Source organism: Rattus rattus, chromosome 5, assembly GCF_011064425.1.
Source record: "Rattus rattus isolate New Zealand chromosome 5, Rrattus_CSIRO_v1, whole genome shotgun sequence".
Lineage (NCBI taxonomy): Eukaryota > Metazoa > Chordata > Mammalia > Rodentia > Muridae > Rattus > Rattus rattus.
In genome coordinates, this window is record NC_046158.1 from 34,754,282 (window position 1) to 34,826,370 (window position 72,089).

Sequence of the window (72,089 nt, forward strand, 5' to 3'; positions counted from 1 at the left end):
TCAACACATCAAAATTCTAATGTAATCACTACATTACACTATATGTATTATTTAAACCATGATATGCTATGTATAAAAAGGTAGTGAAAATGCTTGTCTAAGTGTTGAGGTTTATATTTTCAAAGATGTGAAGGAGCATCCCACTAAAATGGACATGTTTTGTTCAGGAATAACAATATCTTTCTTCAAATAATGTATAATAAAGTCCAGATTTTTTATTTTCCAATGAAGATAAACTTGATTTTGTAGGTGTTTGAAATATAGACAAGTGTCTATTGAATTAATAGTATGGAAATATAGGGAGGAAGAGGATATTGTCTTTAACCTCAGATAGCTTGCAGCTTTAATGGAGAATCTAAATAATATCCCAACAGTATGGCTCACTGGCCAAAGCCATATACTGGGATCCAACATTGCAAATGGCAAAATATGGTTTAAGGAAAAAATAATTTTGGGCTCTTAAAAAGGAAAAAATACTTCCTTACAGAACTCAAATTCCACAGTAGTTAAGTCATCCCAGGTCCAGCTGAGTCCATACAAATCTTGTTGCCAAAACATAATCTTTGGCTACTCCTTGGCCCCCACTGCCCATAATGGGTTACCACTACTAGCTCCACATTTACATTGAGCTAAACTGTGACCCTAGAGATAAACCAACCTTTCCTAGTGACCACCATAACAAATCTATGCTGGTGGTATTGATTTCTCTTAGTCATTCAACAAAGAATCACTGAGTATTACATGATGTTCTGGGCATATAAGGTATTGTACTGAACAAAACAGATGATGCTTCTGGTCTCTGAAATTTCATATTATGGTGGTAGAAAATATACTAAGCAAACAGAAATGTAAGTATGTAAAATTATTTAGCATTGAGGCCATTGAGAATCTTAGCAGGATAAAGGGCAGCAAATACTTCACTATCCACTGTGTCAACAACACATCCTGTACCATTTTGTGTGGCTGACTGAGCAAAGCTGAAGCATGACCATATCTGCATCAAAGAAATGTCCTGAAAACCACATATGTTATAAAGGAGAATACATAATAAATAACATCCCCCCAAGGGAAACTCTAGATGTTGTTGGCAGAAGGAGTTGTCAGACTCCTTACCAGACTAAACTGAAGTCCATGGGGGTCATTAAAATGTAATATAAAACCTCCTCAAACACTTAAGGTATCCATTCAGGTTGGCTATTGACAGAACTTATATGGGTTAAACTTGTGTGCCACACGTGTAGTGGACCAAGAAAGATATCAAGGACTTATGAAAAGATTACGGAGGAAGGAAAGTGATGCTAAAGAAACACACAGTAGAAAAGTTTGGTATTTGCAGAATAAGGCATACAATGCTATTGAGTATTGTACTGAAGAAAACAGGTGACATGGCTATATTGTAAATGCCTCAAACTGTTCATTTGCTAGCAAATGAAGACATTGAAAAGTTCTAGAGGGAATAATACTCCCTGTATTTGCTTTAGGAAGGTTAAATTGACAATAGTGCATAGAATTGGTTTGAAGAAAGATCTAGAAGAATCAAATTAGGTGAATTCTTTTGGAAATGTTGATGTATACTTATTATTTATTGCATGTATGTGTGGACATACATGCCACCGTGTGTGGAAGTCAAAGAACAAGTTGTTGGAACTGGTTCTTTCCCTCACACAAGTGGGTGCCAGGATGACACTCAAGTCAGCTGGCTTAGCAACAAGTGCCTTAACTGCTGAACCACTTGCAGCCATAGAATAGTTTTTTTTTAAAGGCGTATCCACAATATCACATTTCAATACTTTATTCCTTTTTAAGACAATAAAAATGGACAAACTTTTGCTTCCTGTTCTGTAGGTTGCTTCTTCCTGTGACTGATAGTGTCTTTTCCTATAGAGAAACATTTTTGTTTCATAAGGTTCCATTTACCAGTTGTTGTTGTTCTTAATTCCTGTGCTATGTGATGTTTTCATTTCAGTGGTGGGCACCAGATATGGTGTTGCCTCAGATTGTTCAAAATCACTAACTAGGATTGTCTCATGCTCTGGTAGAGGTGTGATTCTATCAACTGAATATAGTTTACATTTGGAATTCTGAGGACTTTTAAGAGGGTATAAAAATACTAGCACTCGAGAGGCTACAGTAGCTGCTGCTCCCCTGCTCTTGCTGATTTTTGATGCAGCTTTGGTTGGTTGCTGGTTGCTTTTGCTGTTTTCTGGATTGCCAGTTGCTGGTTGCAGCTATCCTGACAATTAATATTGGACTTATCCCAAGGAATGCAACTCGGGAAGTAGTCTAAAAAGATCTATGTCCCTTTCCCTTCTAACCTTCTTTCTTCTCTACCTAGAGTTGGGGGCAGGGCATAGAGGTACTGAGGTGGAGAAGGGTGATAGATATAAGAACCCAATAAAGTAGTCAAAAAGTCAATCTACAATATGGTTGCCTAATTATGAACTTAATGAGGACAATGAAAATAAAATGCCAGCCTGTGCCCTGTGCTGACCCTATACAATAGCTCTCTGTACCCAGATCCCTCGAGAAGAGAACTTGTCTCCCAGAAGTGCTGACACACCTGAGTGCACAGGTGAGACCACCATTTCTGCTCACATTACTGGCTCAAGAGGAACCCTCACAGAGCTCTCTGGACACAGGAACTGAGGAACAGTCTGGGACAGGATCCTTCCTGTTTCCAACTGCACCTGGAGCTGACCCTGTGCCACAGAAAGCTGGTCTCCCAAGAGTGTTGACACATCTAAGAGCACAGGTAAGACTGCTACTTCTGCTCTGAGGGACCTGCCTAGAACCCTCAAGACACAGGAATTGAGGAGCAGTCTGGGACAGGGTCCTTCCAGTCTCTCTGCACCCTGACCTGACCCTGTGCAACAGCTCTCCCCCTGAGAGAGAGCTGGTTGCTGAGTAGTGCTGACACACAGGCTTACAGGATGGTCAAGCCACAGTCAGAGACAGCAAGAACAGCTAACACTAGAGATAAGCATGTGGGAAAGGGCAAAAGAAGAAGCAAGGGCAAAAACTTAAGCAACACAAACAAAGGCTACTGGGCATCATCAAAACCCAGTTCCCCCAACACAGCAAGACCAGATTACCCAACCTACCAGAAAAGCGAGATTTTGATTTAAAATCACAAATCAGGATAATGTTAGAGGACATTAAGAATGACATAAATAGCAGCAGCTCTCTGCTCCCAAAACCCTTGGGAGAGATACCTCACCGCCTGGTCAGGTGGGCACTCCTGAGGCTGCAGAGCAGAAGAGACCACCAACACTGCCCACCCCTGCCCACATCCCTGGCCCAAGAGGAAACTGTATAAGGCCTCTGGGCTCCCGTGGAAGAGGGCCCAGGAGAGGCAGGAGCCCTGCCTGAGACACCGCCGGAACCTGAAGGAAACAGACCGGATAAACAGTTCTCTGCACCCAAATCCCGTGGGAGGGAGAGCTAAACCTTCAGAGAGGCAGACACGCCTGCGAAACCAGAAGAGACTGCTCTCTGCACACATTACTGATTCCAGAGGAAAACACCGGAGGCCATCTGGAACCCTGGTGCACGGAGGCTCCCGGAAGAGGCGGCGCAGATCTTCCCGGTTGCTGCCACCGCAGAGAGCCCGTGGGCAGCACCCCACGAGCAAACTTGAGCCTCGGGACCACAGGTAAGACCAACTTTTCTGCTGCAAGTGACCTGCCTGGTGAACTCAAGACACAGGCCCACAGGAACAGCTGAAGACCTGTAGAGGGGCAAAACTACACACACGAAAGCTGAACACTCTGTCCCCATAACTGGCTGAAAGAAAACAGGAAAACAGGTCTACAGCACTCCTGACACACAGGCTTATAGGACAGTCTAGCCACTGTCAGAAATAGCAGAACAAAGTAACACTAGAGATAATCTGATGGCGAGAGGCAAGCGCAGGAACACAAGCAACAGAAACCAAGACTACATGGCATCATCGGAGCCCAATTCTCCCACCAAAACAAGCATGGGATATCCAAACACACCAGAAAAGCAAGATCTAGATTCAAAATCATATTTGATCATGATGCTGGAGGACTTCAAGAAAGACATGAAGAACTCCCTTAGAGAACAAGTAGAAGCCTACAGAGAGGAATCAAAAAAATCCCTGAAAGAATTCCAGGAAAACACAATCAAACAGTTGAAGGAATTAAAAATGGAAATAGAAGCAATCAAGAAAGAACACATGGAAATAACCCTGGATATAGAAAACCAAAAGAAGAGACAAGGAGCTGTAGATACAAGCTTCACCAACAGAATACAAGAGATGGAAGAGAGAATCTCAGAGCAGAAGATTCCATAGAAATCATTGACTCAACTGTCAAAGATAATGTAAAGCGGAAAAAGCTACTGGTCCAAAACATACAGGAAATCCAGGACTCAATGAGAAGATCAAACCTAAGGATAATAGGTATAGAAGAGAGTGAAGACTCCCAGCTCAAAGGACCAGTAAATATCTTCAACAAAATCATAGAAGAAAACTTCCCTAACCTAAAAAAAGAGATACCCATAGGCATACAAGAAGCCTACAGAACTCCAAATAGATTGGACCAGAAAAGAAACACCTCCCCGTCACATAATAGTCAAAACACCAAATGCACAAAATAAAGAAAGAATATTAAAAGCAGTAAGGAAAAAAGGTCAAGTAACATATAAAGGCAGACCTATCAGAATCACACCAGACTTCTCGCCAGAAACTATGAAGGCCAGAAGATCCTGGACTGATGTCATACAGACCCTAAGAGAACACAAATGCCAGCCCAGGCTACTGTATCCTGCAAAACTCTCAATTAACATAGATGGAGAAACCAAGATATTCCATGACAAAACCAAATTTACACAATATCTTTCTACAAATCCAGCACTACAAAGGATAATAAATGGTAAAGCCCAACATAAGGAGGCATGATATACCCTAGAAGAGGCAAGAAACTAATCGCCTTGGCAACAAAACAAAGAGAAGAAAAGCACACAAACACAACCTCACATCCAAATATGAATATAACAGGAAGCAATAATCACTATTCCTTAATATCTCTCAACATCAATGGCCCAACTCCCCAATAAAAAGACATAGATTAACAAACTGGATACTTAACGAGGACCCTGCATTCTGCTGCCTACAGGAAACACACCTCAGAGACAAAGACAGACACTACCTCAGAGTGAAAGGCTGGGAAACAACTTTCCAAGCAAATGGTCGGAAGAAGCAAGCTGGAGTAGCCATTCTAAATCAAATAAAATCAATTTTCAACTAAAAGTCATCAAAAAAGATAAGGAAGGACACTTTATATTCATCAAAGGAAAAATCCACCAAGATGAACTCTCAATCCTAAATATCTATGCCCCAAATACAAGGGCACCTACATACGTAAAAGAAACCTTACTAAAGCTCAAAACACACATTGCACCTCACACAATAATAGTAGGAAATTTCAACACCCCACTCTCATCAATGGACAGATCATGGAAACAGAAATTAAACAGAGACGTAGACAGACTAAGAGAAGTCATGAGCCAAATGGACTTAACGGATATTTATAGAACGTTCTACCCTAAAGCAAAAGGATATACCTTCTTCTCAGCTCCTCATGGTACTTTCTCCAAAATTGACCATATAATTGGTCAAAAAACGGGCCTCAACAGGTACAGAAAGATAGAAATAATCCCATGCGTAATATCGGACCACCACGGCCTAAAGCTGGTCTTCAATAACAATAAGGGAAGAATGCCCACATATACGTGGAAATTGAACAATGCTCTACTCAATGATAACCTGGTCAAGGAAGAAATAAAGAAAGAAATTAAAAACTTTTTAGAATTTAATGAAAATGAAGGTACAACATACCCAAACTTATGGGACACAATGAAAGCTGTGCTAAGAGGAAAACTCATAGCGCTGAGTACCTGCAGAAAGAAACAGGAAAGAGCATATGTCAGCAGCTTGACAGCACACCTAAAAGCTCTAGAACAAAAAGAAGCAAATACACCCAGGAGGAGTAGAAGGCAGGAAATAATCAAACTCAGAGCTGAAATCAACCAAGTAGAAACAAAAAGGACCATAGAAAGAATCAACAGAACCAAAAGTTGGTTCTTTGAGAAAATCAACAAGATAGATAAACCCCTAGCCAGATTAACGAGAGGACACAGAGAGTGTGTCCAAATTAACAAAATCAGAAATGAAAAGGGAGACATAACTACAGATTCAGAGGAAATTCAAAAAATCATCAGATCTTACTATAAAAGCCTATATTCAACAAAACTTGAAAATCTGCAGGAAATGGATAACTTCCTAGACAGATACCAGGTACCAAGTTAAATCAGGAACAGATAAACCAGTTAAACAACCCCATAACTCCTAAGGAAATAGAAGCAGTCATTAAAGGTCTCCCAACCAAAAAAGAGCCCAGGTCCAGACGGGTTTAGTGCAGAATTTATCAGACTTTCATAGAAGACCTCATACCAATATTATCCAAACTATTCCACAAAATTGAAACAGATGGAGCACTACCAATTCCTTCTATGAAGCCACAATTACTTTATACCTAAACCACACAAAGACCCAACAAAGAAAGAGAACTTCAGACCAATTTCCCTTATGAACACTGACGCAAAAATACTCAACAAAATTCTGGCAAACCGAATCCAAGAGCACATCAAAACAATCATCCACCATGATCAAGTAGGCTTCATCCCAGGCATGCAGGGATGGTTTAATATACGGAAAACCATCAACGTGATCCATTATATAAACAAACTGAAAGAACAAAACCACATGATCATTTCATTAGATGCTGAGAAAGCATTTGACAAAATTCAACACCCCTTCATGATAAAAGTCCTGGAAAGAATAGGAATTCAAGGCCCATACCTAAACATAGTAAAAGCCATATACAGCAAACCAGTGGCTAACATTAAACTAAATGGAGAGAAACTTGAAGCAATCCCACTAAAATCAGGGACTAGACAAGGCTGCCCACTCTCTCCCTACTTATTCAATATAGTTCTTGAAGTTCTAGCCAGAGCAATCAGACAACAAAAGGAGGTCAAGGGAGACAGATCGGAAAAGAAGAAGTCAAAATATCGCTATTTGCAGATGATATGATAGTATATTTAAGTGATCCCAAAAGTTCCACCAGAGAACTACTAAAGCTGATAGACAACTTCAGCAAAGTGGCTGGGTATAAAATTAAGTCAAATAAATCAGTAGCCTTCCTCTACACAAAAGAGAAACAAGCCGAGAAAGAAATTAGGGAAATGACACCCTTCATAATAGACCCAAATATCATAAAGTACCTCGGTGTGACTTTAACCAAGCAAGTAAAAGATCTGTACAATAAGAACTTCAAGACACTGAAGAAAGAAATTGAAGAAGACCTCAGAAGGTGGAAAGATCTCCCATGCTCATGGATTGGCAGGATTAATATAGTAAAAATGGCCATTTTACCAAAAGCGATCTACAGATTCAATGCAATCCCCATCAAAATACCAATCCAATTCTTCAAAGAGTTAGACAGAACAATTTGCAAATTCATCTGGAATAACAAAAAACCCAGGATAGCTAAAACTATCCTCAACAATAAAAGGACTTCAGGGGGAATCACTATCCCTGAACTCAAGCAGTATTACAGAGCAATAGTGATAAAAACTGCATGGTATTGGTACAGAGACAGACAGATAGACCAATGGAACAGAATTGAAGACCCAGAAATGAACCCACACACCTATGGTCACTTGATTTTTGACAAAGGAGCCAAATCCATCCAATGGAAAAAAGATAGCATTTTCAGCAAATGGTGCTGGTTCAACTGGAGGTCAACATGTAGAAGAATGCAGATCGATCCATGCTTATCACCCTGTACAAAGCTTAAGTCCAAGTGGATCAAGGACCTCCACATCAAACCAGACACACTCAAACTAATAGAAGAAAACTAGGGAAGCATCTGGAACACATGGGCACTGGAAAAAATTTCCTGAACAAAACACCAATGGCTTATGCTCTAAGATCAAGAACTCCACAAATGGGATCTCATAAAACTGCAAAGCTTCTGTAAGGCAAAGGACACTGTGGTTAGGACAAACGGCAACCAACAGATTGGGAAAAGATCTTTACCAATCCTACAACAGATAGAGGCCTTATATCCAAAATATACAAAGAACTCAAAAAGTTAGACGAGGGAGACAAATAACCCTATTAAAAAAAATGGGGTTCAGAGCTAAACAAAGAATTCACAGCTGAGGAATGCCGAATGGCTGAGAAACACCTAAAGAAATGTTCAACATCTTTAGTCATAAGGGAAATGCAAATCAAAACAACCCTGAGATTTCACCTCACACCAGTGAGAATGGCTAAGATCAAAACTCAGGTGACAGCAAATGCTGGCGAGGATGTGGAGAAAGAGGAACACTCCTCCATTGTTGGTGGGATTGCAGACTGGTACAACCATTCTGGAAATCAGTCTGGAGGTTCCTCAGAAAATTGACATTGAACTGCCTGAGGATCCACTATACCTCTCTTGGGCATATACCCAAAAGATGCCCCAACATATAAAAAAGACACGTGTTCCACTATGTTCATCGCAGCCTTATTTATAATAGCCAGAAGCTGGAAAGAACCCAGATGCCCTTCAACAGAGGAATGGATACAGAAAATGTGGTACATCTACACAATGGAATATTACTCAGCTATAAAAAAAAACAAACGACTTTATGAAATTCAGAGGCAAATGGTTGGAACTAGAAAATATCATCCTGAGTGAGCTAACCAATCACAGAAAGACATACATGGTATGCACTCATTGATAAGTGGCTATTAGCCCAAATGCCTGAATTACCCTAGATGCCTAGAACAAATGAAACTCAAGACGGATGATCAAAATGTGAATGCTTCACTCCTTCTTTAAAAGGGGAACAAGAATACCCTTGGCAGGGAAGAGAGAGGCAAAGATTAAAACAGAGACTGAAGGGACACCCATTCAGAGCCTGCCCCACATGTGGCCCATATATATACAGCCACCCAATTAGATAAGATGGATGAAGCAAAGAAGTGCAGAAGTGTAGATCGCTCCTGAGAGACACAGCCAGAATACAGCAAATACAGAGGCGAATGTCAGCAGCAAACCACTGAACTGAGAATAGGACCCCTGTTGAAGGAATCAGAGAAAGAACTGGAAGAGCTTGAAGGGGCTCGAGACCCCATATGTACAACAATGCCAAGCAACCAGAGCTTCCAGGGACTAAGCCACTACCTAAAGACTATACATGGACTGACCCTGGACTCTGACCTCATAGGTAGCAATGAATATCCTAGTAAGAGCACCAGTGGAAGAGGAAGCCCTGGGTCCTGCTAAGACTGAACCCCAGTGAACTAGACAGTTGGGGAGGCGGCAATAGGGGGAGGGTGGGGAGGAACACCCATAAGGAAGGGAGGGGGAGGGGATGTTTGCCGAAACCGGAAAAGGAATAACACTCGAAATGTATATAAGAAATATTCAAGTTAATAAAAAAAAAAAAAAGAATGACATAAATAACTCCCTTAAAGAAATACAAGACAACATAGGTAAACAGATAGAAGCCCTTAAAGAGGAAACACAAAAATGAACAAAACGGGTGAAGAAATTGAATAAAACCATCCAAGATCTAAAAATGGAAATCAAAGCAATAAAGAAATCACAAAGAGAAACAAGTCAGAAAACAGAAAACCTAGAAAAGAGATTAGGAGTGATAGACAAAAGCATTCCGAACACAGTACAAGAGATAGTAGAAAGAATAACAGGGGCAGAAAATACCATGAAAACATTGATACAATAAGCAAAGAAAATGCAAAACCCAAAAGGCTCCTAACCCAAGATATCCAAGAAATCTAGGATACAATGACAAGATTGAACCAAAGGATCATAGGTATAGAAGAGAGCAAAGATACCCAACTTAAAGGGCCAGTAAATATCTTCAACAAAATTATAGAATAAAACTTCCCTAACCTAAAGAAAGAGATGCCCATGTAATATATAAAGGCAGACTTATCAGAATCACACCAGACTTCTCAACAAAGACTATGAAAGCTTGAAGATCCTAGGCAGATGTCATACAGACCTTAAGAGAACACAAATGCCAGCCCAGGCTACTATATCCAGCAAAACTCTAAATTAATATAGATGGAGAAACCAAGATATTCCATGACAAAACCAAATTTACAGAATATCTTTCCACAAATCCAGTCCAAAAAAGGATAATAGACAGAAAACTATAAAACAAGGAGGGAAACGACACCTTAGAAAAAGCAAAAAAGTAATCTTCCTTCAACTAACCCAAAAGAAGAGAGCCACACAAGCATAATTCCACCTCTAACAACAAAAATAATAGAAAACAAAATCACTATTCTTTAATATCTCTTAGCATCAATGGATTCAATTCCCCAATAAAAAGACATAGACTAACAGACTCAATATGTAAAGAGGACCCAGCATTTTGCTGCATTGAGGAAACACACCTCAGGAGCAAAGACAGACACTATATCAGAGTAAAAGGCTGGAAAACAATTTTCAAAAACAAATGGTCTCAAGAAACAAGCTGGAGTAGCCGTTTTAATATCCAATAAAATCAACTTTCAACCAAAAGCTATCAAAAAAATAAGGAAGGACACTTCATATTCATCAAAGGAAAAATCCACCAAAACGAACTCTCAATCCTGAATGTCTATGCTCCAAATGCAAGGGCATCTACATTGATAAAAGAACCTTACTAAAGCTGAAAGCACACATTATACCTCACATAAAAATAGTGGGAGACTTCAACAACCCACTCTCATCAATGGACAGATCATGGAAAAAGAAATTAAACAGAAACATGAAGAAATTAACAAAAGTTATGAGCCAAATGGACTTAACAAATATTTATAGAATGTTTTATCCTAAAACAAAAGGATATACCTTCTTGTTAGCACTCACAGTACCTTCTTCAAGATTGACCATATAATAGGTCACAAAACAGACCAAAACAGATAAAAAGAAGGTTGAAATAATCCCATATAACCTATCAAATCACCATGGACTAAGGTTGAACACCCCAATGTCGGAAAATGTTTGAGGGGGGATTGGAAAGGGGGAATAGATGGGGAGGGGAACACCCTTATAGAAGAAAGAGAGGGGAAAGGAATAGGGGACTTATGTCCTGGAAACTGGGAAATGAAATAACATTTGAAATGTAAATAGCAAAACATTCAGTAAGGAGGGAAACTATACCCTAGAAAGAGAAAGAAAGTAATCTCCTTGCAACAAAAAAAAAAAAGAAGAGAGATACAAAAATAATTCCAAATCTAACAATGTAAATAATAGAAAGCAACAATCACTATTCCTTACTATCTATTAATACCAATGGACTCAATTCCCCAATAAAAAGACATAGACTAACAAATTGGGTATGTAAGGAGGACCTAGAATTTTGCTGCATACAAGAAACACAGCTCAGAGACAAAGACAGACACTACCTCAGTGAAAAGGCTGGAAAAAAATTTCCAAGCAAATGGTCCAAAGAAGCAAGCTGTAAATAGTCATCAAAAAAGATAAGGATGGACACTGCATATTCATCAAAGGAAAAATCCACAAAGATGAACCCTCAATCCTAAATATCTATGCTCCAAATTCAAGGGCATCTATATTCATAAAACAAACCTTATTAAAACTCAAATCACACATTGCACCTCACACAGTAATAGTAGGAGATTTCAACTCTCCACTCTCATCGATGGGCAGATTATGGAAACAGAAATTCAACAGAGACATGAAGAAAATAACAGAAGTTATGAACCAAATGAACTTAACAGATATTTATAGAACATTTCATCCTAAAACAAAAGAATATACCTTCTTGTCAACATTCATGGTACCTTCTCCAAATTTGACCATAGAATAAGTCACAAAACAGGCCTCAACAGACAATGGAACATAGAAATACTCCCATACATCCTGTCAGATCACCAAGATTAAGGCTGGTTTTCAATAACAACAAAAAACCAGAAAGCTACATACATGGAAGTTGAACAACGCTCTACTCAATGATAACTTGGTCGAGGAAGAAATAAAGAAAGAAATTAAAGACTTCTTAGAATTTAATGAAAATGAAGGAACAACTCATAGCTCTGCGTGCCTCCAAAAAGAAACAGGAGAGAGCATACACTAGCATCTTGACTGCACACCTAAAAGCTCTAGAACAAAAAGAAGAAAATAAACCGAAGAAAAATAGAAGGCAGGAAATAATCAAACTCAGGGCTGAAATCCAACAGGTAGAAACAAAAAGGACTATACAGAGAATCAACGAAACCAGGAACTGGTTCTTTGAGAAAATCAACAAGATACATAAACCCAGACTAACCAGAGGGCACAGAGAGTGTATCCAAATGAACAAAATCAGAAATGAAGAGGGAGACATAACAGAATCTGAGGAAATTCAAAAAATCATCAGATCCTGTAACAAAAGCCTATATACAACAAAACTGGACAATCTGGAGAAAATGGACAATTTTCTAGCAAATATCAGGTGCCAAAGTTAAACCAGGAACAGATAAACCAGTTAAACGGCCCCACAACTCCTAAAGAAATAGAAGCAGTTATTAAAAGTCTCCCAACCAAAAAGAGCCCAGGACCAGATGGGTTTAGCGCAGAATTCTATCAGACCTTCATAGATGACCTCATACCAATACTGTCTAAACTATTCCACAAAAAAGAAACAGACAGAGCACTACCCAATTCCTTCTTTGAAGCCACAATTATGCTTATACCTAAACCACACAAGGACTCAACAAAGAAAGAGATCAGACCAATTTCCCTTATGAATATCGACACAAAAGTACTCAATAAAATTCTTGCAATCTGAATTAAGAACACATCAAAATGATCATCCATTATGATGAAGTAGGTTTCATCCCAGAAACATAGGGATGGTTCAATATAAGGAAATCCATCAATGTAATCAACTAAACAAACTCAAAGCAAAAAACCACATGATCATTTCATTAGAGGCTGAGAAAGCATTTGATAAAATTCAACACCCATTCATTCTAAAAGTCCTGGAAAGATCAGGAATTCAAGGCCCATAACTAAACATAGTAAATATACAGCAAACCAGTAGCTGACATTAAGCTAAATGAAGAGAAACTTGAAGCAATCCCACTAAAATCAGGGGCTAGACGAGGCTGCCCACTCTCTCCCTACCTATTCAATATAGTACTCGAAGTCCTAGCCAGAGCAATCAGTCAACAAAAGGAGGTCAAAGGGATACAAATTGGAAAGGAAGAAGGCAAAATATCACTGTTTGCAGATGATATAATAGTATACTTAAGTGACCCCAAAAGTTCCACCTGAAAACTACTAAACCTGATAAACAACTCCAGCAAAGTGGCTGGATATAAAATTAACTGGAACAAATCAGTAGCCATTTGCTACTCAAAATATAAACAGGCTGAGAAAGAAATGAGGGAATCAACACCCTTCACAATGGAAACTAATAATATAAAATACAACTCGGTGTGACTCTAACCAAGCAAATGAAAGTTCTGTATGACAAGAACTTCAAGTCTCTGAAGAAAGAAATTTAAGAAGATCCCAGTTGGTACAGAGACAGACAGATAAATCAGTGGAATAGCATTGAAGACTCAGAAATGAACCCATACACCTATGGTCACTTGATCTTTGACAAAAGAACTAAAAACCATCCAATGGAAAAAAGATACCACTTTCAACAAATGGTGCTAGTTCAACTGGAGGTCAGCATGTGGAAGAAGGTAAATCGATCCATTCTTATCCCTCTGTACAAAGCTTAAGTCCAAGTGGATCAAGGACCTCCACATCAAATACACTCAAACTAATAGAAGAAAAAGTGGGGAAGAATCTCAATCACATGAGCACTGGTAAAAATTTCCTGAACAAAACACCAATGGCTTTTGCTCTAAGATCAAAAATTGACAAATGGGACCTTATAAAACTGCAAAGCTTCTGTAAAGCAAAGGACACAGTCATTAGGACAAAATGGCAACCAACAGATTGGGAAAAGATCTTTACCAATCCTACATTTGATAGAGGGCTAATATCCAAAATATACAAAAACTCAAGAAGGTAGACTCCAGAGAGTCAAATAATCCTATTGAAAAAATGAGGTACAGAGCTAAACAAAGAATTCTCAGTTGAGGAATATCGAATGGCTGAGAAGTACTTAAAAAAAGTTCAACATCCTTAGTCATCAGGGAAATGCAAATAAAAACAACCCTGAGATTCTACCTCACACAAGTCAGAGTGGCTAAGATAAAAAAATTCAGGTGACAACAGATGCTGGTGAGGATGTGGAGAAAGAGGAACACTCCTCCATTGTTGGTGGGATTGCAAACTGGTACAACGACTCTGGAAATCTGTCTGGAGGTTCCTCAGAAAATTGGACATTGCACTACCTGAGGACACAGCTATACCTCTCCTAGGCATATACCCAAAAAATGTTCCAACATACAACAAAGACACATGCTCCACTATGTTCATAGCAGCCTTATTTATAATTGCCAGAAGCTGGAAAGAACCCAGATGCCCTTCAACAGAGGAATGGATACAGAAAACATGGTACATCTACACAATGGAGTACTACTCAACTATCAAATACAATGACTTCATAAAATTCATAGGTAAGTGAATTGAACTAAAAACTACCATCCTGAGTGAGGTCACTCAATCACAGAAAACCACAGATGGTATGCATTTACTGATAAATGGATATTAGTCCAAATGCTCGAATTACCCAAGATACAATTCACAGACCACATGAAGCTCAAGAAGAAGGATGACCAAAATGTATATGCTTCATTCCTTTTTAAAAGCAGTAACAAAAATATTCATATGAGGGTTTATGGAGGCAAAGTTTTGAGCAGTAACAAAAATATTCACAGGAGGGTTTATGGAGTTTTGAGCAAAGACTGAAGGAACAGCCATTCAATGGATATATATATATTGTATATATATATATATATATATATATAATAAAACTAGATAAGATGGATGAAGCTAAGAAGTGCATGCTGATAGGAACCAGATATAGACGTGTCCTGAGAGACACAGCCAGAGCATGTCAAATACAGAGACAAATGCTACCAGCAAACCATTGAACTGAAAATGGGACACCAGTTGGAGGAATTAGAGAAAGGATTGAAAGAGCTGAAGGGGCTTGCAACTCCATAAGAGCAACAATGCCAACCAACCACAGTTCCCAGGGACTAAACCACTACCCAAAGACTATACAGGCAGGGACTGACCCATGACTCCAGTTGCATATGTAGCAGAGGATGGCCTTGTTGGGAAGGAGAAGCCCTTGATCCTGCCAAGGATGGACCCCCAGTGTAGTGGATTGTCAGAGGGGTCGGAAGGGGGAGTGGATGGGGAGAGGAATACTCTTACAGAAAAAGGGAAGGGGGATGGGATAGGGAGCTTCTGTCTGGAAAACTGGGAAAGGGAATAACATTTGAAATATAATTAAAATATCCAATAAAAATTTTTAAAAAGAAATGTAAATTTTAAAAATCCAGTAAAAATTGAAAGTAAAAATGCAAATAAAAATATCCAATAAAAGATAAAAATAAATGTAGTTAACCTTTGACAAGGATACTATACTTCTAGAGATAATACAATATCAAATAAAAAGCCAGTTGGAAAGAGTAGGTTATTTTGAAGCTGTTGGCTACTACGGTTCCATACACCTCCCTAACCATATTTCCATTGCTTTGAGTTCCCCTCCAGAGCATGATAGTAATGCCTTATTGTTAAAGACACCACTTACTTGAATTATGAAGCATGGAGAAATGAAGCAGAAACCAACCTGGAGATGCCACCACTTGTGGACAGTTTTCACTGTGCTGAAAACTGCTATGCACTCTAGCTGGAGGGGTAAGTATCATTACCCTTACCTAGGTGTGAGCACTGACTGTTTCAATAATGATGAGCATTACAAGATATGCCCACTGGAGCAATAGTGACACAAACAGAGAAGTAGTTTTAGTAATTAACCACTTTCCCATTTACTAAATCCCACTCTGTAAGCTAAAATTTACACTTGGCACAGTTAACGAGACAAGAACCTGTGAGTAGACAGGTAATAGTCCCTAGGTGGGAACGTATATTAGTCTGCTAAAGACACATAGTAATAAATGAATTCCTAACAACTTTGTTATACCAGTAGATAATGAGTGTGTCTCCAGACACTGGTCAAAGAAACTTCATTTTGCACTGGATTCTGAGTAACACAGAGACACAAAAGTGACCAGCATGCAGAAAATTAGGCTGTGGAGTGTTCCTCCTTTATTGGGCATGCACATCACATCTATTCCTCTCAAGCTTCAAGGATCCTTGTGGAAGTGGTGGTAAAAGACTAAAAGAATTTGAGGCAGTAGGAGACTACAGTGAAAAAGTGTTTCCTGGACACAACAGAGAAATTGCACATATGAACCCACAGCAGTTATGACAACATACATAACTCTTGAGCAGGATCAAGTCAGAAAACAAGTCACATGACGAAGGGAAAAGGTTGTCATTAAGTCCCACCCCCAGGTGAGGAGCTATCACCAATAAATTGCTATTGGGAGAAGGAGAGTCAGATTTCTTCTAGAATGCAACTGGTGAGAGACTACCAAGACCCAGTAAATGACACATGTAGTCACATACTGGATGCACTGAGCAGACTGACTGGCTTTAAAACAACTACTTGAAATAAGGAGAGAAGAAAAATGGCAGGAGGTAGGGAAGAGATTACAGGGAAGATAATGGGAATGGAATTAATCAAACCACACTGTATTCATGTGTGAATTCTCAAGCAAAAAAAAAATATGGAAAAGAGGGCAAAGGTATAAATGATGTATCACAGGTAAACATGTAGAGGTTTGCTATCTTTTAAGGAACTGCAAACCATTTAATACTCCCCCTGTAGCCATTGGAATACAGATGGCTGTAAGCAAAAAGACAAAGTGCATGTTACCTAAGAAGTAGATAAATGGATAACTCTTGGATATGAGTGGCAATTTCTGAATATCGATATAATACTTTTTCTTTATTCAAGCATCCACTCGGGGATGTTGAATTGTTTCTGTCCCTTGGAACTTTGGATCATATGTCATCTGTGAGCTCACTCTTTAAGGAATTATCAGCCCTCTCCTCACAGGGGCTGCACATTCGTATATTCACACCATGATGTGCCCTTTAAACTTTTACTATAACTTGATAAGTCTATTTGTCTTTTGCTGCTCTTCTTCTGTTGTCATGGGTACAGCGCTATTGCCACATCCGGGAGAATGAAGGTTCACTCAATATGTGTTCTTCTAACAGTTTTAATTCTCACCTTTAAGTACCCTGAGTACTCTTGATTTAACTTTTATAGCATTTATAAAGCATTAGGGAAAACATTTTTATTAAATTAAATGTAGTTTTTAATTTCATATGTGTGTACCATATTTAGAGCTTTCTGCTCTCCTCCAGTTCCTCCCAACACAAGCTCCGTCTCTCTCTTGCTAACCTGACCAACAATTAATAAACCATATTATTTTGAAGGTAAATTAATTAGTAACAGAAGAGTTCAAAAGGAAGGTGAGTGAATGCTGTTGAATTAATGCATTGTTGCTTATGTCATTGTTAATCTCCAACAAAATATTCAATAAAATGCTAGATGGTCAGCCACTGTTCAGTTCAAAGTATATACAATAAAAACCAACAATCTGTTTGATTCTAATCCTTTAAACACTAAAATTACATTTCTTCTAGTTTTCTTTGTTATAATTTTAAGAAAAAATTTGTTTACTATCTGTTTATTTTTAAATAGACTTCCATTGAATATATATTGATCACCTTGGACCTCAGTGTCTTTTGAGGGATATGCTGTCCAATAATTAATGGTTGGTGTCATGAAGAACAAATACGAATTTTTTTTTAGTTTTCCCACTATAATTTTATCACTTACTGAGGTAGAGACTACACCAGTTGAAAAAGAAAACAGAATAAGTGATATAATTCTCGAAGCAATGATTCGCAGAAGGAAAGAGATAAAAAGTAAAAAGCTGCTCCATTTATACTAGAGTTAATAAAAATAATGGCCGCTTGTACCCCACATGTGGAATGTTCATGGAGTGTTGGAACGCAGTTCCCAGTGAGTCACAGTGAAGCAGTTTCTTATGGGCATGGAGGAGTTCCTGTTTCTTAAACCTGTGCACTCTTTGTTCATGTGTTTCACTGGGATCTCAGTCTCTGACTGTCAAACTTTTTGTTCATATACTAGAATTAAGAAAAAAGAAAAGAGACGCAAATCCTTGTGAAGAGAAAAGGAAAAAGTATACTGTTTAGTCCAGTCTTCATGAGAAACATGCAGAATGCAGAGACCTTCACAGTTGATTTTTATTATCCCTCCTAATTACCTCTTCTGCCATGAGGCTACCAAAATATTCTTAAATTTTCTATGCCTTCTCAAATAAAATAAGAAGCAAATATTCACAGAAATTTTTCTACTCCCATAATGGTCTAGAATCTTTGAAAGGGAAGAAGCATATGCCTTGTCCCTGAGAAATTATCTGGTATATGGTAAAAATCACATTAATCACATTAGTATTATTGGTGCCATTCCTACTAAGTGATAAATCAAACTAGTTATTCAGCCCAATCTAGGCAAGCTAGTCTTGATGGCAAAGGACAAGGGAGCCATATTGATTGGTCACAGTCCATGTGTCCCTGATTCATTGCAGACAGGAAACAGAAGTCAATGACCATCTTGAACAGTCCATGTGACTAACCTCAGGAACACAATTGCTAAAGAGATTTTTTTTTTAATGTGTCAACAAGAAACAAAAGATAAAGCCAAACCCCTACCAGATGGAAGCAAGTTTTTAAACTATGGTTTCAAATTTAATTTGAGTAACTGTAAACACTTAGAAAAGATCTCATTTACCCCAGTTTCTGTAGAAAACCTCAAAGCAATTTTGTTATTACCAGATAACTAGTTCCCCAAGTCATTGAAAAACCACCTCAGCATCTACTTGTAATATTCAGAAAAGAAACATAGGACATTTAGAAAGTAAGATGGGCACATAGCCAGAGTGCTAAAACTGATCCCTCTTTCATTATAGAAAGGACTGTGCACTCAAATCCCAAACAAATCCTGGGAGTTGACCAACAGAACATAAAGACCTCCAGCTTCAAAAATAACTGAACTTGGTTGGCAATCTTTTTTCAAGTTAACAAAACAAAAGTAGTTCACAGTTTTTAATAAAACGGTTATTTCTTGACATTAAAAATCGTGTTCTCTCGTTAACTAATGTTACCCAAATCTTACAGACACTTTTGCTTTATGTTTAGGGCAACATGTGTATTTGAGTATGTAGAGGCAGATAGAACACACACTACACACACACACACACACACACACACACACACACACACACACACACACTACACACACAGAGAAAGAGATGTTTGTGTGCTGCACACATAACATGTATGTTAAACTCAGAATTGGTGGGAGATGGGATAGGAACTGGTTTCTGTAGGAGCTTTCTGTGATAGGAATTTGGGTAAATTTTCGATAATTCCATTTTACCAAATAGTGGCAAACTTACCTTATTTCATAATCATCTATTTCTGAAAAACTCATGGACAGCTCAAAGATCAAGTCTGTTTAAAGTCACTGCTTTCCCTTTATCTTAAAATGGCCACCAAATGTTAAGAGGAGCTAGCTAGGGAGGAGACAGACCCTTGACTTGTAAGTTCTCTAAAAGAAAAACATCAAAATGTCTGTTATTCTGCTATCAAAGACCCTCATCTATTCCCAGTGAGGTTTCCCATGTTCTTGGACTTTGGAGTGAGTCACATTCAATCTAATGAGTATCTTACTTCTGCATTTTCTGATAGGAGTCCCAGAGATTTTCAAGTTCATTCCATCAGACATAGAAGGATACAGACTAATGGTAATCGTCTGCGCTTTGCTTTGCCTAACTCGTCACATGCAGGACTCTGCTCTATAGTGAGTAAGGAATCAAGGACTCTTTACTCACAACTTGCAGTTTTGCATGGCACATCGTGGAAGCACAATCAAGGTGGAATTTAATTTGGCTAACACTCCTTACAGTTGTGCATCATGAATATGTGGTGGCCCATTGTGATTGCTTCAAGACCTCCAAAGAGGAAGAACGCAACCCTCTTAGCAAATATCTCAGTTATCTTGTTTTTCCTCATTTTCTTGGCTTTCATTTTCTGCAACCATCTTTTAGGACCAAAGTCAAAGTGGGTAACTGCTAGAATGCTTTAGTGTTCTGACAAAAGCCTTTACTCCAGCCTTTCTTATGTCTGCTCTTCACTCTGGACTGGAGAGATTTTTGCCTAGCTGCTTGGATGGAAACATCTCTTCCTGACTTAAAATGTACATACTATAGGTCATAATGATGCCTGAGAGTAAGCTCTAGGAACTAACAATCACTTTTCTTCTCAGTAAAGCCTTTCTCTTTAATATTGTTTGTCTCCTTAGTACAATAAAGTCACTAACACCTGAATAATGACTTCTTTGTTTCTTCTGTATTATAGTTGATAGACTCGTAAGGCAAAGAGATTACAAGAAACATCAAAAATAAAATAGTCCAATCACAGGTATATTTTTTATTTGTGGTGATAGGACCCAGAACTATGGCTTCATTCAGGTCAAGTATGCTCCCTGCCACTCAGCTACAACCCTAGCTTTGCATATGCATTTTAACATCCATTTATTATATTTTGAATCCTTAAAGGCATGCCCATGACAAGCCCACTTTAGTATTACTGAGTATTTATAGTAGCTGTCAATTAGCATATGAATAAGCTATGAATTGAGGAAATATGTGCTTTCTTAATCAAACCCAGATTCCAAACTTAATAGACATACAGAAAAAAGTATGTCTCTGTTACATGTTGATGTGCCTGCATGTGTAATTTGGTAAGAAAGGTATTTGGATAACTTGTATGTATATGGGCATCTCTTTCTTTAGATTAGGGAAATTTTCTTCTACAATTTTGTTAAAGATATTTACTGGCCCTTTAAGTTGGGAGTCTTCATACATATCTCTTCTATACATATTATCCTTAGGCTTGATCTTCTCATTGTGTCCTGGATTTCCTGGATGCTTTGAGTTAGGAGTTTCTTGTGTTTTGCATTTTCTTTGATGGTTGTGTCAATGTTTTCTATGGTATCTTCTGCCCCTGAGATTTTCTCCTCTACCTCTTGTATTCTGTTGGTGATGCTTGCGTCTGTGACTCCTGATCTTTTTCATAGTTTTTCTATCTCCAGAGTTGTCTTCCTTTTTTATTTTTTTACTGTTTCTATTTCTATTTTTATATACTTGCCTCTCACCATCAGGTTGTCTCTGGTATTAGTTTCTCTTGCTGTCTGACACTGGCTTGACCCTCCTATAAGCCTGTGTGCCAGCACTCTTGGAGACCAGGTGTCTCCCATCGGGATCTGGGTACACAGGTCTGTGGGTCTGGGTCATCTCCAGGCGCAGGCAGAAACCGAAAGGGTCCTGTCCCAGACTGCTCCTGGGTTCCTGTGTCCTGAGAACTACAGGCAAGTCCCTCAGAGAAGAAGTGATGGTCTTACCTCTGCTCTCAGGTATGTCAGTGCTCCTGGCAACTAGCTTTCAGCTCTGGGTGTAGTCAAAGACCAGACGGGTCCTGTCTCTGACTGCTCCTAGGCTCCTGTGTCCAGAGGGCTCTAAGTGGGTTCCTCTTGGGCCAGGAATGTGAGCAGAAGGGGAGGACTCCCCTGAGCTCTCAGGATTGTCTGCACTTATGAGAATTCAGCTCTCTTCCCCATGGGATTTGGGTACAGAGAACTGTGGGACTGGGTCAGCTGCAGGCACAGGCAGAAACCAGAAACATGATAACTCATATACCAGAGAAAACCCTGTATAAAATGAAAAAAAATGGACATTATGTGAATGGTTAAGATATCAACTGAACTGGACCAATGGATGCTCAGATCATGAATTAAAACATTATTTTTAGATGTGTCTCGCAGAATGCTTTTCAAGAAATTGGATATTAGAATCAATAAACTAAATAAAGATGAACCATACTCATCAGTGTGAGAGGAGTCAGTGAATCTATTAAAGATCCAAATAGAACAAAGAGATAGAGGAAAGATGGAATCACACTTCCTCACTCTCTCCCTCACTCATTCATCTTTCTTTCTCTTTCCTGTTCTCCTTCTCTTTCTTCCCCTACCCCCATATCTCCTTTCTCTATTCTCTTGTCCCAGTTCTATTTTCTCTTTCCTTCAGGTTTCAGAGTTCTAGGTACCTCTCAGCCTCCAGGAAATGCAGCTATGCATGCATATTCTAGTTCTTAAGACTTAACTTGGACTTGAATTATACCATTAGCTTTCTTGATTCTCTAGGGTATAGATGGTATTGTGGGTTCTATGAAAATCCATAATGTTGGCAAACTCTCTTAGTAAACTCAGTATGACATATCTATACATATTCTATACATATTGTAATAGCTCTTACCATCTGGAAAACTCTAATAGACTCTCTCTGAGGACTGATGATTACAGAGAAATCACAACCCGTACAGACACACACACACACACACACACACACACACACACACACACACACACACACAAAATTATTTGGATTACCCTTCCTCTTGGTGGATCTCCAAGTAGATAAGGCATTTGTCAGAGTACATTTGACTGTAGCCAACAGGAGTTAATTTTACTTTCATCAAAGTCAGTACATTTCTGTCAACTTTAAGAGGTTCACATCTCCTTGGCTATATACCCTCAACTCTTCTCTCAAGTTGTACATTCTGAGTCCTTCTCTAACCATTTGATGTCATCTAATCCTGTTCTCCTGTCTCCTCTAGCCCCACCATTCTGTTGCATCAACTGTGTGAATTTTTTTATATCTGGTTATTATCTGCTTGTGTTTTAGTATACCTTAATCTTCCCAACACTACAAGTAGCATCTGCTAAACATATCACCTTGAGTGCTTAATGGGTCTCTCTCCATCTAATTGTCTCATTCTCTAAATTGTCATAAAATGTATCTAGTTTAAAAATCTATTTAGACTATAGTCTAGATGGATTGAAAGGGGTAAGACAATTATGGTGAATATATATAGAAAACTTGAAAGCATGATTTAGTGTTCTATGACTCAATGAGTAGATAAATAACTATTGGAAAAGCCACAAAACAAAATGAGCCTTTTCTCTGTCTATGCAGCAGTGAGCAGTGGCCCTGGTCCAGTCTCAGTAATAGTTTCCAGTTTCCTTTCTCTTCTTCCTCCTCACGTTCAAAGATAACATGCAGTAAATTTTGCACAGTACCTCTGTAACCCATGCCAGTTTCATTTTTAGTCTATTCTATTTGAAATCATAAAGAATTTGAATTGTATTGTTATTTCACTTCATGGAATTAAACAGGGTTTTTCTATACAATCACAGGACTTGAGACCTAATTCCTCATCCGTTCCTTGTCCAGTTCCTATACCTTTTCTGCCTTCAGATGTTAATGGCTCAGGAAATGGTCAGACAGGATCAATCACCCTTCTCAGAGGCTTTCTTAGAGTAATTAATGAAGATAAGAAAATTCTATTGTTCCTATTACAAGTGAATTTGTGACAAAGGAAGAAGTGGTGGATACAGAGGCCTTTTGGCTGACCCTTAACTACAACACATAGATGTCTCCCCAAAAAATTGTTCCAAACTAAACTGCTTGGGAAAATCTAAAAACAATTTAAGATATACTGAAAAATGATGCCTTATCTAAAACAACACAGGCCCTGTGCCATCAGCTTCATCCAATATATAAAATGTTCCCAACGTGTATAGATCTTGACCTAAGATTATTTAGAACATAATTTAAAAGTAGAATAGACTACCTCATTTGGCAAAATTTCTCCATTCTGATGGACTGTCAAAAATGAAGACAACATAAGCAATAATTTCTTCTTTCAGTGATAGCCACCAAAAGATAGAGCAAAGTTGAACAAGATGAAGAGCCTAAACAGAGATACTGAACAGAAAATAGTTCACTCACAACCAAGTGATTCCAGATTCAAATTTTTTTTCATACTTTTACTTACTTATTTAAAAAGTCTAGAATAGCCTGATATTTAATGTTATTGGTAAGAACTTATATATCAGATATCCATCAGAGAAGTCACTGTTGTAAATGTTCATTAACGCAGAATTTCACAACTGGTCAAAGTGGAGAAAATAATTGTCAATGGAGTGCTCCGGTCCAATTAGAACATCTGTATCAAATCCTTTCTCCAAGGCTCAGGGACCATCACAGAAGAGTGTGACCCCTAGTAGATTGATCATCCTCCAGTTGGTAGCCCCACCCCCAAATGTGTGTGTGTGGGCAGCTTAAATAACACCCAGGAGTATATGAGTAGCATAAATGAACTTCAGAGAGAGAGAGAGAGAGAGAGAGAGAGAGAGAGAGAGAGAGAGAGAGAGAGAGAGAGAGAGAGAGAGGAACAGATGAGGAGGTGAGTCTGTATCTGGGAGAAACTAGGTGAAGAAATGGGGTAGACATATATGATCAAAATACATTACATGAAAATCTCAAAGCATCAATACCAATCAGAATGGTTAAGATCAAAAAATGCAGGTGACAGCAAATGCTGGTGAGGATGTGGAGAAGGAGGAAAACTCCTCTGTTGCTGGTGGGATTGCAAGTTGGTAAAACCACTTTGGAGATCAAACTGGTGGTTCCTGAGAAAAATGGAAATAGTTCTACCTGAGGATCCAGCTACACCACTCCACGGCATATACCCAAAAGATGCTCTAACTTATAACAAAGATGCATGCTCTACTATGTTCATAGCAGCCTTATTTATAATAGCCAGAAGCTGGAAACAAAGCAGATGCCCTTCAACAGAGGAATGGATACAGTAAATGTGGTACATCTACACAATGGAGTACTACTCAGCTATTAAAAACAATGACTTCATGAAATTCATAGGCAAATGGATGGAACTAGAAAATATCATCCTGAGTGAGGTAACCCAATCACACGTCATGGCCACACACGCACGCACACACACACACACACACACACACACACACACACACACACACACACAAAAAAATCAAACGCACACATGGTATGTGCTCACTGATAGGTGGTTATTAACGCAAAAGGTCACGATGCCCACATACAACCCACAGACCATATGGAGCGTAGGAGGAAGAAAGACTAGGGTGTGGATGCTTTAGTCCTGCACTGAGGTGTAGGGAAGGGCCACATGGAAGAGAGAGAGGAGTGGGTAGGAAATAAGTGGGAAGTAGCATCAGGTACCGAAGGGGATGGGAGAGAGGTACAGAGGGTCAGGAAATCAAATAAAAATATGTAGCAGTAGGAGATGAGGAACTGGAGATAGCCACTGGAGGGTCCCAGATGCCAGGGAAGCCAGAGTCTCCCAGGACCCAATGGGGATGACTTTAGCCTTAATGCCCAGACAGAACCTGTAGAGACCACCTCCAGTATATAGGTACGTACTAGTCTGTCCCTGATCGAGGGATGTGGTCACCCACCCTTTTCAAAAGTTTTAACCCAGAAATATTTCTGTCCAAAGGAAAAACAGGTATAAAAAAATGGAGCAGAGACTGAAGGAAGGGCCATCCAGGTACCGGCCCACCTGGGGACCATCCTATCTGCAGACACAAAACCCAGACACTGTTACTGTTGCCACGAGGCACTTGTTGACAGAAACCTGGTGTGGCTGTTCCCTGGGAGGTTCTGCCAGCACCTTACCATATTAATGTATATCTCACACCCAATCAGCAGCCTGAGCTCAGGGACCCTGGTGGAGTGGCTGGGAGAAGGACTGGAGGAGCAGGAAGGGTGGTAACTCCATATGAAGAACAATGTCAGCTGGACAGACTACCCAGTGCTCCCAGGAGCTACACCACCAACCAAGGAGTGTACAGGGAGGAATCCATGGCTCCAGATACATTTGTAGCAGAGGGTGGCCTTATCTGGCATCAACGGGAGGGGAGGCCCTTGGTCCTGTGAATGCTTGGTGCCCTACTATAAGGGGATGCTGGAGCAGTGGGGTGGGACCGGGTGGGTAGGTTGGGGAGATGAAATGGGAGGAAAAGAGGAGTGGGTAGAGGGCAGATGGGATGGGAGGGTTGTGGAGGGATAACTGCAAACGGGGATATCATTTGAGAAGTAAACAAACGTAATGATTAATTTAAAATAGAGAAAGAAATATAATATATAGATAGATATTTTCCCCTCTGGGGTTTGGTTTGGTTTGGTTTGGTTTGGTTTGGTTTGGTTTGGTTTGGTTTGGTTTGGTTTGGTGTGGTCTGGTCTGATCTGATCTGATCTGATCTGGTCTGGTCTGGTCTGGTCTGGTCTGGTTTTGTCTCACTCTGTTGCTTCAGCTAGACTGGAGCTTACGCTCTAGGCTAGACTGGCCTAGAGCTCAGATAGATATCTACCTGCCTGTCTTTTGAGTGCTAGGATTAGAGGCGTGCACCACCACACCAGGCCATTCTCTGAATGTTGTTTTTTCTCAGTTACTGAAAGTTATCAAGTATGTGTTGCTTTCTTCTCCTTATCTTCAATCAGCCATGCAGTTCTTCTTCTGACATTAAAAACTGTGTGCCCAGTCAGTTGTGGTGGTGTGCACCTGTAGTCCTAGTCCTTTGGAAGGCTGAGGCAGAGGATCATGAATTCCAGGATAATCTGAACTATAAAGCCAGACTCTGCACGGCCAGTGGCAATGACCAGCATATTGTCAATATGCCAAATGGAAGCTATTCCCACCTGGTACTTCTACCGTTTAGGTCCCTTATCTGCTTTCAAAGAAGTCAGACTAAATTCAAAACAAGGAAGTTTATACACCCATGCTCCTCCCCCACAGTATGCACCACTCCAAATACCTGATCACATTTCTCAACCACAGAACTGAACATATAAAAAATATTTTGATAGACCTAGATATTTATAAAAACCATTTACCATTTGAGGTGTGGTATTTGGTTATAGCTTTCTTTTGTTCGCTAAAATGAAATTTTAGAGATTTTTGTCATTCGTCCGATATTTTTGTCATGTCTCTACATTTCTTGCAGTATATAACTACCATTTCTGCCTCTCAAACATTCTCTTTCTTCTGGAACAGTCCCTCAGTGCTTCCTGGGGAGCTTTGTCTATTCCTGCCCAGTGTGTTTCGATCCATGCTGACCCTACACCCAAGTCCAGAGGCAGGCAGAGCACTGTCAATGTGAACAGATGCTAGAGATCAAGTGTAACACCTTACAGGCCAGTCAGCATCATTTCTGCAAGCAGAACTTTTTCTGTCTGGAGCAGCATTGAGAGCACAGACAGCAATCATAAAGTCTGAGGGCAACCAATTATTTGGACTCCTGAACATTAACTATGTCTTGAGATCTTTTCCCAAATTTTCACTTACAAGATATGGGCTACTGTTTCTTTTCTTTCTCTGCTGCCATTTCAATTGAATTTTGTATCACCTAGAACTTAAAGGTTCTTCTCAACACATAGCTCTATTGCTTCCCCCAAAGTACTAGACTCTCCTGTTGGAATATTCCACCTTGTAAAGGAAAATTTCACTCAATTCATTCAATAGAGAGTAATTAGAAAATTTACCTGTTAATCTGGAGATCACTGGGAATCAAGTGCATTAACTTAGTGTCTCATGGCTCCGGAGGAAGGCAATTACAATCTTTCTGTGTAAGATGACATACATTAGAAACATTAATATAATTAGGCAGTTGGTCATACATGATTAAGCCATGCACCTGTTCTTCTATGGTAGACCCCCTGTAAAGTGAACCGGGGGGGGGGGAAACAAGTTTCAATTACTCATTGCAATAATTTTAGATTTTTTTTTAAAAAAAGAGTAATTTAATCAACTCAGCTACATCTTCCAAACTTTGTTTATTCATCCATTTATGCATTTAAAGAATGCTTATTGGGTACCAACTCTGGAATAGTAATTTTGCTACTTGGTAAGGGCACAATGTCTGCATAGACTAATAAGGACTTATTTTGTCTCTTGACCCCAATGGGTTATTTTAGTATTCATTGGTACTTATTCTACGGGATGGATAGGGGGGGGAGATGAAAATCTTTTCAGCTAAATGTCATCACTTGTAAATGATTTTGCTGGCAGCTGAGTAGAAAAGTACTTTTAAAGGAATGAACAATGTGAAATTGGGAGATTATTTGTCATCTCTATTTCCCCCTAATTTCATTCTCATCTGTTCTAATAAATCATTAATAACTGCCGATATTCCAAGTGAATAGACTTGTCAGAGAGCCCAGGTTATAATGCTCACTTAAAAATTGTTATCTCTCAAATATTTTTGCCTACATAGGAGTTGAAATAGTATAACATAAAAAATTCAGCATCAGTCACTCAAGTGTCCTAATTGTTGATGCAGTGTGTTTTTAAATGACTATCACATCGTAACAAGTTTCACTTGAGTTCGGTAAGATCCAAGGATGTTTGAACATTGCATAATAAATAATGGTTCCAAGAATTTAAAAAAAAAAAAACAAACATAAAATGGACCTTCCTAACTTTACCTCTAACCATGTGAAGGAGAGAGTTATTTACTGCTAATGGCTGCAATCACGTCTCAAAGGCAAAGATAAAATACTGTAAACAAAGCAGGAAAATATTTTTGGTGTGTCGCATAAACATGCAAACAATTATCTTAAAATGTAATCTTCATGTGACTTATTAAAGTCGATTACATTTTAATGTGCGTCGCAATTTGCACATTATAGAGAGCACTCTACATGCGGCGTTAACCGCGTGGCCTGAGTGACAACCTGCGCAAGTGAAGATATAGAGAAAGGAAAAACCCTCTGCTATCTGTCTCTAAATGGATGTATTTGGCGTTGATAGTCAGATACAGTTTTCACCTTTATCCCAGCTTGTTTCTGACCCAGTGGGTTAGTGTTAATCACCACTGTGGGCACCAATAATTTCCCCATATGTGGAATTTGATAAGTTAGAGCACCCACTTCAATTCAAGAAGATTCCAGCTGACTATCCAGTTATCGCTATGGACAGCTTCAAGCACATCCATGGCTGGCCTTGTATTCTAAGCTTTATCAAGCGCTTTGCACTTTTTGTCTTTTATCTCTTAATTGAGACCTGACTGCAAGAAATGCCTATCTCTTCAACTGGGTTGCATTAAGCATTAACTTTAACTGCTTTGGGTACTTGAGGTACAGAAGCGGGGGAGGACTTTAAGAAGCCTTATAGAGTGGAAAATCTTCACAAATCTCTATTTATAAATTGTGTAAACGCTACACATTTTTTAAAGTAAATAAATCTTTATCTATTTTCCAGATTATAAAAAAAAAAAGAAAAGAAAAGAAAGAAGTGTTTATGTCGCCAACTGGAAGAAAGTTTATGAGCCTCCCCCATATTTGGCAGTAGTAATAATCCCACAATTCTGGCCCAAGGAGATAATATTTAGGGTGAGTAAATAATTCAGTAACAGTGGGTGAGAAAGAACACCATATCATCACTGCCTAAAGTCTGCCTCTTTTCTAAAGAATACTGAAATCAATTTTTATTTGAGCTGAGAATACAGAAATCTGTAGATTGGGGGCTTATGCAGGTTCTAAGTGTTGTAATTTCCTTTTCTAAGCAGCTTCTATTTCTAAATACTACCCAGTTAGTGGTGCTTTGTGGTCCTCAAGGATGCTGCCTGCTCGTTCCATCTTTTTTATATTTATGTCCTGCATATAGTAAACATCCAATCAGTGCTCATAAATTGAATGGCATTGATGTGGAGTGTCTGAGCATTTATAAACTCTCCTGTGGCTTTTTGACACGTATGTGTGTGTAGTATGTATGAATGTTAATGTAATATATATATATGTATATAGATATATAGATATCCATGCATTTGGGTATATCTATACCTATGTACATGGGTATTTAAAGATAAGAGGTTGATATTGGGTATTGGGTATCTTCTTCAGTTGCTCTCCACTTTTTTTTTCCCCTCAGGTAGGTTCTCTGTCTTGCCCTCTTGCTCCCAAGATCCTTTGGCCTCCTCATTAGTGCTCTGATTACAGATGGGCCAGCACTTATGCGGTTTGAGAGATTCACATTCCGGTCCTACAGTTTGCAGTGCAAGTGCTTTACACACTGAGGAAACCCCCAGCCTCCCTTCCCGAGGCTTCTTAATGTTCTGTGTTCCCTTTCACTTGGGTTGACATATCCTGTCATCACTTTTAGGATTCTAACCCTGAAGTAATACTTGATAAAACATCATGAAAAAATAGCTCTAGACGGTGCATTGAAAAAAATTAGAAAACCAAGAGAGAGGGTGGTTATCATAAGGGATCTGATCTGAATCTTACTGATGGAAACAACGTTGTTCAGTTTTAACATCAACACCTGAAAGTGAGAACAGAGACTACGCATTGGTGGTTAGGCCACTCAGGCAGACAACTTTAGCTGAATCTGAGTCCTGACAAGAAACACTTAGGAATCCGATTAAAGTAGCTCGTGAACATTAAAGCAGGCAAAACTCCAAAACGAGTCCAAAGAAGGTTCAAGAAATTGTACTAAAAAAAGACTACTTATGACCTTATTATTTTTATTGGATTTTTTTATTTACATTTCAAACCACCCTTCCCACCTTTCCACCTTGACATCCCCTACACTGGTCCAGCCTTGGCAGGACCAAGGGCCTCTCCTCCCTCTGATGCCCAACAAGGCCATCCTCTGCTACATATGCAGCTGGAGCCATGGGTCTGTCCATGTGTACTCTTTGGATGGTGGGTTAGTCCTTGGGAGCTCTGGTTGGTTGGAATTGTTCTTATGGGGCTGTAAGCCCCTTCAGCTCTTTCAATTCTTTCTCTAACTCCTCCAATGGCGACCACGCACTGATAACCTTATAACAGTTATTTTTTAATGTTAAAGAAAATGACGATTTCTGTCATCTGTTTTCTAAAGAGGGAAAGAAAGGGTATGGAGTTGGGAGAATTAGGAGGCAGGGAGGATATGAGAGAAGTTAGGTAAAGGTAAACTGATAGGAGTATATTTTACGAAAAAGTTTATTTTCAATAATGTAGACATAGATAATAGCTCTCACTTACTTAATGTGATTCCAGTAAAAATGTTGTGCCAGGGAAAACTATAAATTGAAGGGTACTACAGCTGAGGCATTTGAAACAACCAAATGTTTCAACCAAAATGGTTACAATGTTAGAGACTTTAAGAGAGTGCTATCTTAATGAGAAGACTTCTAAAGATAAACAGGAGTATTTAGTCAAAATGGAAAAATCTGCCCGAGCCCACACCTCCCACGGTCCTGATGCACAGGGCCAGGTACTAAGTGACTTTTCATTCGTTTCATGATTGTGGGGGGAACCTCAAATATGGAGAAATCAGGGTAATAAAATAGACACGCTGTCCTCGTAATCATGTCAGCACAGCTGTCAGGACACAGTGCTTACATTTAAAACTGGGCATTATTCAAATCTGAATCAAAGAAGATTTTATAAATAATGTTAACTGAGCCCAAATAACACATCCTGTTTGACACCTATACCACCTACAGTGCGCTTGACATTTTCTGCCAAGCTTTCTAGTTCAGTTGTTGGTCAGATGCATTTATTTTCCTTTTTGCTCAAACACAACAACTTTGGTCCCTACAAGAATTATGTAGAGCATAACTAGCATTGACTAATCGCACCTGCAATAATTACAAGGGTCCATAATACCATTAATATGGGTTTAGTTTTGTCAACAGAAATGGTGAATGAGAAAAGAAGTAGGTTATCCTCTTTACTGTTAACTTCAAACTCTTTTTAAAAAAAATCCCTCCCCACTAAAACTAAAGAAAAAAATAGTCTCATTTTATTGTTTTCTTATAGGCTCATAAAATTTTAGCTTTGTGTTACTTTTTCAAAGACTCTATTAAACTTGATACATGAGACTAGAAGACTGCCACAAACTCATAAAAATCTTTTCAGAGAATTGCTGCCTAGCAGTGGAAATTGAATGGCAATTTCTAAGAATCAAGCTAATGGCTTAAACTATAGAAAATGTGAAGCCTACTAATAGATAATTTAGGTTTTTTTCCCCCACTTCCCTCACATCCACTACCACCGGAGAGAAAGAACATGAGTTTGAATAAAATTGCAGCAAGGTCTTATTAATCTTCTGTCTGTAAGAGCTCAATTTTCCTAAGCAGTGGGCTGTGGTACACATACCACATTAAAATCTATACTTAAAATATTCGCCATATTTTGGAGCTAAAGTTCCATACCCCTTGACTATGCGGACGCTCGTATTATTGTCGATTTCAAGAGTTAAATATTCCGGCAGGAATTTGTTACTACACAGCAGTACATAATGCCTGAAAAGCTCCCGCACCAATATTGCTCTCAAATTGGCAGCACGTGAACAAGGGACATGAAGGATGCTTCAGCACAGTAACCTATCCTCCCTTCTCTCCTGGGAGCCACTTGGCCAGCTTTCATCCTCATAATTATAATAAATTTGACATTTCATAGATAATATTGATTTCTGTATTTTAGCATTTCACCATAGGTGACAGTCTAGCGTCAAGAATGAAATTTCTATTGATCTCCTGCGCATTAATCTCTCATGTGTATGTGATCATTTTTATAAGACCTTTTACTGCACATAAATCAATATTTCATATTTCCAGCTATGCCAGAGGAGATGTCATATTTGTAAACTGTGAGTTGACACCTGCAATTCCTTCCTGTTCAGCTTCAGCTCTTCAGTCGCAGTCGATTCGGGGTTGGGGAAGGATCAAGCTGGAGAAACGAGGTAGACGAAAGGCAGGAATGTAGACTAGAGTAATTAGCTTAATGAACAAAGAAACCGTGGAAGTGAAATAAAATGAAATAATAATGTTTTCTATTTTTTTAGAAAAAAAGACAAATGCTTCCGTAGACACAAGCATCCATAGGATAGGTTGGATTTCTATGCTTACCAAAGAGCTGACACTGAATTTAAATGCCTGTGGACTGTGAACACTAAATAGTTTTTAATAGTGGCTTAAAAATATCAAATCCTGCTGCATGAGAAAGTTGTCATAATTTAAGTGTTCAATATATAAGTGTATATAAGCATACGCACACTTAGATACAATATTTAGTAGTTTGGATGGTTGTGGTCTAATTCATAATTAGGAATTATTATTTTAACAATTAGATACCTAAATAATATTGGAACACCTTGACGAATCCAAACAGAATAGTGTTATAAACTGAACGTGAGCTGGTCTTTGTGTAATTTTTCCTGCAGGATGAGGATTAAAAAGTATCTTAAAGAAAAAAAAATCTCTGTAAGCAAAGATACTAAAATTTTATAAACCTAATTATTTAAATATAAACTAAAATATTTATCTTCCCAACTTTAACAGCACAAAACCAATTTTATTATGTGTCCACGTCTAATTGTATATATTGTATATTGCACTCATAGCACTACTTTCAAAAGTGTTCCTTATTTATTAAATAATTAAGGTTTATCGATGATATATTTCAAGGGTTTCTCCAATAAACCATCTATAGGACACAAGCTGCTCAACTTGGATGTTTATGTTTTCATTTATAAATTATCCCTAACTATCCTTACACTTTCTGATAGAGGTTATTAAGCACAAAAGTTCATTTGGACATGCTCTAGCATGATGGGGAGGCACTGAGAAGAGAGTGCTGCTTCACACAGCGTTAACACTTATTCTTTACAAAATTGCTAGTCCACATATTTAGAGAAGTTCAGCACTCTAAACCTTGTGCAATAAACATTTTCCGAATCTGACAAAGAGGCTTTTAATTCAATAAAGTGTTTGCTGGCTTATAAAGGACAACTTCTCCCAGATAAAAGACGACATGAAAATGTCCACTTTCCAGCAATTTTGTCTAGTCACTATTGACACTCTATTATTTCAAATTATATGTCGTTTCACTAGAAGGAAATGCAGCTCTTGCTTATTTCTTAAAGGCCAATCCTTTTTGCTGGTTTCAAAAACATGTTCATGACCATAAAATATGTCAGCAAATGACTGTTTTAACATCATGACAGACACATTATTGGAGTGTGACTGGCTGGTGTATGAGTGAGTCTATTTCAACACTTCTGTCAGCGGTTGACTGAAGGAGCACAATTAAAAAGAACCCGAGTGGCTAGCTAGGGAGCTAGCGGAAAGCCAGAAGGTCACTTGTAATTTTTACACATACTTTAGTTTTTTCCGGTGTTAAAAGAATTAGTTGTGCATCTTGGGCATTAGGATATTTATTTCGCTTGAGAGCAAATTAAGTTTTCAAAGACCTGGGCTTTGTTTACTCAAAACTTTAGAACTTTAACTCTCTTAGTATCCAGGTCAACTAGGCTTGCTGATTTCATTCTTACTTTGGAAACTCTTGTTTTATATTTTGTCATTCTATTTCCCTTTTTAGTGATTTCCTGAAAAGTCAATTTTTTTATTTTATTAATTTCTGAAGACTCGTATTTCCTGCTAATAATCTCTTCCTTAAGCACTGAAATCAAGGAGGAGAAACTCAGCTCATTGTGAGATTAAAAGCAGAATAGTTTAGCTAGGATTTAAAAAAAAGAAAGAAAGAAAGGATGCACATGAATTATAAAAAGCATCTGCAAAGAGTGTAATGGTTTGCACTTTACCATTGCACTGTTTCATGCATTACCTTCCCTCATTCATTAATGAGTCTGCAGTACCAAACCCATGGGGACTTCTCACAGTGGCAACATTACATCACTTGTACTTCACTTCCTTAATGTCTAGATATAGTATTTACTACTCTTTGTAAGGCTGGTTTGTCCAACCATGGTTCCTACGGTTCATGGGAACTTTAATCTTGTGCTCAACTCTACTAAAATTTAAGCATTTGTATTCATTCTTTTTCTACAAACTGGAAAAAAAAAATCTCTTTCACTGTCAATACCCCCAAAGCCCGTAGTCTGTGCTTAGTAATCATTAGCTAACTAAGTAAATCTTTATGGAATGAATGGATGAATGGATGGATACATGAATGCATGAATGAATGGATGGATGGTTGGATGGATGAATGGACAGATGGATGGATGATGCAATCAGTGGTATGTCAAAATATGATGTTTTATGGAGCTAGAGGGATGGATCAGACCTTTTGCTTTGCAAGGAGGAAGGCCTGCATTCCAATGCCAAGTATTCCCCTCCTAAGGTGAGGGGTAGGGGGAGGGACTCTGTGAGTGAGGACCAGGAAGAGGGCAGAGTTTGGGATATAAATAAAAAATAAGTATTTTTTAAAGATGAGTGAGGTTGTGGGTGGCAGTAATGCTAACCTTGAGAGGCTGAGATAGGCAGACCCTGTGACATTTATGGGTGGCTGATCTAGATAAAACGGCAATATTAGCTCATGCAGAGGCATAAAGAACAGAGGAGTAGGAAAGGATTTGGAGAGCCTCCTCTGGCCTGTACATGTATGTGCAAAAGTGCACACAACTGCACACATACATCACCACAGATATACTATGCACAGACAACACCCAGAGAGATTAGTCCTTAAACTCATTCTTCACAATGAAAGAGGTCAGTGATTTAACAATTTGGATTATACAAAAGAATTCACTTTTATTAATAATGTTGACATTTTAATAGCCTTAATGGTGTTTTTTAATTTAAAAAAAAAGATCTTAAACAGCTGTCAAAACTTAGAAATTCATCATAGTAGAGTTGTCCAAGGAAGTTTTCAGATTTTAGTCTACATGTAAGTAATAATTTTTAACCTGACGGTGCTCCGTAGATTTGGTAATGTAAGACATAATTGCTGTTTGTGTTTTAAAGTGGAAGAAACAAAGATTCAGATGATGAGGCTACAGAGACTCTTACCTGATCAAGGGCAGGTGCTGCTCTTTAAGGAGCTCTCCTTTTCCAGCACCATAACAGGCAGCACACAGCCACCTGTTACCCCGGCTCCAAGAGACTGAAACCTTCCTCTGGCTTCCTCAGCAACCCCCACCACATAGCATACAGACACACACAGGTAAACAAAAACATAACTTTACAATATCTTGGTGATTACAGTCTGAGAATATCTCTAATGGTATCATTCTAAAAAATGTATATTTATAGATAAGATACAGAAACATACCTCTTTAATCAAATAAACTTCTTAAGCATGAATGCTAGCTGAATATGTACATTTTAAGGAAGATTTTGCTTAATATCTCAAGCCATTTATTTTAAAGTTTTATAATTTTCAAGCAAAATTTTCAGGCTCTAGCTAAAATATTGGAGAGGAAAGGGCATACAGAAATTGCTAGGAAGCAAGTAAAGTCTACTGGTGAAATTTAGAAATATCCAGAAAATACACAGTAGCCACAGAATTTTAAAGCTAGGATCATTCTGAAACAATATGTTGCTCACTACAAATCATACTTTTAGAAAAATTAGCAAGAAGAAAATAAACTCAATATCAATGAGAATTGGATATTCTGTAATCAAGAGAGTAGTGCCAACTTTGATCACAACCAGCAGCAATGCATTAACTACCCACAAAAACTTAAATGCACAGTCACAAGATAGAATTAAAGGGAAATAAGACGAAAGGAGGAACAGTGAAGTTAGTTTTATAGCAGGCATTGTGACCACGAAAACAAGTAAAGCATTTCAAAATTTAACAATGCTAGCATCAAAATAGGTTAACTGCTTGAACTTCAAGATGTGGATACCCTATTGCAATCAAAATCTCCCAGGAGCAAATAAAACATTAAATGTGGGTTTTAATGAAGTTTCTTAAAGCATTTCCTGTATGTCTCTGTGGTTTATTTATTTATGTTTTGATGTTTATTTCTATTTGCTAACATTTGTTTATTATTGTTTGAAGATTTCGTATGTAAGTACTAAAATTACTTCTTTATTTATTATTGATATATTAATATACATGTGCATATATAGTATGTGTATGTATATATACATATATACTTATGCATGCATACAAATACAGCCTGCTGAGTTCATATGTATGTGTTTAGAGCTGGCCACTTGAGATTGAATAATCTATCAAGGGACTTGTTTCTGGAAAAAAACCGAGTCTTCCTCTCTTAGCAGCCATTGATTGCTTGTAAGGGCCAAGGACAAGGCTAAGCAGATATAGCCCTTGCCAAACAAGTGAGTTTTGATCCCTTGAACCCATGTAAATGCAAGGTGGGTGTCTAGTCAAACACACATAGAAATGCACACACATGCACATCCCACATATATAATAATCCTATATACATGCAGACATGCGTATGCACACACATGAACACCACACAAGCACATTGAAAGGAAAAAATAATAAAAACAAAAGCAGTTTATTAAAGCAGTTAAAGAAGTTGAAGTGTTGAAGCATGGTAGGAAAAAGAACCGATTGAAGCTATAAATGTGCAAACTCAGGAGTTGAGTCAATATCCTTGTTTTATCAGAAACAATGTGGAAATTGTACAAAGCAGAACACTGGGGAGAGCAGAAAAAAAAACAATTTAAACTGTTAACAGTTTAAAATAACTGAAAAGCTCTGCTTTTTCTCTGCCAATTTTTTGAGGAAAAGAATGAACATTTATTTATATAATAATCAAAAGAAACTTAACAGTGTTTCCTCCATGACTGTTACTTGCCTTTTGTATGTTCCAGCAGCACTGTCCTGTTAGTGACTTGGATGTACATTTAAAAGCATCAGACATGAATAACACAGTATTTTATTTCTACTGTTTCGTTTTGACAAACTTTCACCCTCACTGCACCAACTGATGTTCTTACAGCAGTATAAAAGAATACACTTCCCCATATCCTCTCCTGCATTGTTCAATAAAACAATCAGTTATTTAGACAAATTATAGAATTTTCTTCTTTTATCTTTGGAAAAAAAGTATAAAAGCTTTTTCAAAAATCTAATGTAGGTGGGAGTGCCTGTAAAACCAGAATTCTGGAGGCAGAGGCAGGAAGTCCTAAGTTGGAAGATAGCCTGAGCTACACAGCCAAGTTTAGGGTGAGCCTAAACTGTCTACACATACCCTCAATAAAGAAAGCAAACACATGTTTTACTCACATGTATACATACACAAAGAATGAATTAGCATCAAATGGATCTCATATTGCCTAACATTTAGTTTAGTAACATTGCAGACAAACAATATAACCACATATGTGTGTATGCGATGGTGTCACCATCCCAGAATGAGAACTGACAAGCCATGAAATCAATGTTGAAATCAGCGTTGTCACATTGTATGGTTTTGCCATTTAAAAATTCCTATACTTGACATACCCTCTCTTTACCATAGGATTCAAACTGTGTCCCTTTCTGGTTTAACTTTCTCGCTTACACATTTCCCGTCTCGGTCCTCTCAAACTCGAGTACAGTACTGAACAATACCTCGGTACTTATGAAACTTTAATTTTAGTGTCCAAGGTCATATTCAATACCCTAAATTAATAATGTAAAAGTAAAGACATAAACTAGATCAGTTTTCCTTAAGCCATTTTTTTAGGACTACTAGAATGAGAAACATCATGCAGAACAGAAGCACTGCCAGTTTGCTAATAATTTATCATCAAACATGCCTTGTCTTTAATTGTTCCTACAAATGATTCTTGTTGGGAAAATGTGACACGTAGATGTATATGTCTATATATCTGTGTCTGAAACTGTAAGGTGCCCTAATGCTAGTACATGCACAAGGAAAAAGTAAAAACCTTGGCTTTCATTTGCTTTCTTTTTTATAGAATACAGATTTAAATACTCTGAATTTTTAATCAAGTGATTCACCTTAAAAAAAAATACACTTACATTCATTCAAGTATCAATGAAAAGTTTAACTAAACTAAATACTGGGTAATCAAGATCAAAGCTTTAAACTTGAGTCAGAGTGTATACATAGCGCTTTCCTTCCAAGAAACATAAACATATTTTACTCTGTCCATAGAAGATTTCCTTGGAAAACTGATTTTAAACGCTAGTGCTGTGATTTTGAAAATTTAAGAGAGCCACAGTTCTGATCCCGTGAACCCACAAGAGCCACTCTAATCCTACAGTTCTTTCAAACAGGAACAATTCAGGATCAGAGTTTTTGACTGTGGGATGGTGACCCCATCCCTCTACTTGATGCCCTGTCTTTCTACTGCAGGTGGCCTCTGTGAGTTTCACCTGCCCCACTGTTGGGCATTTTGGCTAAGGTCACCCCATTGAGTCATGAGAGTCTAGCACCTCTTAGGTCTCTGGTACTTTCTAGAGCCCCACCCCACAATTTCTACCCCCGCCCCGCTGCATAGCGTATTTCCATTCATTCTCCTTGCCCTCAGGGCCTCTCTCCCGTTCCCCTCCCCATACCTGACCCTGTTCCCCTTTCCCTTCCCCCATCTCAGGAATGGCTATTCCTAATCAAATCTTCAATGTTTGGAAAGAAAAGATTCAGTTCAATAACGGAGAAAAGTCTAAGCAATATCAGTGGAATGTCTACCTTTTCACTTAAAGTAAAATTTCTTAGGGAGCACAGCTAGTCAGGAATTATTCACATACTTACAGACTCATAATTTTTCTCCAAGTGAAATTATTGCGATTCACATTCAAAAGGGAGGGGTAAATATTAAATTGCATTTATGCGTCAAACAATATGTCCTGATTCTATGTGGCATCTCTTTAAGCAGCTTATCTGAAACAAATGTGAATGACTTGAATATCCATACAAAAATAAAAATACGTGACATTTTAGAAACGCTAAATTCAGAGCTAGAGACCTGGCTCAGTGAAGAACCCTTGCTGTACTTACTTTGAAAGGACACGAGGTTGGCTCCAGCACCCATGGCAAAGGGCTCACTATGTCCTGCAACTTCACCGCTATGAGGATCTTACGCCCTCTACTGGCCTCTGCGGGAACCTGCATGCTCTTCGCACAGGCTCACACAGATATACACACATGTACCTAAATAAACATAAATCATTTTTAAACAGAAATGGTAAGTTCAGGCATGTGTAAACTCTATAACTTCCTCTTAGTGAGGTCTGGTTGTCATACCTGTGTCACAACAGCCAGTACTGCTGGACTCAAGGATAACTAACAACTAACAAGAAAGTGGTCCAGCTGTTTGACACTGAATGAAGGCAACCACATTTTAAAGGAGTTTCTTTAAGATTTCACTTTTGAGACAAAATGGCTGAGATGGTGATGTTAAAAAATCACGCGTTTCTGGAGCTTTGCCATTATACAAACCCACAGAGTATCATGTGCTGTGTATTTGCTTATATTAGTTAAGGCCTACTTTTTATATGCTGGGAAATTATGATAGTACATGTGCTGACAAACCCTGGTACTCATAAACCGATCTCCACCATGAGTACTCATCAGTATAATCTGCTCTGTCACGATGGTTGAATTTATGGCTACTCCGTTGATCGTCCTGGACCCACTATCATTAAGGCACTAATAATGGAGACCTAGGAGTTCTTCAGTGTCTTCCCAGGATTTTGTGCCCCAATGCCCCCAAAATAATTAATAAATGATAATTAAATATTAACTTTCTCTTCATCTTTTCTGGCCAATTCCCATGTTGCTCTCCCCAGCAGTCAACACAAATCAAAATTGTTCTCTTACACTATTCAGTTTTCCTGTAGAAATCTCCACAAGGGTAGCTCAACTTTTATGATACTGGAAAATACTCAAATTTACTAACAAAACTGAGTGTTTTCTTAGTTACCTTTTTTATTGCTGTGAAGAGACAGCATGATCGAAGCAACTTATAGAAGAGTTTACTGGGGCTTACAATTTCAGATGCTAAGTCCATGACCATTGTGGTGTGGAATATGGCGGCAGGCAGGCAGGCAGGCAGGCAGGCAGGCAGGCAGGCAGGCAGGCATGGAACTGGAAAAGTAGCTGAGAACTTGCATCCTTATCAGCAAACAGAAGTCAGAGAGCTATCTATACACCATAGGCTTTTGGAACCTCAAGTCCCAACCCCAACAACACACATCCTCCAACAAGGCTACCCCTCCTAATTCTTCCCAAATATTTCTACCAACTAGGGACCATGTGTTCAAATATTAGAATCAATGTAGGCCATTCTCCTATTCAACCACCATAGTACTTAAATCTGAATACATCACTTTTCACACCCAAACTTTTTTTTTCATGTTCAAATATTGAAAGAGACTGAGCTGGAGAAATGTCAAAGCATTTTCTGTCCTTACAGAGGACCAGGATTCAGGTCTCCGCACCTATATGGTGCCTCACGGCTACCTTCAATTTCAATTCCAGGGAATCCAGGGCCATCCTCTGATGTCCTTGAGTACCAGGCTTCTGTGTAGTATACATACATACAAGTATACGTACATACATACATTACGTACATACATACATACATACATATATACATACATACATATATACATACATACATAAAACATGCGACATGCATACATATTAATAGGCTTTTTTCTCCCTCAGTGATGTAGATCTAGGTCAGATTAGGCCAGATTAAAAGTAGATAACAGCAAGTTTATTAGGAGACAGCTCTCAAGTGGACTCACCAAACTCACAGGAGGAAGTCAATGGAGTCACACACCTGGGCTAAAACAAGGCGATTTTGTGGATCTTGGGCATGGAGTGATGACATATACGGTAGGAACTGAAATTATATCCATACATCGTTAAAAAAAAAAAAAAAAGTGAGCTCCTGGATAGGAAGTGCAGGGACAAGGAGCGATTTGATGGCTTGTTAGCTTTCTCCCAGTAGGCAGGGATATTTTCCCAGTGTGGGTGGGGTTGGAGGAAGGAGGGCAGACAGGGTTTCCCAAATCGTGCAAAGATTTCAGTCTAACACATACATGTGAGCGGATGGAACAGTTATACAGATAAAATAAAAATAAATAAATGTATTTTTTCCTAAAAATACCTAAAAAAACAAAAGTACTTTAATGATTCAGGCTAATTAGGGTCATGTGCTCCATTTAAAAGAGGAATCCAAATAAGAGTAGAGTCAGTATACAACTGAAACCCCAGCACACTAAAGGCTAAGAACTTACAGGCATCAAAGAGGCTTTCAATACATAATTTGGCCAAAAATACAGTAGGCTGTACAGTGAGGCACTGTGTCAAAAATTGAAAGTGAAATATTTAAAGCAAATCCAAGTCGTAGATCCACCCAACTTTTGTGTGAAAGGATAAGAGTTCAAACAACTGGTCAGGGTGCAAAACGTATGCACCGGTGGTATGCTCAACCAAAACAGAGACATCTATGTCATTACTGCCCTCAATACTCTATGTCCACCACAGAAGAGAGGGATGGAAAACTGTAAGAGCTAGAGGATAGGAGGACCAGCGCACAACCATGTCTTCTGGACATGACAGACCACTGGATCCATAAAGATACAGCAGCTATACTTTCCTGGACAACATCACCCCAGTCAACACTCCAGCATGGAAGAGGAAAGGATTCATGATCCCTCACACCAACAGAAAAGCTGTGGACAGATAATGGGTTCTGGGGAAGAGGGAGTCTGCCTTCTTCCAGTGAATGGTTCCACACCATAGAGTACATGGGCAGTGCGAATAAGATTCAGTTGACTATTTTCTTTCTCTTTATTTATTTATTTGTTTATTTACTTTAATTAAACTGCAATTACAGCAGCTTCCCCTTCTCTCTCCTCCCTTCAGCTCCTTTCTTATCTTCTTCCCACACTCTCGAGTTGACAGTCTCTTCTTTAATTATCAATTATATAGAGGCCTTTTAAATTAATTTTTATATTTTTTTGAAGCTAATTCCCTTTCCTCTCTATAAACTATCCCAAATGTCCTTTCTTACTCTCAAAATCATGGCCTCTGTTTTCATTAATTTTTGTTACATAAATTTGTATGCACATGTTTGCACATGTGTGTGTGCATTGCTAAATACATAATGCAACATGTACACTCAGTATAATGTCACTTGTATGTCCGTTTTCAGGTCTGAGCATTTAGTATTAGAGCAATTGGTATAACCAATTGATGTGCTCTTCTCTGAGAAAGACTCTCAGTGTTCCATAGAGGCCTCTGGCTCTTTGTGTAATGTCGAAGCCTCCTAAGTGCTCCCATGCCCATGTTAGCATTTCTACTGGGTCATCCTTGTTCAGCTCATGTTTCTAAGGTCATATTGGTGAAACATTATAGGTGTGTCTTCTGGTCATCCTAGAAGACCGTTTCAGAGCAAACTCCCAGTTTCTCTGGATCTTACAATCTTTCAACCTACTTTCCACCATGATTTCTGAGCCTTACATACAGTTGTGTTGCAGATATATCAGTTGGGAATGGACAACAACACGTTGCATTTTTATTGGTTTTCTATAATGGTCTCTGAGAAGTTTCCCTAATGAGGGAAGAGAGCTAATCTTTTCTGTGGGTACAGGGAAAAATAGGATGCGGTTAGGAATTATTCTCATTTAGTGAAGTGGTGGGTGTTGTTTCTCCTCTATGATCCTTGGCTTCACCTGGGTGGTTGATTAGGTTTTCAAAAAAAAAAGAAAGAATGAAGGAAAGAAGGAAGGAAGAAAGAGAAAGAAAGAAAGAAAGAAAGGAAGGAAGGAAGGAAGGAAGGAAGAAAGAAAGAAAGAAAGAAAGAAAGAAAGAAAGAAAGAAAGAAAGAAAGACAGACTCGTCGGGTGATTAAGGAGATAAGAGTTGATATGAGTGAAGTTATGAAGGCAAATTAGGGGTAAATGTGATCAAAAGGCAATATATAAAATTGGAAAAGAATTAGTTCATTGTTGAAGAACTTGTTTTCAAGTAAAATAGACATAAATGAAGATGGATGTGAAATCCTCCAATGTTTTATGTTGACTCTGTTTTTATTACAATTATTTTAATTGCCAGGACTTGTCAGTAAACAAATTTCCAACCATCACCTGTTTTGTCTGTCTAGAGTGATAAGTAAGTAATTATGTCAAGAGGAGATTCAGTGCATAAATATTGATGAAAATAACTTGATGAAGGAATAATAGAACCAACAAAATACTTTTCTAACACTAAAATCACCTAAGGAACAGTCAGCATGGAATAGAATTGTGCCAAATTCCTTTATTCAACACCTTAAAGTTTTCAGGTAAAAAGAACACTTCAGTACGCAGGGAGGAACCTCGAGCTTCAGGCATGATAGACAAGTAACCATTAGTTAGATACTGGTGTCATTTTATGAAATGTGCTGCCTTGTGAAATGATGGCAGAGGCACGGCTGAATGTAATGTTAGAAAACATACAGAGCAAGCACGCAGCCTTTAAAGTCCAAGGCTGTGCTCACACCATTGCTACTCTTGCATTCCGTAGTCCATAGCTTAAAACGCTTTGGGCTTTGATGCTTACCACTGATTGTACAGGTAAGTATAGTAATTTATTATTATTCAAGCAAGCGCAATTTCTTGTTACTTAAGTATAATAATTTATTATTATTGAAGCAAGTGCAATTTCTTGTTACTTTCCTCTGCATTTAATGACTTACAAAATTTCAAAAGATATATCCTCCCTTTTCTCTTAATTATGTAAAGTCCATTGCTGTAATACCAAATATTTTTCGACGTAAAAAAATTTTTTTTCCTAATCCTGCACATAGTGTTCCAACCAAACTTCTACCTAAGAAGTCTCCATGCTTTCATGTGTTATGTGAGGTAACAGATTCAAGGGATATTCTTGTAGAAAGCTACAGCTATACGAAGATTAAAATACTAGAAAAATTCTACAGCTAGTATTGCTTTCAGCAAAGTAGCATAATACTGGATTCACACACACAAACACACACACACACACACACACACACACACGTGTCATCAGTAGTATTCCTCTATAATGACAGTATTGAAAAAGAAATTAAAAAATAATAGCCTCGAAAACATGAACTATCCTGAAATAACTATAAACAAGCAAGTGAAAGATTTTTATAATGAAAATGTTAAGGTGTTGAACAAAGGAATTTAAGGCAGAAAATGATATCATGTGCTCATGGAACAAAAATATTAATATTGTAAAAATGTCAATCGTTTTAAAAGCAATATACAGATTCAATACAATCCTGCTCAAAATTCTAATACAATGCACCACAGAAATTGGGGAAAAAAATCTTACACTACTTAGGGAAACACAAAAGTCCGAGTATAGCCAAAAACAATCCTGAATAATAAAAGAACTTCTGGCAGTATCACCATTCCAGATTTCAAGTTGTATTACAGAGCAATAGTCATAAAAACAGCATGGCACTGCATAGAAACCAAAATGATATTCAATAGCATAGAATTAAAGATATGGCCTAAATCCAGACATCTTTGGACACCTATTTTGATAAAGAAATAAAAAATGCACACTGGAGCAAAGAACATTTTAGCAAATGATGCTAGTCAAACTGAATAGTTTGCATGCAAAACAAGACCCTAGGAGTGTAGGCATTAAGACTAACAAGTAACAAATGGAACCTCATGAAGCTAAAAAACTTCGATACAACAAAAAACAGCATCACTTAAGCAGAGAGGTTGCCTACAAAATTGGAAAAAAATAATCTTTATCATTATACATGTGACAGATCTATAGTATCTAAATATAAAGAACTAAAATAGAAATGACCATCAAGAAAATAAATAGTACAATTTAAAAATCAGGGGATAGAAATAAACAGAGTCTTCAAAACATTAAACATAAATGGTTAAAAAACACTTTTTAAAGAATCAAACTCTTACCATTAGACGAAATGCAAATTAAAAGAATTTTGAAATTTCACCTTCCCCAAGAAGAATGGCCAAAATCAATTAAAAAAAAAACAAACAAGGGCTGGGATTTAGCTCAGTGGTAGAGCGCTTACCTAGGAAGCGCAAGGCCCTGGGTTCAGTCCCCAGCTCGAAAAAAAAGAACAAAAAAAAAAAAAAAAAAAAAAAAACAAACAAACATAGTACCAACACATAATGGCAAGAATGTAGGGAAAGGGAAACACATTCTCATTGCTGGTTGGATTGCAAATTGGTACAGCCCCTATGGAAATCCATGTGGAGATTCCTCAAAAAGGACAACTATAGATCTATGACAAGATCCAGCTTTACCACTCTTGAGAATTTACTCACAAAGTTCTACTAGCTGTATCTTACCACAGAGACACCTGTTCATCCATGTTCATTGATACTCATATAGACAGAAACTAAAAAAGTCTAGATGTCCATCAGCTGATGGAAAATTAATGAAAATCACACTTGGGATTTTACATTTACACAATGCAATGTTATTCAACTCCAGAACAATGAAATTATGAAATTTTTAGGTAAATGGAATGGAGCTATAAACAGTCAACCCGACTGAGGTAACCCAGATTCAAAAGGACAAATGTTCCATGTTTTTTCTTATAAGAATGTTACCTTTTAAGCTTTAGATGTATGTACTATGTTTAGAATATTCACTGAAGTTAGGTAGCTAGTAAAAAATAGGAGAGGAAATTAGAAAGGAAGTAGTAAAGCAGGGCATGAAAAGGTAAAAGATGGATTATAGGGATGGATAATTAACATTAAAAGGGCTTTTGGAAAGCCATATGGAAACTTAGTACTGTGTATGCATTCTAAAATACATATATACAGAAATGGTGTTAATATATAATAATGGAGATAATAACCCAACCAGAAATCATATGCTACCAAATAAAACCACCAGTACCAAGAATGAGTTCTGTTTTGTTTAGTTGTTGGACAAAGGGTTCCTACAATAGGTCAGTGCTATCAATTACCCTCTATAACCTTACACTAAGGCTGCATTGCTGTGGACACCACATACTTAAGTCATCACATATGGGGAGATTGAGCTGATGCTCACCTAAATGCTTCATCCCAACTGGATAGCGTTCACAGTGCTGGAAGGTACTATATATACTACTTGACGACAATCAGCTATGAACCCTGTGAGCTACGACAGAAACCTGCCTACACAATATACTCACTAGTACAACAGTAGCAAAGGAAAAAAATGTGTTATAAAAGTCACAAACCACTTTTTAATTGGACTCAAGGCCTGTTGTGAGAGATAGAACCCATACCTGAGACTATTAATGAAGCCAAGAATCTTAGACCAGGTAGGTCCTGGACCGTAGGAGATCCTAGCATCCACCTAACAGTTAGAACTGTACACCATATATGAGCCCTGGCTCTTGGGAGACACAAAAGTAGACCTAGGTACTTGACCAGCCAGCCAAATCAAATGGGAAGACTCCAGTTTGTAAGAGACCCTGTCTCAAAAAGTTAGATGGTAAGTCATTGTGAAAACAACCAACACTGACCTCCAGCCTCTACATGCACACACACACACACACACACACACATGCACACACCCCCATGTTCATATTTGTGAGACTGTAAACATACACCACACACAAAAAACAGAATAATTCCTCTCCCCAACTTTTGTCTTCAGCTCACATCTACTGATTTCCAAGTAACACCAGCCATGCCTCTTTCACTATATTTGCACGTATATAAAATTATCAAGAAAGAAAAGGAAAATATTGTTAAAACATGAGTATATCCTTCGCAGCCGATAAAGATCTAGATGTAACAAGGAATCATTTAAAGTGGTAATTCTGGCTTCAACGTGGAAACTGGATGCTCTGCCATTACTGTTGTCATTTTTGTTTGAATTTAATTATTGGTCGGCACATGATTTTAAAATTTTTCCAACCATTTTTATTCAGAATTTACAACTTGTACTGTGTCTGCTACTGCTGGGGTTTTTTTTTTCTCTATTTTTATTAAATTGGGTATTTGTTATTTACATTTCGATTGTTATTCCCTTTCCCAGTTTCCTGGCCAACATCGCCATAATCCCTCTCCCTTCCTTTCTATATGGGCTTCCCCTCCCTATCCTCCCCCCATCACTGCCCTCCCCCAACAATCACATTCACTCAGGGTCCAACCTTGGCAGGACCAAGGGCTTCCCCTTCCACTGGTGCTCTTACTAGGCTATTCATTGCTACCTATGTGGTTGGAGCCCAGGGTCAGTCCATGTATAGTCTTTGGATAGTGGCTTAGTCCCTGGAAGCTCTGGATGGTTGGCATTGTTGTTCATATGGGGTCTCAAGCCCCTTCAAGCTCTTTCAGTCCTTTCTCTGATTCCTTCAACGGGGGTCCCGTTCTCAGTTCGGTGGTTTGCTGCTGACATTCACCTATATATTTGCCATATTCTGGCTGTGTCTATCAGGAGAGATCTACATCCGGTTCCTGTCAGCCTGCACTTCTTTGCTTCCTCCATCTGCTGTTTTTTTAAATTTAGTACTTTGAACATCCACTTCATTTAGCAAGTCTCTCAAGGCATTTCTTCATCAATCTTACAAGAAAAGAGTATACAGGCTATAATAACAGCGGCCTAAATTTATATATCACTTAAGCTGCGTGGGGAGGGGTGACACATGTGCTCATGTATGCACATGTGTGTGCATGTATGCACATGTGTGTGTATGCATGTGTCTGAAAGGTTAGACATTGTAACTATCTGAGTTTTTCTACAACCTTGCTATATATAATATCTGCCTTGACATATATTATATTATATATGTAAAATACAATATACATAATATTTGTCATGATGTATCAATGAGAAATACCCTGCTCAGTAGCTACTGGCCTCCCTTCTTTCCTTCTTTCCTTCCTTTCTTATTTCTGTTTTATTGCCTCATACTTTCTTTTTCTTTTAATTCAGTATACTTTGTGATTACAAGATCCAAGCACCTTAGGCACAAAACATTTTTTTCCAACTTGAGCTTAGATCTGAATATTCTCAAGACTGTATATCTGAAACAACCTAGTGATTGAATCACACCAATAAGGGTATTCTAATCCCTACTTATTTGACCATATTTATAGAAAATTCTTATCATTTAATGTTACTATTTTCAGAATTAAAAGTAGTGGCAGAAACTAATGCTTCCTGGTTTTATATCAGAAAACCCAGTTTTGTATGGGCTGCTACTTACTTAGAGCATTAATCCAATTTCTGAATAATGAAAGCATTATGTCATAACAATAGAAAAAAGTAAGTTATATCATGTAAAATCAAAGTTGAAATTAACTTCTAGAGAAAAATACTATTCACTATTCTATTCTTCTAGATGTCTAAGAATAAAGAAAATTATTCTCAGTCATCTCATGTTGTCCCAAACAAGCAGCAGAAACTAATTTAATCAAGTTTTTCAAAAGTTCAGGAAGCAAAAACATGGATCCCTGAAATGAAGAAACTGAAGAGGAGAGAAAGAAGGATAGGAAGGACATTAGATTTAAGATAGAGGGAGGAAAGGAGGAAGGGAGGAAGGGAGAAAAGGAGGGAGGGAGGGAGGGAGGGAAGGAGGGGGGAAGAAATTAACCTAGCTATGTTGTCTTATAACCTTATGGCTGAAACATTGCAATGTATTCAGAAGTCAGTGGGTTGACTTACTCTTCAGAAAAATGGACGTCTAAAAGAGTGCACCATCAAGAACAGCAGAGTACTCTTGGATTTTGCTGATACTATAAAAATGATATAATCTACATTTTTATATGAAACTTCATTTCTCAGGCTTCATTATGAGCACCAAGAGGTCAAGAACATTCACATTTTTAACTCTATGCTCTGTCATTTCATTGAAATGTTTAAACACAGGTATGTGAAGAGGAATGGAGTCAAAGTCCAGAGACAATTATTTCTAGTAAACTATCACTGAGCAATATAAACTTTTCTCAATTGTTCTATTTGTGGCTTAAAGATACAGTAATCATTACACCACAGCTCTTCAGTACTATATTTCTTTCAACTCTAGGATATTGAAATTGACTCTGAGAGTATTCAGAAACAAGTGTTTCTGCTTAGATTAACTTGAGACATTGATTAGCTCAAACAGAACAGAATGTGTTGTGGAACAATCCGCATCCTTTCTCTGACATTAAGTCTTTCAGATTTATTAAAGGAGCTATACAAACTAGATTTTCAGACAGCTTTGACACTATAGCTTGCCAGAGAACAGAAAGTATTTTGATAGTGCATTGGACTTTTGTGACAGTGAAACTACTCTAGATAGCATAATGATGGACTTCTTCACTAACAGTCCATTCACACTTATAGACTGTGTAACCCCATTACTGTGAGCTATGTGAACAAAAGTTCTTCAGTGGTAACAATGATCCAGTTTGAAGGTGGTGTTGATAACGGGGGAGACCAAGGCACTGCAAGGCAAATCTCGAAAGCTTCTGCTTGATTTTGCTGTGGTTCTGAAACTCCTTAAACAAAATTAAGCTAATCTGAAAAAAAGATACATGGATATACAAACACATATGCTTACTTTTTCTTCTTTCTTTTCTCTTCTTTTCTTTCTTTTCTCTTCTTTTCTTTCTTTTCCTTTGTTATTTTTGCTGCTGCTGCTGCTGTGCTATTGAGTTTGGGGGATTTTTTTATGACTAGCTCCTTCTCTGTAACAAGAATTCTTTTTTTCTAATTTTATTTTTCTTGGATATTTTATATATTTACATTTCATGTTTGTTATCCTCTTTCCTCCCTCCCATACCCCTCCCCCCTCTCCCTGCTTCAATGAGGATGCTCCCACTCCCTCCCACCTACTCCCACCTCAACACCCTGGCATTTCCCTACACTGGGGCACTGAGCCTTCACAGGACCAAGGGCTTTTCCTCCTCTTGATGCTGGACAATGCCATATGTGACTGGAGTCATGGGTCCTCCACGTGTACTCATTGGTTGGTGGTTTAGTCCCTGGGAGCTCTGGTGGGGTCTGGTTGGTTGATATTGTTGTTCTTCCTATGAGATTGTAAACCCCTTCAGCTCCTTCAGTCTTTTCTCTAACTCCTCCTTTGGGCTCCCCTGTTCAGTCCAAGGGTTAGCATCCTCATCTGTCTCAGTAAGGCTCTGGCAGAGTCTCTCAAGAGACATCCATATCAGGCTCCTGTCAACAAGCATTTCTTGGCATCAGCAATAGTGACTGGGTTTGGTGGCTTCATATGGGATAGATTCCCAGGTGGGGCAGTCTCTGGATGGCTTTTTTTTCAGTCTCTGCTCTACTCTTTGTCCCTATATTTCTTCCCGTGAGTATTTTGTTCTCCTTTCTAACAAGGAATGAAGCATCCACATTTTGGTCTATGAATTTTTTCTTAGGTATTCTAAGCTTTGGGGCAAATATCTACTTATCATTGAGTGCATACCATGTGTGATTTTTTTGTGATTGGGTTACCTAATTTAGGATGATATTTTCTAGTTCCATCCATTTGGCTATGAATTTTATGAAGTCATTTTTTTAATAGCTGAGTAGTACTCCATTGTATAAATGTACCACATTTTCTGCATCCATTCCTCTGTTGAGGGACATCTGATTTGTTTCTAGCTTCTGGCTATTATAAATAAGGCTGCTATAAACATAGTTCAGCATGTGTCTTTGTTATATGTTGGAACATCTTTTGGGTTTATGCCCAGGAGTACTATAGCTGTGTCCTCAGCTAGTGCTATGTTCAATTTTCTGAGGAACTCCAGACTGATTTCCAGAGTGATTTTAGCAGCTTGCAAGCTCACCAACAATGGAGGAGTGTTCCTCTTTATCCACACCATCGCCAGCATCTGTTGTCACCTGAGTTCTTGACCTTAGCCATTCTGACCGGTGTGAGGTGGATTCTCAGGGTCGTAACAATAATTCTTAGCTTTTGTGTCTCCAACTTTGGCACCTGGCATAAAGAATATAGTCAAGGCACATTAGATAAATAATGACTAAAGAAGATTAATAGAGAAATATGCTTTCATAGATGAGTTATGGCAATAACGGTTTCTTAGAAATATCTGATAATTAAAAGACTTATCCAGATTAACAGATAGACTAGAGCTGAGGCAGAAGCCTAAATATCAAGATCTAAAGCCTCTAAAAAAAGACCAGATAGAAACTTTGGGGCCTGTGCAGATGAGTGAAAATGCAGAAGAGCATTCTTATCAAGCTCAAGTGCTAAGCGAAGCAATTAAAATCCAAGGATATATACACCATTACACATTCTGACTTGGATTTGTTAGATGAGAGAAAACACCTTTACAAATCAGAGAATCTCTACTTACACTGTAGAGACAACATTGAATGGTAAGAGAACTGACATAGCAAGAGGGAGCAAGGATGAAATCCAGGGTCAGATCCCTCTATATTCAAAAGTTAGTTAGCCCTTATAGCTTAACGAGCTTCAGTTCCCTGTGTATGACTGGGCATGGTACCTTTCTGTCAAGGTTACTGTGGGAATTATGCAGAGCACAATGAGCTTGAATGAGTAAGAAAATCAATAAAATGTTTGTGTGAGAGAGAAATACAGAGACAGAAACAAAGAGGAACAGGGGAGATGGAGAGAGAGAGAGAGAGAGAGAGAGAGAGAGAGAGAGAGAGAGAGATATTTAGGCCAGGTGACAAATGCCTGTAATACAAGAATTCAGGAGGCAGAGGCAGGAGGATTTCTGAGATCAATCAAAATCAACCTGGTTTACAGATCAAGCTCCAGGACAGCCAGGGCTACACAGAGAAATACTTTCTCGAAATTAAAATGAATAAAAAAAGAAGAGACAGAAAAAGAGAAGAAGTGGGAGAGAGAAAAAAGAGGAGAAGAGAAAAAGAAAAAAGAAAAAAGAGAAAGGAAGGAAGGAAAGAAGGAAAGAAGGAAGAAAAGAGAAAAAGAAAGAAAAAAGGAAGAGAAATTGCTAGTGAATTGGGTCTCAGTGTAACTAAGCTCCCTTCCCCACGTGTCCCCACATCCCTTACCGCTTGTGAGTAAAGCACTGTTATAGATAGACTTAATAATTGTCCTTATGCAAGATATGCATAGTTTACATCTCATATCTGAAATCATTTCAGATTTTTCCTAAAAATATAAAGTTTTAAAACTGAATATTCAATATTTAATGTGAAAAGAATATATCTAAAACCATGGGCCTTTCGTATCTACTGAACTGAAATGGAAACGGCATGAAATTTTTAGCTTTTAAAATACGAAACAATAAAATGTTAATAAGGAGGTAGTGAATCTTCACATACGCTTGTTTAAATAATCACAGCCTTGCCGTTGCCACTCCTAACCGAGGTATATTTGTCACTTAATACAACCTACTTAATCTTGCTAACGATGATTATATTCCCAAAACAGTGGAGGAAGAAATGATTCTAAAGAACAAATTAAAATAGAAAAGCCACATGTCGTAAAAAATGCAACATTAACACCTAAAGAGCTATTCCAAAAGAATTAGAAATTGTTTGCTCTAAATGTAGTTATCTGATCACATTTTAATATGGTTTTCATTAATTAAATGTATTCTTTGGCAATTCCAATATGCTGTATCTACTCTCATCCCCAAGCTCCCTCCAATTCCTCTCAACCAACTGCCAACAAATTTCCTTTCTATAGTCATGCCCTTTTGTTCTGTGAGCCACTGAGGTTGGCCAAGGCCATCTGCCTGACCATGGGTTTGGAACTATTCATTGTTCATAGCGCAAACAGATATTAATGTGACCATGGAATATCAGTAAAGAGATACAGCCATAGCAGTTGAAGTAGGCCATATTTTTTTCTCTTCGTGTGTAATGAATTGTAGAATCATCTATAAGGTGACTGTTCAATGGCTTCCTTTTTATCAGCCCTCAGTGAGCTTTTCATCCTTGAGAAGAGTACTCTTCCATTTGGAAAACTTCTCGGGAGCTCACCGTTATTTGCACGGTGGAGAGTCACATTTTTAACAATTATTTTCTCTTAATATTGAATGTAATCACTTTTCCTCTCATTTCAATGGCTGAAATATGTCCTCCTGTTAGTAAATGTGGCTCTGGAAAATGGCTGACCTTTTCAAAGAAAATTTATAATTTTAGAAATGTAAAACTTAACATTCTTTAGTAATTTAATATTAAGATACATTTAGGTTGATCTATCGAATGCTATGATTTCTGATACTCCTTTTTTTGGATGTGCAAGAGAGAAACATTAGCAATGCGTGTGGTTTAGAAAAATTCATTTATATAGCTGTTTGCCATGTCATGATGTATTTTAAACAAAAGAGGTACAGACAAAGGTATTGATTTTAGGGACTTAACTAAATAAACAGTATGTAAATTGTGTCTTTTTCTATAAAATTGGATCAAGACACACATATTACACTGCCTTTTTCTATAAGAATGACAGCTATTGAATTTGGCAGACATTGGAATTTGGTTAAAGAGTTACAGACCTTTGATCTTTGGATTACAATTAAATGAAACCATTGTAAAGGACAGTCGTGGGCCAGCCAATTTCTCAAGTCCACCGCAGCAGCCAGCAGGCGTTAGCTCTCAGCTCTGTCAAGGAGGGTGCCCTGCTCTTGGAATTCTAAGTCCCATTATCTTCCGGTAGATGCCGAGGGGTGACTAGATCCTCAGAAAGCACAGGTGTCCCCTGAGAGCACATGGTTAGGCTGTTCCTTTTCACTTCAGTCACAAGTATGTGATTGGGTGACCACACACCAAGGCTCCTGTACCTGTGGTGTTAAAGGACAGAGCGAAATTCTAGTACCAGACTTACAGTGGAGTTTTAGGAACGTTAATGGAAGGATGGAACTCAAACTTAACCTGGATCTACTTACAATCTAACTTCTATATTCTAAGGGTTGGCTTTTTGGATTTTGTTTTGTTTTGAGTTTTTGTTTTTGTTTTTTTCATTGCTATTATTGTTATTGTTGTGTTTCGTTTTGTTTTGTTTCTCTCTTCTTGGTCTTTTCTTTTTAAAATTATTTTTACAACACTTTCTTGATCAATATGGTCACCAGTAATACATATTCACAGTGAGATCCAAGAGATACAATCCCTTCAAGTCTGCTTTTTAAGGTTAATCTATACATTACAAATAATGCCTTTAGGGTTGGAGATTTAGCTCAGTGGTAGAGCGCTTGCCTAGGAAGCGCAAGGCCCTAGGTTCGGTCCCCAGCTCCGGAAAAAAAAAAGGACAAATAATGCCTTTATACCACCATATCATTCAGCTGACCACCATTTTTATAAGAGACTCATGGTAACATTTCTGTACATGAAAATGACTTGGTCCCCATGGTCTACATTAAGGCACCTCCTTTTACTATAACTATTACTCATTCTAACTAAAAGAGCCCTGATAAACTGGCAATAAACAGTGACTTGGCAAAGTTTTCCTAATCCACAATTACATATTAATGGAAACAAATAGGCAAGTTAGATCTCTCTTGGGCCTTTGTATCCATCCTCTAGATCTGTGTTTAAAAAAAAAAAAAAGTCTTTGTTATGTCATTCTGCAGACAGAGCTCAGGCTGTTTCCTGTCACCCACTGTAGCAAACTGCTCAACAGAAAGCACAGTTGGACAGCCCTTAATTAGTGCTACTCGGGATAGTCAGTGTGCAAGCCTGTGTCAGCATCTCACTTAAACAGGAACAGAGCCGTGAGGACCAGCTGACAGTTTGAAATGCAAGACACCAGGTCTTCCGCTCCCACCTACAGTCATACAATGCTCGCTGCACGTCCACGAAGGCGATGAGAAATGTTGGAAAGAATGTTCTCTATGTAAATTGGAGTCAAATTATTCCATCACATTTTACAGGGTGTTTATTTCTTTAAGTTATTCAGGTACATACTACTCAACCCGATGCTAATAGGCAAAACTAAATTAAATGAATCTTAAAATCTTTTTTTCAGAAAAATTAACTCTTTTACTCATTAGACCTACTAAAATTTTTTAATAGTTTTAAAGGAAGACATCATAAAGGCTCTTAGAGTTCTTAAAAGGAAAAATAAGTGAATTTAGTTTTTACTTTGAATTGGCTTTAAATGTGGCAAAAAAAAAAAAAAAGAAAGAAAAGAAAACCAGATAACTACTATGATGTTAAAACCATACACATATTAAAAATAGAAAGAAAATTATGTTCAAGCAGGTGCGTTAATAGCATACTTCTTAGTCATTATGCCTTATGAGGTTAAGCTTTCGTATTTTAGTTCAGAGCATGGTAAATCTCTTAAGAAATAAAAATGCGAAACTGTTACTTTCTCGCCTTCCTGTACCTCAAACCAAAATGAAGCACTTTGCTCGGTCCTGAGATGGCAGAGTTTTCTTTGTTATACAGCAGACACTGGTTAGTCTGGTAAAACAAAAACCCAGGAAAAAGAAACAATGTATTCAAAACCTAAACATAACCTCACCACAAAATGTTTTAGGTTACTATTTTTCCCAGGGGTTAAGAAAGCCCCTTTAAGTTAAACGTGAAAGAAGAGGACGATATGTGTTTTCAGAGAGTAAACAGCCACCTCGTCTTCTTTTCCATCTTTTTCTCTTTCATTTCTCTGGAAAATAACTGTGGTACACCGTATGGAATGAGTAGGAACGAGTTCTGCTGTCTGTTGTTGCAATTCCGAGGTAAGCTGGCGTATCCGGGCTGGTGACAGTGCAGCCTTCTTTGTAAGGATGAATGAAGATAAAAAGCAAGACAAACAGAAGCATGTGAGACACTGCTTTATGTGATTCATGATGGCTTGCAGTAAGCCTGTTAGCCTCTGCCTGGCTCTCCTCGCTGAGAGAATAATGGAGAGTTACAATGTGGATAGTGACATTGTCAAACCATCAGGAATTGCTGATTACGGTGCTAAATATTGATCTCTGCTTCACATGTGTCAAAATTCTTTCTTCCCTTAATTAGAACTTCCCTAAGCACTGTACAAGAACACACTGAATATATCAGATCCCTGTGAAAGGGAGTGTGATACCAGAATATAATTGTGACCTCTTGCCTTCCTTCCCCTTGCGAGCTCTGGCGTGACTCTGGCTGTCTGTCTTGCCCTTCCCTCTTCAAGTGATCTGCGTGCTCATTTTTTCCCATCTAACCATAGGAAGATTTCTCCAAGCCCCTGCGTTTCATCATTCTGAGCCACGAGGGTAGCAGTCAGAAGGCAGTGAGACTTAAAGTGCCAGAGGTGGCTTTTTCTATTTGTTTGTTTCATGGTACACCGCACCAGGCAATGACCTGTGGCAACAATGTCATAGGAAACGGAGACAGGTTCACCCAATCAAAGGGAGGTTTAAAATTAATACAGATCCTTCCGTTTCTTCATGTGAGATCCAGGAAGGGCAATTTCAGGGTGCCACAGGCTTTCTTGGTTATCAGTCACACTCACTTAAAAAATATTTTTAGGAAACTTTTCTTACGGAAATGATTTCTTTTGGTTGGAGAATCCACCATCAACTGAGGCAGAGCTCCCTGCTAATTTGATATCACCATTCAATCAACTTCCATATTCTGCACGCGGCAGCTAATGCAATGTAATGAAAGGTTGTGATGTATGGTTTCAATTTGCACCACAAACTGGGCACTTAACTCATTTATCTTAGTTTACCTGTAATATATTGTTATTTTTTTAATCATGGCACATGGTACATTTGCCTTTAGTTTGATGGGCTTGGTAAAATCAATATTTCATTAAAAGATTTTCAAAAAAATGTTTGTTTCAAACACAGATCCAGAATCATTTGGCAGACCGTTTCTGAGAAACTTTCCTGACTCTGGGCAAAATGCCTCTGTGAGCACACACCACCAGCCACACAGACGCAGTGTAGGGGCCTTGGTATGCAGCTACCATGGCAAATTCATATGTGTGGTTCAAAGGAGATATAAATAGCAAAATCCAATTCTGATCTTTTCATGATAAATCTGGGCGAGGATGATGAAGGTAAGGTTGGTTATTAAGCCTCCCTATCTTTTTTTTTTTTAACAATTCAGCCAGATTCTGTCTCTACACAGAAAGTGCCAAGGATCCTGTATGAACAGAGGTCTCTTCCCATAGCTGCCCAAGACGCCTGGCTACGCAGCACTACAGGTGATCTGTGTCAGTGGTAATGATCAGGTTAGCAAAGTGCAGGGAACTAAATATTAAATTGGTCTGAAAATCCTCAAAGTCCAATGGAGAAGTGGCAGCATTCATACTTCCTGGGCACACTGATGACACTGGATGCTGGTTTTAATGTGGCATCGTTTGCAAGTAAAAGCTACTTACAAGAGAAATGTTAAGTCATGGCAACCGGTGACTTTTTCTTCTTCAGCTTAGAGATGTGAGAAGAAAAATGAACATTGAGCTTTGTAGTTAGAAGCACATCACCTAGTCTCATGAAACTAGTTCACAGATATAAAGCTCTTCAGTCTTTCCTTCTCCATGGTACATATATATATATGTATATGTGTGTGTGTCTGTGTGTGTATGTATGTATATATATGTATGTGTGTATGTATATATGTATATATATCACTATAAATAAATAGCTATCTTCATATGCTACATTCATGTCTTTTGACGATTAATGTAGAACACACAGCCATAGCCACTGCACTTCTGAATAACCATGTTGCATTATATAAATATGAAGGATATGGTAAACACGAGCCTATATTTGTACATTTAAATTAATAGTTCTATTGACAGTAAAACAAAGACAGCCAATGACGCTGTGATACATAACGGCTGCGTAGCATTCACGCTGCTCAAAGATGATATAAAGTCTGTAAATATCAAAACATTGTTGACGATGATAAATTCATTGGCAACTACACAGAGAATCTTCTATGACAAACATTTAAAAGGTTAGAATGAAAGAATTGCTTTCCCCTCAAGTAAAGCCGGCTGGAGGTGGAATTGCAAGGGGAGATTACACAACTCTTCCCGAGCCAATGATGCGTCAGGGTTCCTGCATTTTCCTTACTATTAACACAACTAAGCGGTACCCTAACCTGAACTGTATTAATCAATCCCTTCCCTACAGGAAGTATTCACAACCATTCACAGCTGCAGCAGATAGGATATGATCAATAAAAATAAAAAAATAAAAAAACATCTAGTGGTTGTTAGGACTCATGGCACATGAATCTTAACCAGAAGTAATGAATAAGTGGCGTGTATGAATAGTACCTTTAAATAAGCAAGTGAGCCTTTTTCGGCAAGAAGCAACATTCTCTGGATATCAAAAATAATAACTGGTTTTGCAGCCATGCAGCATGGAAACACGAGGGTATAAGATATACTGTACTTTAAGCTCTGTTTGATGAATCTGAGCGCAGTTCCTGGGGGATAGATTACTTTAAACCATGCTCTTTTACTTTCTAATCCTGACTTGATTTGATTTGTACTTTAATACAGCTGCCTGGCAATTCAACAGCAAATAGAGACTATTTATGTAATCAGATTGTAAGTAGTGGGACAAGAAGAAACTCTCTAGAACCTTTTTGGAAAATAGTTTGTTGTACTTTTTATTTATTGAACAGCAGGGCTCCAGGCTTTCCAGGGCTCATTATAATTGGTTTTCTGCTTGAACTTTCAAAAACTGTCATGTCAATACTCAAACAGAATTTTTTTTTGCTTACTCTATGGCCACGGGCTCTATTTTTTCGTGTGCAACTGACAAAGTTCTTGTAATACCTTAGAGGCAAAGTTCTAGAGTTTCTTTTGCTTTTTAAGAAAAGCAGGCATCTGGGTCTTTAGTATGTTACTCTCTAGAGATGTCCTTTTGCTTATTACGTGCCAAAAAAACTAAGATATTATTCTTCTGCCCATGACTACCCCTGCCTGTTCAGAAGTCTCTGTCAATGGGGGAAGGCGTTTCCCCACTTAGCTTCACCATTCAGCAGCGAGGCCAGTTACATGACCTTGAGTGCCATACACTGAGAGGTAGGTAGCTTTTCTGCTGAGATGTACACTGATAATCATGCCTCAGACTTCCGATGAAGAGCCTCCTCTTTCCATAAAGGTTTATTTTTTAGATTCCTGGCAAAGGAAGTAGCTCTGAAGTTTACACTTCACAATCCTTTGGAAAACCCTTGAAGGCCAACCAATCACATACGTACAAGGGCTCAGAATGAGTTTAAGACATAGTAAAGCATGTTTCCAAGTTGGAAATAAAACTTTTTAATGCTCATTTATTTTGTTCAGCATGAATATTTATATTTTCAAAATTCTGAGCCCTACTGTATTCCTTTGGGGTGTTTTTCTAGTTGAACCACATCACTTTTTTTTTTTTGGTTCTTTTTTTTCGGAGCTGGGGACCGAACCCAGGGCCTTGCGCTTCCTAGGCAAGCGCTCTACCACTGAGCTAAATCCCCAACCCCGAACCACATCACTTTTACACTGTTGGATTACTTAGAATAAATTTCTATGAGCCTAGGGCAAGGGTAATTGCAAGACAAAAGGTTTATACAAGAAATTACTGTTCTATATTTCACTTTTTTAAAATTTATTTCTTGTTCCATTTCATTTCTACATATTTTAGACAACCATCCTCTCGAAACTATGCAGTGTACAGTCTTTGTACTTAAAAATGCAGTAGTAAAAATAAAAAGCCACTGAGTGATACCAAAATTTTAGTAATAACTGGTAAGATTAAAAGAGGTCTGCAGCTCAGTGAGAGAGCAGAGCATGAACTGTGTCTGAGGATGGATGTTGGCCTCTTTCCATGTTGTTGACTACTTGGTATAATCTTCTTTAAAGGATGCTGAAAAGACGTTGTGCAGTTCAGGCACAGTTTTGCGTTTGGTTTGGTTCCGTTCACCCACGTTCATCAACCTAAGTTGGCTCTGATGGCAGACGACGTGATTATAAAGCAAAGGAAAATTTCTTTGCAAACCAACCCAGACGCTGTCTTTTTCTTTTAACTCTAAGTGCTCACGGACAAAATGGACATCGGTGCCTGAGTTTCAACACAGACCAAGAAATGCACCTGCAAAGGGGAAATCGGGTATCATCCAAAAATCTGCCCGCTTGATCATGTCTGCAACCATATTCTCCTATGCAATCCTTATGAAACTGACGGGGAGGAGCAAGCCGCTGATCACTTCCGTGAAATGTCTGCGCAGTTCTCACATCTGCACGAGGGGGGAAAATAGCACCTCCGGGCTAGGTGGCTCCTACGTGATATAGAATGCATACCTAGGGTCTGTTTGCCACTGCATATTTAGAACTTTTCATATGGAGCATCCAGTTAAAGCAGCGCTGGGAAGGAGACAGCAACTAAGAATAAAGGGACAGTTCGGCATAATGAGAGTGCGGCTGAAGAGGCAAATTTGCTTTAAAGTTCAAGAAATGGAAAAATACCTGACAAGGCTGACTTGAAACAATAATACATGCAGAGGCTCTGGGTGGACTCTTATCTTTTACCTCAAATATTTAACCGCGGCTCATTTGTATATTTATACGATCCTGTATGTGAGGGTCCCGTGTTTTACCACAGTAGGACTTGCAGCTTGATCCTACACATGTTAAGTTTGCTGTGCTCTAGTACAGGTTTAAGGTGACCATCAGAATCAAATAAAAATATGAAAGCCATTAAATTCTTAGGGTGAAACTCAATCTCTGTATCCCAAATAGGAGATGTCTGTGCGGGGCAGCTGTGGGCTTTCATAATTTATGTCTCTACTGTTCTTTACAGAGGTAAATGGATATAATTTCTATTATAGGCAAACTAAAAGGATTACCAAGATTTTTGTTTAAAAAATTGAAGTATCTATGCACATTTATGTATGGGTGTGTGTTTAGACCTGCACAAAGTACAAATATTATTTTTCTGATGATAAGAAAATGTATTCTCTGCTTCTTTGAGGGATGTTATTCTCTCATTTAAGGACTGGATCACGGTAGTTTTTATTGTCTTATCAGACAGAGGCTGTACACTGGTGTTTTGTTTCAGCACATGGAACAACTGGCTGAGATTTGCTGTCCTGTGCATAGAACTCAGCAGATGGGTCTGATTCTGTGGCGTTAGCCCCCAAAACTACATCAGTGCTGCTCTTTTAGTCAAGTTGGAAATTTATATACTATACACTAACCCTCCTTTAATATCCTCTCTCTCTCTTTCCTCTGGGCATTTATTGCTGTTCTTTCTAGTTCAGTAACCAGTGAGCAGAAGGTTCATTAAAACTAATTGAATTGGAAACTTGTCTGCCCTGGGAAATGTTAACTCTTTGTTGTTATCTGAAGGCAATTCCTTTTGTTAGGTTCCTTCGAATTGAATTACTGGATCTTAACGTTACAAACACTGTGTTAAAAGCAATCTCCATCTTTTGGATGGCCCAGGCAACAAATTTCAAGAAATACCCTTACATCAGATTGCATTTTACCCAAATAAAGCAGCATTTTATTCAATGGCATGCACAGCAGCATGGTTGGAACAGTGGTGCCTGTTAACTCCTCTAGTTCTTCTAGCGTTGGTTACGCTGCCTGGGATTTTTTTTTCTCTGAGATTTCTATCGTGCCTCTTTTTCAATTGGGAAGGCAAATAACACAACTGCAGGTTAGAGAGTCGGTGTTAGCAGAATATGGATTATCAGAGGACATTAATCCCGCAATCGCTGCCATTCTATCCATTTGAACAAATGTCAAAATGAAAAGATTATAATTATTCTTAATTATATAGGGAACTTCACGTTACCTTGTCATTTGTAATCATTTAGAAATGGGCCTGAAAAAAATTACATTGCAAGTAAGGGTTTAGAAGGCTCTATGTGTTCTGAAGTTGTTTAGAGCAAGGAAATATTGACAAAATTGGAAACATTTGATAATAGTCACAGTAGTAGATTTTTGCCAGCTTAAAAAAATCAATCAAAAATAACAGGCAACCCACTGTTGCTAATAAAAGTAAATATTTATGACTGATTTGACTGTGCTTCAATACCAGTCAATCACTTTCTAAAGGATCTCGGCAATTCATTAACCTCTTTTTACTGGTCTTGTCCCTGTTGGTATTAGTCATTAAAAAAGAATAAGGGAGGGAAGTTTTGATTTTTCTGTTCTCATCACTCAGAGCTTATTTGTTCTTTCCCTTCATTCCATACATTGCCACTAAATTGATTGTCTGCATAGTCATATGAATGATAAAGGAGCCGTGCCAGCCAAACTGAAAGCCTCCATTAATTTCGAAGGATGCTGAGTTCCTCTGCTGCAACCGAAACTTGAAACAAACCCACCTCTCCGAGTGCCTTCTATCACTAGTAATTCTCGTGATGACAGAGTCCGTGGAAGCGCCTGGCTTTCCTCTTAAACGTCTCCCTGAATGAACTTTAAGAAAACAGATATTTCTTAACGTCATCTCAAAGCCACCTGCTCACTGTGCTTCAGCATGGCCACCTACCTGACACACAGACAAAGCCAACAGAGGCAAAGTTTCCTTCAAATATTAAAAGTGATGCTGTTCTTATGGAAGAGCAGGAGGTAGAATTGTGAGCCCCAAAGGGGATAGGAACTCCACAGGAAGACCAACAGAGTCACCTAACCTGCATCCTTAGAGCTCTCAGAGACTGAACCACCAACCTAAGAGCACACACAGGGTGGACCTAGGCCTCCCTTCACATGTGTAGCAGATGTGTACCTTGGACTACCAGTTGTTGGGTTCTGAACAACTGGAGCGAGGGCTATCCCCAAAGCTGTTGCCTGTCTGCGGGATATGGTCTGCTTTGTCTGGCCTCAAAGGGAGAGGATGCAGCTAGCCCCACAGAGAGTTGATGAGGGAGGGGGGATCGCCAAGGGATACTGTACTCAAAGGAGAAGGGGAGGGAGATGGGAAAGGATTGTAGGAGGGGGTGACCAGGAGGAGGACAGTGACTGGGATATAAAGTGAATAAATAAATAAATAATATAATATAACAGAAAGGTTTTTTTAAAGCTCTATTTCTATTTTTTTAAGTGATGCTGCTAGTACTTGGTGTTACAAAACACCACTCACTCAGGGATCATCACATTTAGACAGAAGTTCGTCACAGAGTGAAAGACATCTTCTGCTATCATAAGTTTGCAGAGACCTTACCTGATTGTTTTAGGTTTCTGAGGTGTGTGTTTAAAACTATTATCATTACACCTGACTGAAGCTTCACTTTTACCTGTTAAAATGTTCATAGCAACATTACCATCTGAAATTATCTCCAGCAATTGTGTGTCCTCACAGAAGGAGGTGAGGACAGAAGGAGGACAGGTGTATTACATTGGTACCTTAGACTATTTTAATTAACATAGTAAGACCATGTTTTCTCACCAAATAATACACTGTAAAGCCTGAATAACTTACCAGTATGTAGAAATTGAAGATTACTCCAGGTAGTCTTGTGCTACTCTGTGGAAGGAGTTAGTTTTGAACCCTTCCAAGGATAGGTGATTCATCTCCCTTGTTCTTATTACTTGACAGGCACTGTATTTTTAAAAAGCAGGAAATTTTAACATAAATGTAGTTCATCTAATCCTCTCATAAAGCCTGTGAAGTATAAATTATTTTTGCTAGTTTTTCGATGAGGAAACTGAGGCTGCTAGAAAATGAATTATTTGCCAAGGATCACACACATCCCGAGTAGTAATAAAACTGAATGTGCTCGACAAATGGAAGCCAGGATGTCCTCCATGCTATAATCAACCATTGTTAAATCATTCGAGTGTGTCTATCCTGTACAAACGTGTTAGTGAATTTGTTTACTTTTCCCACCTTAGATTATAAAACACCAACGAAATTAGAGTGTTCAAGGAAGAGTTGGAAGCCCAGCTGTATTTTACTTTGAAACTTCACACGGAGTCCATATTTTTGAATGGCAAACTGTATAAATAGACAAATTCTAATGGTTTAAGGTTGCTTTCGTTCCTCACTTTGTTTGTCCAGGCACAGGTCGTACTTTTTGACAAACATACATAAAAACACAAACAGGAAATAGAGAGGAGATGAAAGATGACACAGTAGGGCCACAAGAAATATAAGCCATGAAGTGTTGTCCCTGTACCTACCTTAGCTGCCTTTAGATTAAGAGTTCTTTCAGGAAACAAGGATTCCAAACTAAACTTGTCATGAGGGATTTGAGCCACCTTCTACTACAGATCTTCCTTTCCAACTGATGGACAGACAGACGGGGAGGGGGTTTTGTCTGAATCCCTCAACATAAAGGAAGTCATTATAAAGAATCCTTCAGCTCTCCCAAAAGATTTCTGGGACCACAGTTCACAGCAGTGGGAGGATAGCATAGAGAGTGAGGTTGCAAAGTCTGTTACCCAAAGGCTGAAAGCATTGTCTATTAGAAAAGCCTACTGGAAGAGTAACAGTCCAAGTCCCCAACTTGGGGAAGTTATTAGAACTGAACAAAGCCACTAGTACTAAGAGCCACTCCAGGGTGTCTGCAAATGACTTGTAGTTGGTTGTAATACCAAAATGCACACCCTCGAGTAGATAAATAAGATGCTAATGAAGCATGTGATGCATGAAGTTGTATGTAATGGGTAGAACATGTATGAAAACGCCTTCATTGTGCTTAGGATCCCAAACCCTACACAACATAGCATAAAAGCTTCAGTCCTTTGTGTTGCCTTCTGTTGGAGCTACTAAACTCTATGTCTATGTTATAGCCCGTTGGCAGTAAAGAATATCTTTTGTGGATGCTCACAGCCAACCATAGGACTGAGCATGGGGACACCAATGGAAGAATTAGAAGAACTGAAGGAGCAGAAGGGGATTAGTTGCAACCCCATAGGAAGAACAACAATATCAACTAACTGGACCCCCCCCCCAGAGCTCCCAGGGATTAAACCACCAACCAAAGAGTAGGGACCCATGGTTCTATAGCTGCATAAGTTGCAGAGGATTGCCTTGTCTGGCATCAATGGGAGAGGATGTTCTTGGTCCTGTGGAGGCTCAGTGTCCCAGGAATGCTAGGGTAATGAGGTGGGACTAGGTTGGTGGGTAGGGTAGCACCCTCATAGAGCCAAGGGTAGGGGAGATGGAATAAGGGGTGGAGAAGGAAAACCAGGAAGGGGGACATTTGAAATGTAAATAAATAAAATAACCAATAAAGAAAAAAGGCTATCTTCAACCTTGAGTGGCAACCAAGAACTACATCAATTAAAAAGAAAAAGAAAAAAAAGAATTTCCTATCTCGCCTATATCTTTTCCCAATTCCTTCTTCTAAGATACATGAACCTGGCACCTGTCTGGGAGTGTTGTATGTAGATATTCTATTACTCCTAAGAGCCGGAAGCTCACAGGCATGCTTAGTATTCCAGTAGAGCCTTATTTCAAACCTTGTAACCTGAGTAGATCACGTTTCCTATTCCAAATTCTTTCTTTTTAATTCCTTATTACATTTTTTTCAGGCTGCAAACTATGCACACAGTCAAAGAACAAGTTGCTGGAGTCAGTTTATTCCTACGTTGTGGGTCTCAGAATCAAACTCAGTACGTCAGGCTTGTGGGCAAGCACCTTCCCATATCATTGCTTCCTGTTTTGCTTCTATTAGTTGCCCCTCCCCCCCATTCCAAATCTTTCTGTCTTTCTTTCTTTTCTTTTTATAGAATTTCCCTTTGAGTTTTAGCCAAGTTCCCCAAGGCTGCTGGAAAAATGTCTAAGTGCATCAGATACTGCGTTACAGGTATCTTTATAATTTTAACCTGTCAGTTTACTAGTGAGATCACTCTGGCTGAAAAAAAATAAACTACCAATACACTAATGGTAACATACTGACCACGTGTCAAAAAACAAAGAAATCAATCCACAAAAAAATAAAAACCCACTGGTAAAATCGAAGTCGCAAACATTTAGATGCATTTTCTATCAAGCGTAGAAACAGAAAATATTAAAAACCAGAACATAAACTACTACTACAACTAACTCCTGATACATAAAAGGACTTTGTATTTAAGATGAGATGAATTTCTCATTTGACAAAGAAATTTAGCATTTCATAAGGATAAACATCTTTATCTTTAAAATGCTGTTGGTGCAGAAGACTCAAGAGGAAAAGGTCTTTTTCTGGAGAATAATTTCCTAAGTTTTAGTTTGGATTCTATAGGCCTCTGTCTATCCTGAGACTAAACACACCTGAGAAGGTATCTACCAACATCAGAAGCTAGCTATTCATAGCCTTGATGGGGAATAGTCTAACAATATTGAATTGTCAACCTTATCCTTGAAAAGATAAAGAAAAAAAGAAAAGAAAAGAAAATTCTTGCCAAGGGGGCTGGGAAACTGGCCAAGTTTTTAAGAGTACTAACTGTTCTTCCCAAAGAGCTGGGGTTGGTTCCCAGTATCCACATGGTGGTTCACAACTGTCTGTAACTTCAGTTTAGACCTAACACTATCTTCTGCCCTGTAAAAGCACCAGGCATGCATGTGGTACACAAACATACATGTAGGCAAAATACCCATTCACATAAATGATAAGAGTAAACTCTTAAAGAAATGAGTTCTTGACACATCAGTAAGGCACACACTTCTAATCCCAGCACTCGGGAAGCAAGAGCTGGAGGGTAAGGGGGTCTTTGTGAGTTTGAGGTGAAACTCATTCACATATCGAGTTCCAGGACAACCAGAGATACAAAGTGAGACCCTGTCTCAAAAAATAAAATGTTTAAGGATACTGCATATGGCTTGTAGTATGACATCTATTCTAAATGTACCCAAGCTACTTTATTAGAAAAAGAAACAGGCAAAGTACTGATTGGATTCATGCTTGTAGCACCGTCTTCCACGCAGGACAAGACTTCCAGCAAACTCATTATCAGCCTTGCAATGAAACTCAGCACATTTACATCAACTACAAATGAGATATTCTCAGGTTTCCTAGCATGAGACAGTAAGATTAAGCCCTTGGCAGTCCAAAGTTTAGGCACCCTCCCATAAAGCAGCAATTAAGCTCACCTCATTAGAACCTTCTGTTCTTATAGTGAATAAGGATGCTGCCTTTCAGGCTTGTACTAAAACACCTCGGATTCTGTGCAACATCCAACCCAGGGTCAGACCTAGTACGGGCTCTGTATACACTGTAAGAAAAAAAATGTCATATCAAGAGTGATATGAAAACAGTAACACAAAATATCTAATAGCAGAAGAAATGAAAGAACAAGCCTCCTCCTCCTCTTCCTTCTCCCCCTCTTCCTCCTCTTTCTTTTCCTCTTCCTCCTCCTCCTCCAGATCATGGATTTCCAATCCTTTACTGGACAGACTTCACTTTCTTATTGTGTACACTTATCATTTCAAATATTATCCATTCCATAAAAAAAGAAGTTGCACTGGTTGTTGGACTCGTGCATCTCTACAACCAAACAGCTGACAAGACCAACCTGAGGGGACCATCATGGTAGGAAAGGCATAAGGCAGCTCATGGTAGCAGAAACTCATCATGGCCAACAAGGAAGCATAGAAAACAGGCTAGAACTAGTAGCTGGCTAAGAGTTGGGGTGTTCTTCACAGGCTAACCCTGAGACGAATAATTCTACCAGACCGGCCCTGTTTCCTGAACTCTCCAAAGCCTTTGTAATAGTACAGGCTAGGAAATGTACATTCAAGACATTGTTTCCTTAAAGATGTGCTTTCTATATGTTGAAAAAATTATTCAAGTGGTACAAACAACAGATGTGGCTACATAGAGGAGAAAGGCTCAAAGACTCCTACTGTGGAGATTCATCTCGTAAACCATGATGCTTAGGGAAGAAAACAGTCCACTAAGAGAAAATAGAGCAAAATAATACGCCTAAATGTTCTGATTCTTAGGGATTATAATGTCAACCCATAACATGCATGGCTTCTTTAAAAAAAAATTAAAATGTGTCCAGAATAATTGCTGAAGTACAAACTATCATATGTTCTGTCAATAATTCAATACATCTGGTAGAGTTAAGTGATTATTTCTCATTTTAAAAACATGTGTTCAGTTACTCATTAAAAAGTGTTTGTTTTAAGAACATTTGTAACGTAACAATAACCTTAAGATGAGCAATTTAGTGAGTGAATCTTTATCTTAGGCACAGGAAAGCACACGCTAATAGTTGGCCAAATATGTGCTAATAGTTGGCCAAATATGTCTGTCTCTCTATTCCTTTTTTCATCCCAGTCCTAAGAAGAGGCAACCACGTGATTTTCCCTAAGAGCAAACAACCTTGATTTTCCTATTAGCCTTCTCAATACTTTTCTTCATTTTCTGCATAATTGGAATTATTAATGTATCATTGCTTTAGGCTCTGAATTCTACATTTTACACATTTATACTTTTCTGATAGAAACTGATATTTATTTTTGCATCTTAAATTTTACAAAATATTAGCTTATGTCCCAAAAGCCTAGGACTGAGAAATTTTTTCAAGGATGATTGAAGATATTATATATTTAAGGACATTTCAAACACACCCACTTTGATGATTGAATTTCTGAAGTGATATAGATATGTCAAACTGCAATGCTCTGATCTACATATAAAAAAAGTTAGTCATGATTCTGCAACCCCAATAACTATGATGCCTTATATTGAAATTGCCAAGAGGATTTAAAAGCATATCTGCAGGGTAGTCATATAACCTCTTTAGATCTTAGTTTTCTCCTCTGAAAATGGAAAGGTTGACTGATTCGATCTCTTTAAATCCCTCACAATCCCAAACACTTTGACCTAAGTTTCCTCAGAGTAGAATGGAGGACCTCGTGAGCTACCAAGTGGGCAGGTAAAAAGGGAAGATTGGAAAGGTCACCGAAAGGAAATTCACAATTTGGCACTAAGACACGGCCTGGTAAGCAGTGCTGAGAACTGGTAAATGTTCTGAGTTTATCTTCCAGATTAGGAGACAGAGTCAATCAAAAGGATTAATTTTTGTAAGTTTGAAGGCCCCTAAAGAGAGGCAGGAAATTCAACCCCCAGATCCTTAGACCCCCTGTTGCCCTGTGATGGTATCTGCCTCAGATGAGGGGCCAACTCCGACCTTTTGCAGCTGAGTCTTCCCTGAATGCGTCTCTCCTACACCAGGACCTTTGAATTTCAGGAGAAAGGGGACCTCTGGCCTTAAACAGTCCATCTCAGGAGACAAGCCACAGATTTCTGCAGCACAAACTTCTCACACAAAGAGTAAGCCCCTTGCTTTGTGCATGGTGAAGGCGAACCTGGATTGAAATTTTTACAAAAGAGCAAATAGGAGTCTTACTTTTTCTTAATCCTCCTGATCCCTTTCAACTCATCATGTGGAGGCAAAGAATGTGGAGTTTATGAGGCTTACTCAGTAAGCAATAGAAATGCAATAACACATCAATCCATCCGAGATACACTGGGGAAGTGTGGATGACCTCTAATGCCTAAAGACCTTTGCCAAAGCCAAGGTCATCCAGAGTTTCACAAGTGTGCTTCAAACAGACAATCAGCTTCCCTTCTCTTACCCTGCCAAATAGAAGCTAAGATCATCTTTGTCAAGTGCTTCTTCCTTTGTGTTCCTAGAGAAGACATGTCAATAGAAATTTGTGTATAGGAGAGACCTTGTTTTCTACTCTCATCAATGTATGACCCAATTTCCACTCTTTCAACAAATAATTAGAACTAATGCATTATGAGCTTTTCCAAGGTGTTCTTTTTCTTTTATATTCTGTTCTATTAGGTATAACATTAAACTGTTACTAAATTTTAAAGTTGTACAAGTCCTGAAACATCTTAAGCTATAGCCTTAATTTTTAGGCAGAGAGACTGAAGTTCATAGAAGGTAAATGCATCCATAGCTATTAATCACAACAGACTTGAGCCCTTATTTTCAACAAGAATAAAACATACTTAACTACATTAGCAGATAAAAAGTGTGAGAAGAAGAGACCACGTGAACTCAAGATAATCATTGGGGGTGTGCCCATAACTCATGTCTAAGATAGCACGCACCCCCTCAGACATATTTCTCCCTAACATATCTTCACTTTAAATGAATAGCTAATTTAATTATAGGAATTTAGGCATAGCATGAAAAGACATCTTTGTGGTAAATGATGTCTTAATAGTTTCCAAAGTACCTCGGAGCAAGTCACTAAGTAAGAAGAAAGGTGTTTCTGTTTCTGACAAACAGAAAAGAATGTGCAAAATCTCTCAGGCCAAAGAGATGTGTTTTGTTTGGAGAAAAAGCACAATTTGTTCAGAACACTAGGAATAGTAACGAAAATAGCCTATCAGTTATGACTACCAGAATGTATCATTAAAGAAAGAAACATATGCACTATTGTGATTTACTCTGTCAATATTGCTACATGAAGACTCAGAGTGGTGGATACATAAATTCTGGTATGCCTACAGACACAGTTGAGTGTTTGAGCAAGCAGACAGCATAGCTTAACACATTCCAACTGACACCTCATGTAGAAAACCTTTCTTAGCTCAACTTATAAATACCAACCCCAGAAAGGTGTTCCTTACCTGGTCAAATATGGACACTTTGTCCTCTTTAGTGAGTCCTTGGTTAGATAGTTCACCTCTCTCAGACTACAGAGACCCAGACAGACCATCTACACCTGAGTCTCACTAACCACTTTGTAGGTCAATATGTGTCTCTTCTCTGTTTGACAGATCTCTTCACCTCTCTCCTCCAAATAGCTACAGGGCTGGATAAGCCAAAATAAGACCCAGAAGGCTTATATCGTTGTTTCTTGAAGGTGTCTCCAACTTTTATTCATAATTAGATAGAATGCCCCTCACTCAAAGAGTAATCCCATTCCTAGTCCTATGAAAAGAGAAAAACAGACTCAACTCTGCCTCTCCCCATGAATAGTGAGCAAGTCCATCTCTACAGGAGTGGATGCACTCACACCATGGTCCCTCTGTATTTTCATTTTTTCATCTGCTTGTTAGTCAGGAAAACATAGGAAGTCTTACATATACACAATGAAGTAAAAGAAGGGTTTTGATTTCAGACATAGATTTCTTTCCTATTGCCATCCCCCCATAGGTTTATCAACAAACAATGAATGTATCAAGTATGTACACTTCACTCTTTGTACTAAGCAGGAGGCAGAGTTCAGTAGTAGGCTGTCCCTTTAAAATCTCTTGATTGTTGCCCTCAGAGATCCATGCCCAGCCATTTTAAAGCAATCTTGATTTCAGAAGATACTGACCCTGGAATTAGCATCCCCTTTTAACACTGCTTCTTCTGCCCTCTCATTTGCTTCTGATACTTCCTGACTTTGATGTGTCTTCAGGATTCCAATTCTGGTATCCATGTCATTCTGCTTCTGCTGTTCTCTGTCCTGACACCCTATAATTGAACTTGGCTTAACC